Source organism: Pangasianodon hypophthalmus, chromosome 24, assembly GCF_027358585.1.
Source record: "Pangasianodon hypophthalmus isolate fPanHyp1 chromosome 24, fPanHyp1.pri, whole genome shotgun sequence".
Taxonomy (NCBI): Eukaryota; Metazoa; Chordata; class Actinopteri; order Siluriformes; family Pangasiidae; genus Pangasianodon; species Pangasianodon hypophthalmus.
Window position 1 is genome coordinate 6,337,652 of NC_069733.1, and position 72,089 is coordinate 6,409,740.

Below are 72,089 nucleotides of genomic sequence, written 5' to 3' on the forward strand. Positions count from 1 at the left end.
TGTATATTCAGTCTAGCTTTTATACATAGGAGGATTTCCAATTTGAATCGTGTAAAAACTTCTCTCCATCCAGTCTCCTCTTCTGAAGACCACATTGTGTACATCTGGAATCATAACTATAATACATAAATATATTATTTGTATCACTGACAACACACCATTCATATTCTACAAGCATCGTAATGGAAGATGAAGGGAGGGAAAACTTGTCACTCACGCTGTGTAAACTGCTGTGTGTGCTTTGTTTATGATTTGTGTATGATTTGTTTCTAGATGTGGTGATTGTGACTGCTTGTCATCCTGCAGAGACCATCATCACATTGGCAGCACTGGAGAATGACAAGAGTATTAAACTCTGGAAGAGTGACTGCTAAGGCACAGGACCAATTAATTAATTAATTTCTGTGAGAGACGTATTACCTGAGGAATGTGTATAATGTATTGTTTATGGCGTGTGTGCAGGGTTAACTGATTAGTCTGCTCTGATTATTCCCTGTTCATATAGTATTTGTCTGTGTTCTTTCCTATCTTTATTTTATTGCATCTATTATTAGAAGATAAACACGAGTACCACAATTCAAAGCACTAATATCATCAAACATCATCTGACCGCTCAAATTTTTTTAATGATTCGAGCCTTTCCATTTTTCATGTTTTTCCCCCCCAACATTGCTAGGTTTGTTGGAATACACTCAGACTATGCAATTGGGTCAGTTACAGATGGTTGACAAATTAAAGGAAAATTATACTCTGAAGGCATTTTTGCCGTGATGTTTTAGGTTCACTTGTCCCCTAAGAAGGAACTGTCACTGCCATTACAAAGTTGTTCTGACTGATCACTACCAGCATAACAATGTTCCATCTATAGGGCGCGCGGGCTCATTGCATGTTTTGATGAGACTGAAAATAATGTAAGTGATATGCTATGGCCTTTACAGTGACCAGATTTCAACCTAACTGAACACCTGTGGGAGATTTTGGAGCAACCACCATCATCAAAACACAAAATGAGAGAATATCCGCTGAAAAATATCTGTTGAGAATATCTGTTGAAAAAAATGGCAGTCATTCCTCCGGTAAATTTCTAGAGTCCTGTAGTATCTAGGCCAAGGCACACTGAAGCTGTTCTGGTGGCTTGTGGTGGCCTATCACCTTACTAAAACACTTTATGTTGGTTTTTCTTTGAATTTCTCACGTCTGTGAAACTGTTTAATTAACTCTTCTGTTAATAATTTATTTTGGGTGAAATGTGTTGTATGCCTTCTCTGACTTGCTTGTGCTTTTAAGCCTTATGTGGTAATCAAATAGGACTTGATAAGGGAACTAACATCATCTTTTATTTATTTTATTTTCATTCAGAAACTTGGGTAACTGCAGGAATTCATTTATGTTTTCACACAATTGCCAGTGTCTGTATTGTACACTGCTGCCCCATCTATGATGTCTGTAAATAATACTGCAAATTTATGTCTAATTTAATGGGGCAAATATACAAACATTTTTATTTTTGTTGTTTTCAAAAAGTGTGTAACTGGTTAATGGTTCTATCATGCACTAAACAAAGTAACTTTCAAAACTGAGCATTTAATTGTCCTTCGAACAATAAACACTGTATGATAGCACAACACAATTAACCCATTCTCATTGTACTGATATATAAAAATGACATTTTTCATTTTCCAGGTGAAGCCCAATGGTGCTAAAACAGCAACAACAACAACAATAAAATAACTGGGGAAAATGTTTCAACAGCAACCTGTTCAGAGGGCAAGACCCCTTCCATTTTACAAATCAGCATGTATACAATTAATGTATGCAACATTCAATAGAATTATGTAAATACCTGGAACACAAGGATAAAATTACAATTGTACAAAAATAGATATTTCTATTTAAACCAAACTTTTTTCATGGTTTGCCAAAACCTTACTTATCATGGGGAAAGTATATCAGCTGTCTCTGTTGGTCTACTAAACCCTGTTTGTCTTCTATGAGGCCCAACACCCTGGATTATTCTAGATTCCGGCCTTTTAGAATTTTGGCCTTGATTTCTGCTCCAATAAATGTAAGATGATGTTTTTTTTGTACTTCCTATGACTTTATGCTGGTGTTTAAAGCCCAGACACTGTTTTAAACCTGGTTTCAGGCTACAGGTGAGAAGGGCTTTAGGCAAGACAAAAGGAATAAAACGTGATATTGTGAAACATATGATATTGAAAAAACACCACTGTTAGGGTTTTGTGATTTTTTTATGTGATGAAACTGCATGTAAACCATGTATGTGCCTGAGTGGTAGCTTCTGCTTTCATTGAGTTATATATGTGACTATTGAAACTGCAATCAGTGACCGTGCTGAGATTCTGCACAGTCTGGTTATGAAAATCTGTAATAATAACAATAATAATAATAATATCAAATGTATATTTACTGTATAAGAACACTGCGTTAGTTTAGCCTGGCTCAGTTTGCAAGAGGTTCCTTTTAGCAAACATCACAACAATCTGTCTGTTCCTTATAAGACAGAAAGTAATTGCACAATATGTGTCTGATTAATACTATAATATAAAAAGTGTTTTGCAAAGCCTGAGGTCTGGTTATTTCGCAATGCTTGCCAAGTCTGAACACTGTCAAACAATGAAGGATTCTTCAGATTTCTGTTTCAGCATAATGTTGAACTGTAGTATCACCTGTGAGACACCAGGTGGCAGAGTAAGCTCTTCTCAAACCTTCTACATCCCTGAGGCCAGACCATCATCTGGATTCTCTTAACAGAGGCTATGTTCACATTACAAGTCTTATTCAATTCTGTTTTTTTTTTTTAAATAATATATTGTGAAAGCTGTAGTATCACCTGTGAACACCAGGTGGCAGACTAACCTCTCTCTTTCTGTCTTAACAGGTCACATTCGTGTTTATGTGACCTCAGACCTCTGCCCTGAAATGACTTACATGAACCTATTTTGAAATCAATAACACCACCTGCATGATGAAGTGTCATGAACAACAAGAAACATTTGAGAGACTGTAGTAATGAAATTGTAGCACAATCTGTCATTACAGAGATTTGCTCTCGAGGCAGACAGCTCAGTAGCAGTTATATGACTAAATGAAAATAAAAAAGTCCAGATGGTTTTTGATGGTTTTTCAGCTGTTACTGTCATTTCTCCATTACCTTCTCCTAGGTAGCACTGCTAACAGGCTACCAGCACTAGGTGAATATGACCCCCTCATACGTTTTCATATAATTACATGGCTATGTATCTAGTACCACATATTAGTGTCCCAAATCAGAATTGAGAAGACTGTGTCTCATTTAGGCAAGAAAAAAAAAAAGCCTTTTAATGTGAACGTAGCCTAACTGCATATTTTCATAGCACAAATGCTGCTTTGCTGGGAATCATCACATGACATTTAAATGAAAAACTTTGGAAATACTTGATACATTAATGAGATGAATTATAAAGGCAAAACAATTGATAATCAAACATCTAAAACTTTACACAAACATTAGAGAATCATATTGCTTTTTTCTATCATTAAACTTGAGTCAGGCAAAGAGCACATGTGACATTCATTTTAGACCATTCTGTCATTCATACGCCTCTGCTACAGGCAAACAACACTGCTCCATGCAAAGACCGACTGCTGGCAGCCTCGCTACTTTCAACACTGTTTGAAAAAAACAAATTAAATTAAAATCAGTTAAGTGCTGCAAATACAACCATTTCTTTCTTATACATCCTTCTCTCATCAGTGAATTTTAAAATATTAAAAAAAAAAAAATAGCAAAATTGATGTTGAATATTATAGTACATAAAGTACAGTCCATAACAAAGGCAGTGATGAGGTGTCAGAAAAAGGAGTCCTGTGGTACCGAGGGGTGTTAATGAGGTATTGCAGAATTTTGCATCCGTTCATGAAACCTATACACTCACACTGACCTGAATGTGTACAGATATGAAACTGAGCAGAGACATTGTGAACAGAGTGGACTGCAGAGGTAGGTCACTGTGAGGCAGAATATTTAAGAAATCATTTTGACCACGAGATCTGCTAAAATCTGTGCCAGCTTTCTTCCCAAGCATACGGTTATGACTCTTTTAATCCATCCTCCTTATGAATTACTCCATAGTGAATGGTCTTTGTGTAATTGTATGGATTTGCAAATTCCAAAGATAAAGCACCAAAGCTAATCTGTTTGTCTCCTGGATTGCAAGAGAAGACGTTTAGCAGATAAATGCATCTCATCATGGCCTCCTGAAGGTGATGTGTGCATGAAACTGCAGTGTTCTTTACAGGAATTCTGAGTGACATTGTCATGACATTGTGTTAAGGCACTGCTCCATTATGTCATTTGGTGTGGTGCCTCTAGCATTTCCATTAGAAAAGTGTCAATGGGTGTGTCTCCAATGAGTTTGAAGAAAAAGAGGTGCTCCAGACACTTCAGACCGATGGAGCGCAGAGCAGGCAGTCGGAGTAGCAGTTTAGCAAATCTGCTCAATGCAAGTAAAGAAACAGATGTTATGATACACCTAGTTTAGAAGGTCTACTTGTTGTTCTACTTCTTTAGGGTGCTTTCACATTATTCAGTTTGAATCAAACCCTTGTGCATTTTCTGCCTCGGTGGGGTTCATTTTGGCAGGCGAGAACACAGCAATTGCACTCGGTCTGAGCAAGGTGGTCTCGGTCTTGTTCCAAATGAACTCAAGTGAACTGCAGGACGTGAACCAAACCATTTTGTGACACAAAACATTTTAAACTAGTTATTGATATAATTATCTAATCAATTATTTCGTGGCAGCTCTTACTCTTTGTGTGGTAATTTTGTGATTTCTCTTGTGATTTCAATGCGTACCTTTTTCCCCCCCATTCCTTTATTTCTGAGCAATGACTGAAGGAACTTTACAAGTATGGTTTCAGCCCTACATGTACCCCAAGCAAATTTTTTTGTTTTTTTGTTTTGTTTTTTGTTTTTATGCACTGTGAAACTAAATCAAACAAAACAGCAAACAAACCATATCAATTTCGCTCTGAAACGACAGACTAATAGGTGTGAAAGCACCCTTAAGTAAGTGTAATCTGGCACAAAAAAAAAAACAACCACTCATTGACTTTTTCACTGTCAGAATTACATTAAAGGGATTTTAGATGTGGGCTTCCTCAAGGATTAATACTTACACCAACATCAAAACCATCCACATTTCTAATTTCTACTGATTAACATTCGTTAACTAGACAAAAAATAACTTTGAAATAGTTTCAGACTGTATACCAGAAAAACAGGTGTGTGTATATTTACCTCCCAGGCTGATCGGGGTATTTCTGTTTACAGTAGGCCTCCAGTGAAGCGTATACTCTCTCTCTAAGTGCCTCCACCTCTGTTGGATTAGATAGACCTTTAGAGTCTACAAGTGGAGGAGGGGAAGATATTAGTACATGTTATTTTATGACATATTTCAGAAATCCGTTTGGCTAACATCAGTGCATAAGATACATTATGTATGTTAGGCCTTATACTGCATGATGTCATGTTAAAAGCATTTTTATTTTGTATGAGGTAAGAGATTTCACTGTGCATTGACGATGACATAACTGTTTTTTGTGTTAGAAAAGCCCCCCAGATCATTTAGAAAAGCACAATACAGTGTTAAATAAGATCATGGATGCTGTTTTCATTTGTGGCAGATTATGAAGCACATTCACTACACTATATGCAATTTACTATACTTTTCTCAGATTAGGTTTCTAGGCACTGGATACAGAAAAAATGTAAATGCATTAAATACCATGTTTTTCCTTTTAGACAGGTAATATCTAGTGACAGTGTGTATGAACATGTGTGAGTATATGTGTTTCTGTACCTGGATTGAAAAGTACAATAGCTCGTAGGCATCCAAGCTCAGACTTGTCCATCTGCATGTCTCGCATCTTAGACACCAGCTCTGTCAGCACTCTGTTCCAGTAAAGAAACTCAGTGTAACTTCGCAGTAGTAACCTTTCTGGTTTTACTGATGTGTTTGCTTTCACAAATACTGAGAAAAATGCCTCACGCTGAATGACATCAAAATGACTCATCACTCCTTATCTGTATGAAAACCATTAAGGTACATACAATGGCTTTTTTTCTTTGCACTAAACCAACTGAACATTTAATTAAAAAGGGCACTGACAGATTTCATATGGAAAGTGAAACATGATCTCATAGCTACATAACACTTCCATGTGGCCTAATGTAAAAGTGCTATCAATCTAGCGATACACAGAGTAACGTCCTTAGGAGAGTCATTTTCAAAAACTCACAGATAATGATCTATGGCAGTCGTAAATCTATCGGTCATAAAGGTCCGGTCTGATATCTCAGAACAGGGCTTTCCAACCTGTTAAACAAAACAGCCCGTGTGTGCAGCAGAAGACAGGCAGTGTAAAAGTGAAAAAAAAACAAAAAACTATGACTTGTTGGTCTTTGAGATCTTGTAGGCTAATTTTGGATTCACATTTTTAGATTTTTAGATTAATACTTGAGTTTTAAGGGAGACAGAGCTCATGTTTAACATTGCTGTGCATAAAATCACTGAACATTTTACACAGTTTTACTTGGAAACCTGACAGAATAGGATGATTTGGCTCTGATGTGACATCTAGTGAACACTGCTTTTAAATCTTTATGTAGCCTACATAAGCTATTCTGTGGGTGTGTGAATAATGCCACATTCTCCACGTGTACACAAAATCATGCGATAGACTGGTTAGTCAGGGCAAGGACTGGTTTTTAGTCACATTACCTTACATTAATATAAATCTGACATAAAATTTTTTTAAGTTGGTCAAGGCTTGGGGTCCCAGAAAATTCATAATATCCATTTAAAGTTTGGGAATTGCCACCTTTAGGTAAGACACTGCAGGTAGAGATGACAGTTTTGGTCATGTCAATCATTTTCCAGATTTTTGGGTAAACTGCGTCTACAACATGTCTTCTCTTAAACTTAGCAACTTTGTAAGCTCCACCAACTTGGCACAAGAACGTCATGTCATATATCCCTGAAAAACTTGTTCCACATTATGATATACGATATGTCAATGTAGGTGTCATTATGATATATATACCATATAATATAAACCTTTATAAACCTTATAAACAACACTTACTAGAGTGGAAACACATGAAACCACTGCATTTTAAAATCTGCTTTTTTCTATATTCAGAACCAAAATCTCAGTTTCAGAAGACCTGTATTCATGAAATTTCACATGCTCATTCCTATTCCTAATTAAGATATTACAGAGGAAATTCCCAAAATATTGATTATTGTCTGAATTATGTGAGATTTTAGACTGCAAAAACGATTTCTATAACAGTGCATGGTATGTTCTTGATTAAACCATAAAGTAATAATATAAAACAAAAAAACACCAAAAAGTCTTTCTTTTGAGAACATCTTCACAGTTACTTTAATTCTAACATCAAAACACTTAATTTTTCATTGTATTATGTATGCTGATTTATGCTAATTTAATTAGACCAAGCCTCATTTGAATAAAAAATTTACATTTTGGAAACATGTCCAGTACAAAAAAATACTTTTAGGAGTCAACTGGAGTGACTGTGATATCTTTTGCTTTAAAAAAGACCCTATTCACCTATAGTACCTAGCCTTACATGACACTGTTTACAGCATTAGGTAACCTATGGTAAATTAGGTAAACTATGAACCTCAGCTTCAAATCATAAAGTATCAAATCATAAGTAATGTTGACAAAGTAATAAAGTAAGACATGCACTAATTGACATTTGTTTAAATGTAACTGAAATACGCAAGTATTGATAAATGTTTATTTAACTTACAGCATGTTCCTTAATGTTAATAGTTTAACTCAGGTCTCCATGCTGAAACCTGCTTTTCAGCCTCAGGTCTGAATTTTGCCAGTTTATAAACACGAACATGCCAATTACGGTGATCATATTGATCATTGTGGACTTAATTTTACTCATTTATGGTATGAATGTTGATTAATGAAGGTGTTGATTATTTTGCTTATTTGGTTTATTAATCTAGAAACACATGCTTTGTTCATTGTTTGGTTCATAACTATTGTGTAAGTAATATTAGGTAAAGGAGCCTTAGTGTACAGTGTTACTAAAGCATTTTATACTCTGAAATGGTTTCATGTTGTGTGCAAGAAAAAACACAGGAATGATAATAATGAGGAAATGAGCATGGCAGTGCTTTAGAAGAGCCTTCGGTCTCTGCGACCATGCACCAACTCCTTATCTACCTTATTATCAAACACGTCTGTGTTAACTTTGATAACATGGTTGTTTATGATTTGATGGTAAAGACCTGCCGATCAGACAACATTACGCTGGGTTACATTACACTGCATTTTGTGTTTGTGTGTATGTGTGTGTAAATGCGCCAATGCGTATGGGAGATAATGAGATGCACTGAAGTGTATGTTTGTGCTGATTATCTAGAAAGCTTGTTTCCCAATACAGTTTTACTTTAGCGATTTCCAACAGCCTGGGAACCTCTACGCTAAAAGCCCATAAGCTTTCCATGAACTGAACTGACACACACTTCTTAGTTTCCACTGCAAAGATGTGTGAAGGCAGCAGACACTCACCTATCAAAAATGGCACCTACTCCAGCGCTATGTGCACTGTTTCTATGGACATGGAGGCCTGTTGCTAACAATATGCCATCTTTCACACTTATCGAGCGGTGTGAGAAAGAAGCGATGAGGAGCTCGTTCCACCCTGTGAGAGATAAAGAGAGACAGGCAGCCTTCAGCCTCTGAACAGAAACATGAGAAAAGTCAGAAAGAAGATGATACATACTGGTGGCCATTTGAGGTAACCGCATGTTTTTGTCAAGAAAGTCAACAAAAACTGGGAACAGCTTTGTTTGTTTTAAAAGTGTCAAACATAGATTAAGTCTAAATACGCTCCAACAAGGTCAGAGTTTAGCATGCACACATAGCATGCAACAATGTCGAGTGTCCTCAGGGAACCTCAGGCCTGTGGAACACATGCGGCATGAGAACAAAAAGACGCATTTGCTCTGTCAACAGTCATTGTTACCTACGTTTTTATCATGCATTACAACGTAATCACAATAATGTTTTTTCTATGCTTAATACATTTACATGCACATTTTCATCAAACAACTTATTAGTATTATATCTCTAAAATTATTCAGACTGACAGCTCAGCTCTTCATGTTACAGAGAATACTCATGTGTTCAGCTGAATTATGGGATTGCCTTCTTACATATTATGCCTATTAAAATGTCCAAAATAAAGGACCTCATGAAATAGTACTGCACAAATGGTGACTAAAAATGTTTCATACCTAGGCTGTTTCCTCCCATATGGAACGCACAGATAGAGTGTATATTTTTCTCGATGTTAATATTGCATGTGCTGAATATCCAACTGATTATGGGAAAAATGCCTATTATGCAGTAGTAAACACGAAATGTGCTTATTTAAGTGGCCAGTACTGTTTCCAAATACCTGAGTGCTCAAGACTAGGACATGTATGTCATATACAGTTATATACTGTATGATTATGTCTATGTAGCCAATGTACAATATTGAGGCACAAACAAGTAAAAATTACATTTCTTCATCAAATGTAATCAAAAGCAGCTTATTTTTGTGTGATTATATTGGTACCTGCTCGTAAAAGAATGACCTGGTCATCCAAAGGCAGGTCGGAAAAGTGTGGTATCCTCTTTGCCCATTCCACTAATGTGAAGAGCTGCTTATCAGCAGCTTGGCAAATATTTGTAACGGGGTCGTTGGGCTGCGGAGAAAGAGATAGAGAGAGAAAAGACAGCTTCATGTTAATAAATATGCTGCTACAGCACTGAGTTAAATATATAACAAAATCATAATTTCTTTCTAACTATATTGGGTTTCGTGGGAAATTCTATCCAAAACGACTGTTGAATGTTTGTACAGTTTCAGGGTAACTCAGCGAAAAGAGGACAATATGACAGAAAGTGTCTGAAAGAAAAAAAACCTGTCCATGAAGCACAGAGTCAGAGGAATACTAAACAAGCTGAAGAGGATTTCATTTAATCCCCACCTACAATACACCTGGGAGGAATCTCCAAGGGCCTGCACTTGTGTTGAGTTTACTTTTGAAGGTTAAAACTGAGACTAGATTTACTTCTTTCTTATTTTCTGACTACCTTTAAATGAACATTGTCTATCACAGTTTCTTAAGGTTTCCCCTAATGTAGTCAGTCAGCCCCAAAATGTTCAGATTTAGGTTTGATTTTTTTAAACTAAGAGGCTAATGTATATAAAAATGTACAGGAAACTAGTTACAGATACTACTACTGATTTGAGCTATGCAATGTGTTTTTGTTAATAACAGTTTTTTTTAAAATTAATGATAGTCTTAGAAACCAGACAAACAAGTATATCTGAGATATTTATGAGGTATTTGGAGTTTGAGGTAAGTATGTGATGATCTGCACAATGTGAAACTTTGACATATAAGCTTCTTGTCAGCTACATTAACCTCACAGCTCCTCTGCAACTAACGCAACAAATTCTGGACACCAAAAGTGTCTTGGCATGTCTTGGCTCTCTTGGGGTAGGTTAAGGGATTTGTACATTTTATTTTTGGCCAAATATTATTTCTTTTCTTTTTTTATTATTATTATTATTCTGAAACCAAACCTTTGTGTCTATGTGCATGTGTGCCTCTGTCTGTCTGTAACTATGTGCATGGGAGTCTGGGGGGAAAAATACAGAGATGTCATAGTGACAGGAGAGGGAGAAAAACAAACATTCACTCAATCAGACGAAGGCGAGTCTGACAGAGAATGTAAAAGTTCACTTCTGTTGACGCATATTAGAAAAGCATTTCAACTATCACTCTGGGTCATTTTCACAGAACATTTCATAATATCAGCCATGTCTTAAACATATTTCAAGCAGGCATCTCAAAAAGTTCAGTAAAGCCAGGGGGAAGTAGGATTCGTCAGAATCAGGTTTCATTCAAAAGGCGCTTTTCCAGACACAAGGACAAAGCACACCAAGTAGTGTTGAGCAAGATGTAAATGCTAGATTTTCAAATACTGTTGTTATGGTTGACAAAATCTACGAAGACAACTGATGTATGTGCCGTAAAACATTACTTACTGCAAAACATTTGCACATAGGACCTTGCAGGTTGTGGAGAATAGGAGTTGTGATTGCTTTAACTTGTTTCAGGAAGGACAGAAAAAAATGCATTCTGTATTCTTCAAATCACAATGCACTTAGAATTTTAGGAACATAAATTTTCCTAAATTTTGCATTTTTAAAATATTTGTTCTATGGTTGGTAAAACACTACAGTATCTGTTTGATCATTGCTGAGTTAGACAGGAAAATATAATCCAAAACATGATGTTACTGAGCTGCTCTGTAATAGTAATTCACAGTAATTTACAGTCAAAGCTGTCGGTTCAAGTTGGCGGGAAATTTCAAGCTCATGCATGATAACCTAAGAAGAACAGCCAAAAGTCTTGCCTCCAAATTTCTGACATGGCTTAACAGAGAGCTGTAGTAATCATTAGAGAGAAGCCTTTGCCTTTCAACAAGACAATTTTCTTTGAGCTAGCACGCTACTATCAGCCTCTGGGACACACTAAGAGCTGGGAACAGCATGTAACGTCACTCTGCAGGTTTGAACAAGCAGTGCACTGACAGATCGTAGGGAAGAGAATGTTTTAGATGAAAACGTTTTAGATGTTAAACTTTGAAATCAATTTGGTAATTCATAAACACAGCAGTGTGGAACCACATTTAAGCACAAAACAGCTGCTGGTAGAAGCTAAAAAAGCTAAATATTATGTCAGTTCACCAGTGGGATCTATAGTAAGTGTAGAATGTGGTTTTCAACATAACTGTAGAATGTGGTTTGTGGCTCACATAACATAACTCGCAACAGCATTTTTCTACTGGACAGAGCAAAATTCTTAAATCTTACATTCAGTAGCTTTCAAGGTGCAAGAGTCGATTTTTTTTATTTCATCCTAGTTCAAATAATGTGGAAAAGTATGTAGAAATGATACAAAAATAACAGATGGTTTAAACCATGGCCTCAGCACAAGTGTATTACATGGCTGAGAAAACCCATTCAAAAAACTGCCTTCTGGTCTGGAAGCCTTGTTTGTGTTTGGATGGGCTTCTTGTCAGTCATTTTACAGACACTCCCCAATGCTCCTTCATTCTGCCCCATCTCAGCCTGAAATCAGTGCAGCCAGATAATTCTCCTGTGAGCAAAAACCACTCTCTGCTTTGAAAAAATATAAGCACATGAAATGCAGTAAAACCAGAATAAACACTGGCAGTGCTTTTCCAAGATGGAGTAATTATATTACTGGTGAAGGAGATGAAGCTGGATGCAGAATTAGCAATGTTGCTCCTGGACAGATAAGTAAATGTAATCTGTATAAGTGCTGAATTGTTTGACCGGCTAGCTTTACATAACGAATTAAGCAGATATATTTTTTTCATTGCAAAGAGAAAAAGAGAAAAGGACAGTGAATACATTCGTGAACATCCTCATAAATCACAATGAATCAAATTTTGTGTGTTTATAGAGTTGTAACATATAGAGTCACCAGCCTCTCTTTTTTTCTCTTGACTGAAGTTAATAAGACAAAACATATCTCCTCTGTACTGTATAACAGTATAAATACAGTATAAATACTGTTACAATACAAAGTCTTAAAAATGTATTGATATAAAATTTAGGTTATTTAGCAAACTTCTATTCCCAGTGGAGGTTGTAAATACTGGAAGATCACTGCTGTCCTGTATCTTGTTATAGGAAGGTATAATGGTTCACTGCCACAATGCATTACTCTGTACAGGTGGACACCCCGTCCAGAGAGAGCCCCTTCCTGTCAGAGTCCATTAAACACACTTCCATCATTTCTAAAATAGTAAATCTACAAACTGCAATTTTAGATATCTGGGAGAAAATCTCTCCTGTGCCTGTGAGTTTCAGTGTGGTCTAATCGAGATGGAACAGCTGCATGAAGTAGTTGAGTTGATGTATCAGAGCGACAGTGTGATCTGAGAGTGTGTGTTTGAAAGAGACGGAGAAAGAGAGAGCTGTCTTACAGAGTTGGCAGCCGCACCAACGCTGCCTTCCACATAGGTTTCGGTTTTGGGCTCCACTGCCAGCTCAGCTTCCAGAATCTTCTCCACTGGCATCTCTTCACTGGTACAGCCCGCCAGCTCCAATTCAGCTTCACTCTTTTCTCTCGCCCGCTGCCGCTCCTCCTGGACAGCTGGAGGGACACACACACGCGCACGCAAACACAAACACAAAAGGAATTATTTATATGCAGTATATGTGGATCAGGAGAATACATATCATACATACAAATTTACTCAAAAACGAAGTACGGTGCCCTCAAGAATTATTGGCACCCTTCATGAAAATGAAAACATTTATACATAAAACAAATAACACGGTGATATTTTGAGCTCAAACTTACAGGAAGATTGTATAATTTAATATAAGCATGTTTTTTCCAACAATTAATATGTTGTGATGGCCGCCCTAGACAGAATAACTGTAATGTCTAACAAGGTTAGAAATACTTGTGAAGGGATTTTAGCCCATTCCTCCATGCAGAACAGTGCATGGGAAACAGGACATGGTTCAAGGCAGCAACAGAATTCTTGGGGACTGAGAGTAAATGACAAAAGTTTTTCAAGACTGACAATTGTTTGCATTTATTTAAAATATTCCTTAGGGGTGTCAACAACTTATCTGTCACATACTGTTTAGAATAAACATTTTAATTCAAAAAGTGGTTCTAGAGAGAATTGTTTTTTGTTAAGACAAATTAGAATTATTGCATGTAATGTTTATTTTGCTGAATTTTATAATGGGCGCTGAAAATTTTTGAAGGCACTGTATGTAATGTATTTATGATAACATTAGCACTCACACAGAAACACACAGACAAACATACAGACAAACACCCCCACATACACATACAGCTGCTTTTACTTTGCTCCCTGGCTACAGTTCTCCACAGCAATGGCACAGTCTGCTTTTAATAGAATGGAGGACATTATTCACAGACATCAGAGAGCTAAATCCAATGCAGCCATAATTACACAAATCCAGGAAGTTAAACCTTCTCTGCCTGGTCTCTGAGACTATATATATATATATGACTATATGTTATTTGGCTGCAGTCCAATAACAATATGATTCAGTAAATTGAACAGACCTCCATTTTACCAATAGCTGCTGTGTAATGGCCAATAAAACTGCCCTTTCTACTTTCTATATGTTGATGAATTTGACAGTTATGCCTTGTAAGGAAAAAGGCCAACAAACGGAGTGTGTTTGCATGTCCACTGGTTTTGAACAAGGTGAAAAACAAGTCTGTCTTGTATTTGGGAACATTTTACTCTTTCCCACTACTGTCTATAAAAGTATTTTTATAACTTTCCACTGTTCCCCCATCTACGTTGAGAAACACCAAACCTCAACGGTCCTGAACTTTTTTTTTTTAATCAAACCAAACAAGTCAATCTTACATGCCATTGTGCCTGCATGCTTCTTACATTCCCAGATAGCTGGCTTGAATTACAGAGGCCACATAAACACCCAGTCTTGGCTAAAATGATTCTAAGGAAAAGTGACACCAGATGCAGGGATCTATCAACAAAAAATCTGACTCTGAAGCACTACCACAAGATTCGCTCACAAACACAGACACTCAGAGGAAGGCAGGTGAACCTCGACTTAGACACGAGAGCTTTGTTCAGGCAGGCAGCCCAAATCAGATTTTTTGGCATACTGTAACAGACCAGGAAGGATTTCCTGCAGGCAAAAAGACATAAAATACGACTTTTGCAATCATGACATGTATGTGTTGATATGCAAGTCAGTTTGACCAGTCAAATCATGTTTCATAGATCGCAATGACATCAACAGATTGCAACAAGAAAATTTTTTGGAGATATTTCCACATTTTTCCCCATTTTCTCCCCAAATTGGTCGGAGGGTGAAGGCTAACACATACTTCCTCAGGGACACGTGAAGCTGGCCAACCACATCTCTTCAGATTTTGCTGCTCAAGCTTCGTTACTGGGCAACATAACACACTCAGAGGAAAGTGCCGTCTGCGCTCTTCCTAACATATGAGCTCACAGATACCCACGATTGGCTAGTCTATAGCTAGCATGAAGCCAGGTCAGATAAGCATGGCCAAGATCCTTCTCTTTTCACAGAAAGAGGCAATTTAACTGACATGGCAGACAACTAACTGCAGACCTGCTCGGACCTTGCCTCTTGACTTGACAAACACAAAAGTTTCTCTCATTACATTACACACACACATACACTTTTGTGTTTGTCAAGTATATATATATATATATATATATATATATATATATATATATATATATACACACACACACATACACCAGAACGCTCACTCACTTCCTAATGCACTGCTTCACTCACATACTTATGCTCTTACACACCTCCTTAATCCCTCCATCACTCTCTCACAGCAATGGTACTTTAATAACCAATGTGGATGTCCCAACAATTTCATTTGGTCAGTTGTTATTTGCCATCCAGATGCTTAACTGGGATTTAGGAAATAAAATCAAAATTGTCATGCTGTGTGAACAAAGTGATACACACAAAACGTGGAGGAAATAAGTAAAGAGCACCTTCTCTCTTCATGCCCATGGCCAGACACTTCTGGTAGCGGCAGTACTGGCAGCGGTTGCGCTGGCGCTTGTCGATCGGACAGTCCTTGGTGTCTCGGCAGGTGTAAGTCAGGTCTTTCCTCACCGTGCGCTTGAAGAAGCCTTTGCAGCCTTCGCAGCTGTACACGCCGTAGTGTTTACCTGAAAGAGCGGCTCATCCATTAATACTGTTGCCTGCAGAAAAGGAATGTTAATGTTTATGTAAATGTCTCACCTGAAGATCGATCGCCGCAGATGGCACAGATGTGTTTGGTGAGAGACAACGAGGTGCCGGTCGGCTGAGCTGGAACCTTCATGACTCCGTTCAGGCCCAGAGGAGGTTTGATGTCTTCCGGGCTGCTGACTGACGTCATGGGGGAGCTGAGCTGAAACACAAACACACACACACACACACAGACACACACGATGAGGCTGAGAACCAGGCAGGAGCCCACTGTCTCAAATTCACAAACAGAGAGCAAACTGCTACAGTGAAAATTACACAGATGATCATTACAATCAAACTAAATTTCTATATGTTTTTGCTAATTTCAAATCTTCTTATAAATAAGTAAACATAAATTTACTTTCTATATAGAACAAGAATATTTCAAGTTTGAAAAAAAATCTTATATTAGGTTTATTGTAATCATATAAAAGAAATTACTAGATAAATGTAACCATATTCAAGATTTCCACTTGCTAAGATGTAATTTTTTTGCAGTATGAGTCCATGAACACACAGGCTGTATTCATCCATCTATCTAAGGTGTTCCATCTTTTGTGAATTAACTTTACCCTGAAATGAGAGAATGGAAATCTGAGTGATCTTGACCCTGCTGGAAACTGAAACTCCATCTTAAACTTCTCTCTCTTCTCTCCATTCTCCTCATTCACAGACACACATAAGGGATAAAAAGAAGCAGCAGGATTCTCAGGGGCAGTGTTTCATTTCCATAAAGTAAACTATTCTCTCATATAAAGCAAGTTTTTGAAACAGGCTGCAGTCTCCACATTTCATTCCTCTCTAACAGTCCATAGGAGAGCCACAGTGTGTACACCTGCATGATTGTCATCACACACACCTACAAGAAACACTCAAGCAAATATGACATTTCCCTTTTCTTGTCTTTCATTGTTTTTATTCCGTTTGCTTTAGTCTGAACACTAAAACAAATAATCCATGTCTAATTTTCATTTCTTGCTTATTTGTTCTTTTTTAGAAGATAATAATTTAAATAATTGCAAACAAAAAAATTAGATTTCAACATTAAGGGAGTGAAATCAGCATTCAAATAATATTTTGAAGCAGAACTATGACAGACATGAATGTGATTGATTGATTTATAATTTATTTATTTATTTATGCTTTTGTGCAGTAAGGACATTTATACCACTGTGCAGCTGAATTCTTGAATCTGAGTGGTCAGAATGTGTGCATTACTTTTGTATAACCGCATGGCTCGGACAGTAGTTTTGGACTCATTCACTCACATACACATTCGCTCATTTACACACTCGGTCACAATCTAATCTACAATCTTGCTATGCGTTCACTATATGCTCCGGACTCAGTGGTCAAGCAAATACCACTGAAGGTCTCATATTATTTTAAGACAACCATAAATTCTTTCCCCTCAGATACCAGAAGATATAAACACATAAACATTGCCACAGTTTCTCTGATGTGAGTTTAATAAGGAACAGAGGATCTCATACAGAGAAAAACAATAAAATTTTCCTGGACTATCTGAGCAAAAATACAGCTAGACATACAGTGCTGCAGTCCAGGAGGTATGACATATACATATATAAAAATATATTTACATTGTAAAGGCATCTCCTGTGCACAGCCCACTTCAGGTCACCCCACAGATTTTTAGTTGGATTCAGGTCTGGGCTCTGGTTAGGTCATTCAAAAACATTGATCTTCTTTTGATTAAGCCATTACTTTGTTGATTTGGATGTATGCTTTGGGTCATTGTCGTGCTGAAAGGTGAAATTCCTTTTCATCTTCAGTTTACTAATAGACACCTGAAGGTTTTGCACTAAAAACGACTGGTATTTGTAGCTATTCATGATTTTCTCTACCCTCCAGTTCTGGCTGAAGGAAAGCAACCATAAAGCATGATGCTGCCACCACCATGCTGCACCATGGATATGGTGTTCTTTTGATGATGTGCTTTTTTTTCACAAAACATACCTTTTGGAATTGGTCTCAGCAGACAACAGCACATTTTGCCACATGGTTTGGGGTGATTTAATTGGGCTTGGATGTTTTTTGAAAAAGGGCTTCTAAGAATATGAGAGATTGTTGTCACAGGCAGAGAGTAATTAGTACTTGCCAGATATTCCTTCAGCTTCTTTAATGATGGCGTAGGTCTATTGGCAGCCTTTTGTAAATTTTGGAGGGATGTCCTGTTCTTGGTAATGTCACTGTGGTGCTCCATTTTCTCCACTTGTTGATGATGGCCTTCATGGTGTTCCACGGTACATCTAATGTTTTGGAAATTCTTTTATACCCCTCTCATGAGTGATACCACTCAACAAGTGATATGCTGTACATGCAGAGTCCACAAATTAGTTTTGGCATTGTTGCTGGATTTTAACGAGAGTTCAAAATAGTGTTTGAAACATCAGTTTATAGGTCTCTCCCTATTCAAGCAAACAGGACCATGGTTTGTACGGAAGGAAATACATGTCCAGAGACATCATCAAGATGGCCACAGAGTGAACAGATTTTCCTATAATTATTTGGATGGAGCTTACTTCAACCTGACAGGTAAGGTAAAGTTGGAAGTTGGAATTGGTGATGACGACCCAGCTGACTTCTATGTGGACTAGCAATGGCACTCATTTATTTACATTCATTTCACAGAGTCCAGCCCAAGGTTTCCATTTTCTTCCTTAGGTGAGAGTCAATGAGCTGACCCATTAGCAGCCAGTAATTTCAAATTAATTGCACTCCAACCACCTAATAATATACTACATAAGATATATAACTACTGGAGTGAAAATGTAGATTTTTTGTCTTTAGAAAGTTCAAGGTAAACAATGCAGCATTTATCAACAGTACTTCTCTATTCACTCTCTAAAATAGTTTAACTACTTACAAACTGCTTCTTAAAAAAAAAATAGCAATGTCTCCACCTCACTATTGGAAAATGAAGTTAAACTAATAGGTTTGCTACTCCTGCTAATTTCAGCTAAGATCTCTAATATCACAGCTCCGTATGCTCCTTGAGAAAGACAAACTGCGATCACATTAAAAAAAATACAGCAGCTTGTTCAACCCTGGAATGTATATGTCGTTTTCTTGCAGCCTTTTCAAAACATCACATATCTGATATCTGGAGAGACTGTCATCTCACAGCAGCAGGTCTTTCAGGAAAACGCAATGTGAAAAAGCAAGGAGGTTACTGAGTTTATAAAGTCAAGCCATGTGAAAATACCAGGTTGTCTGTGACAGCCAAATCAAAACATGTCAGATATCCAGCTACTGGACTGAAACTGTGAGGAGTAGAATGGAAAGCTTTGAAGTTTTTACACTTATGTCTGATATGATGGCCTTTAAAGAATCCGATGGACCTATATTGGAACTGTAACATGGATGCTTTTTACTGGGTCCACAGACACTGATTGTCTGTAATATTGACTTGAGGTACAGCTGCACTTTTTTAAAAAAGCTTAAATCTCTATTGCATGTATACATTGACTTGATGCCTGCTGATTCATGAAACTCTTTTTGGATTTGGTGACAACTTCTGCTTAGGGTGGATCATCTTAATTAATTAATTAATCCATCCAACTCTGGGTGTGAGGTAGAAACGAACCCTGGATGGGACATGAGTCCTTTACAGAGGACCATGCAAACACACATTCACACCTAGGGGCAATTTAGCATAGCCAATCCACCTACCAGCATGTCTTTTTGGGTGGTGGGACGAAACCGGAGAACCCAGAGGAAACCCACATGGACAAGGGAGAACATGTGATACGCTACACAGACAGTAACCCAAGTTCAGGAGTGGACCCTGGAGCTGTGAGGAAGTAATGCTACCTGCTGTGCCACCATTTCAACCTATGAGGATAGGAATGGGATCCAAATATTTCTGTAAAAAATAGTATAAACATTTATCTTTTGTTCTGAGATGAGTATTGAACAGAGATTTATAGCAGAGGCGTTTCGTCGTATGTCAGCATTGATGGGATTCTCACAGCCCACATCCTCAAATAAAGCAGAGTGAAAAACAAATCAAACCAAGTATTTCAAAACAATGTGTAAATTACTTTGTGGCAAAATGGCTCTATTAAATTTATTCCCTGTAGGAGCCTAATATGTCTGCGCTATTGACAGGATGTACACACAGTGTGTATGTGTGATACGTGGGTCTGGCTGGGTGTTAAAAATGTTTCATTCTGACATACACCACATGGCTGAGCAGCAGGTTTTAATGGGCGGTTCATTTCCCGTCTGCCCAGGCTCTGGTCAGGCCTCTTCTGGGCCTCTGCTAAGCACTTTCAGCCGGCCAATAAAGATCACAGTGCCCATGTGGCTCAATAAGAACACAGATAAGATAGCCTGGTCCCACATCAAGCGCCCTAATGGCGCTAATGAGTATTAAAGGAGGGCACTGGAGGCTCGGCTAAGAATCCCCGTTTTCACTAACTATTAAATCCCAAATGGCAATATCTAAAATTTTAATAAGCATACCCCTCTGGATTTAGTGGTTAATTTAGAGTTTTCTGAAAGGAAACTTGTTTGGTGAGATGGGGTGGAGGGAAAAAAACCACCTCATTGTTTTCATGCCTGCCCAAACATGTTGGAGCTCCATGCAGGGGCAGCACACAGCACTAATGGCTTCCTCTCGTCCCTGCGAGGCCTCCTCTTAATGAGCAAGCGTTTCTGACAAAGTCCTTTATGATAACTGTGTAACAAGACGTGTATTATATGGCTAACCTTGTTATTGTGAAATATAACACAGCAGCGATACACCTCCTTAGTTCACGTGTGAGTTCACGAAAAATATCTCACTTCATCTGAACAGCACTCTGTAAAGCTGTAACACGATAGGAGATACATTACAAAACAAAGAAAACATGAGAAACATTTGGCTGGTTGTTTATGAAGGTCCTTAACATTTCACAAAATCTATCCAGGCTGTGTGTTGTTTATTCTCCAACTGGCACAACACAAACAATGATTTAATTATAGTGCCACACAATTATTATTCATAGTAATGATCCATATATTTGCCTACAGCCTATGCAAAGTTAATGCTTCTTGGAAAGCAAACAAAGCTCACAATAATATGACTAAAAAGTGGAATTACATCATTTGGAAATTTCAGTATTTTTTTTTACAGTGTGTCATAAAATCTTTTTCATATTCAGTGCCTTCACCACTTGACAAAAATCTAATAACACCACAATCTTTTATGAGGACTAGTATTTTTCCATAACGTCCATAATAAAGCATTGCTCCAGACTGACTAAAAATACAAACATAAGAAGGACATACTAAACTGTTTATGCATATGTGTGTGTGTTTGTGTGTATATGTGTGTGATTCCCAGGTTCTCAAAAATTACAATAGTTACAATAGTTACAGTCTCTGTGAACTTTAGCAGAAACACAATAAATATTTGTGCTGATGAGAAAAAAAATAAAAACACCCTCCTTTAATTGATCATTTGCATATTTAATGTCACTTTCCCCATAATATATTATAAATATTTAAGCAAGCTTAATGTATTTAATTTAAAGCAGATACACTATGTAACATTTAGGACTCCAGAGCTTTTACCACAACCATAGTGAAAGTTCAATTAATATAGTAAATGCTTAACTGAAATTCACACAGAAATCACAAACTGAAAGCATAAAACACTAGGAGCTTTTTTATTTTAACTGCAAAAGGCACAGCAATATCCCAATGATTTCTATAGCTGCAGCATTCAACTGGAACAGGAAATCAAGTTTTTTTTCCGTCAGCCTACAGAGGACATTATAAGGCACTTACTTGTGGACTGAGATTAGGGCCGAAGGCCATACTGGTGCTGGAAGGCCCCGTGATGGAGGGATGGCCCATATGTGAGTTGATGACAGGGAAGGGAGATGCTAGGCCATTGATGGGTGAGTGAAGCTGACCCGGTGTTGAGCCCATGGAAGACGGGGTGAGCAGGGACGGGTGGAGTGGATGAGGGCCAACAGCACGGTGACCAGTCGGGGAGCTCAGAGGAGACGAGGACAGCTGGCCTGATGAGTCTGGGGGAAAGAGACGGACAGAGAGAAAATGATGAAAATAAAGAAAAAGAAGTAACTGTGATATAGCACACTGTCATACATTAAATATTGTAAGACAGTTGACAGCTTTTTGTGAAAGATTTACATGGTGTTTTAAAAATTTTAGAGCATGATCATAGTAAGATCTTACTGTATATGTGTTTCCATATACATTTAAATGTAAAAGCAGGGTTCTATTGATTGCTAAAACATGTGGACACAACATGGACAAAAAAAAAGCATATTGCAATTATGCTGCTCCACAATGAAACTGTGATTTGATCATGTATCATGGTTAAAGATCCTCCTGCATTAATCTGATCAAATTTATTTTTTTTGATCAAACCACAGCCATGATCAAAACACACAGAGACACAACCTGTGTAAACCAATTCACACATCTTTCGTTTATCAAGCATTTCAGTCTACACCAGCTGCATCAAGGGTGCATCAGGGGCGCCTAAAACTTGAACCAACATCACACTGCCCTTGTTTTACGCTTTGTTTCACATGCATGTAAGTGAAACATAAACTTCAAAATCCACTGAAATCCACTGAAATCCCACAATAAGATGTCATGCTTGTGTAGCCATAGAAAAGTGTTACAATACTGATGCTCATGGATAACCAGACGAATAGGCTGTTTATGCACAACCCCACTGTCTCATGCTATGTTTTTATTGAGCTGTGTTGTAATTACATCTAGCCTGACTTCAACTGTCCCCATCCCCCATATTTCACTGACACAGTGGTACATTGGGTTGAACAGTCTGGTGTGAATTCAGGCGAGACTGATCAAAACCCTCGTAAAACAGAGTAGAAAAAAAAAAGATTTTAAAAACACAAAACACTATTTTGTAATTTGTACTTTATGGACATAGAATAAATTGGTATGCTATCTGAATTAAATGCTTTTGTCTAGTGTATAATACAATATTTTGTTTGATGACATCAAGTAAACTGACACTCAAGAGAATCTGGTGAAGTACGCGCTTCACGCTACACCAAAGACAACATCTTCTCTTTTCAGTTCATGAACAGTGCAGCAGATTCCAAATGGCTGACTGACTTCTCAGGGACAAAATAAAGACGTAGCAATGTGAATCTTTTCTATCCATTTTGTTCTTACGGTATTGCTAATAAGTGTTTTAAAGATTTCACATGACTAGTAATGGTGGCCAGTGAGTTAGATGGTATGAGCTTGTTTATGGTAAACTGCACCACGTTAATATTTAGAAACCAAAGAGATATCTTTATTTAGTGCAAATCGCTAACAGGGTTTCTGAAGGACACAATGTTAATGTCATCAAACATTTATCATCTGATGTAGCACTACTGATCTCATGTCCCCCTTACAAATAGTATAAAAAATATTTAAAAAATACAAAACACAGTATTTTATTTGGTTACATTCTTGACTGCACTATTTTGTAGCACATTTTAATACATTTACATTATTAGCTCATTGTAATACATTTATATTTGGTGTAATTGCAAAGACTGATATATTGTACATGTTGCTTCTTGATGAAAAAGCAGTAAAGTAAAATAAGCTGCTCATTTACTGACACTGACATTTCTACTGCTACTCATTATTTACAGGGAAAAATATACACCAAAGCAAGGTATAGTGCAAACACTCCTTTGAAAAATAAGTGTCGGTGTACAAATACTACATCTTTACAATAGCTTGTTCTCACCTTATATTTTTGTTTAACAGAGAGCTGGGAAAAGTATTAACATGTATTTCTGCACCATTCAGCTAAATAGTATAATCTGGTTGTGAAGGCTAAATAAAACCAGAAGACAAATATCTGCATTTCTGTCTAGCATTCTGTTTAAGTCTAGTTTCTAAAAGAACAAATCATGGCCTGTAATCATCAGACCTCCCTGTATAGTAACTGGATATTCCTCACAAAACGTTGTATGTAATAAGACTTCTGAAGTGAGAAGCACAGTAAGAGCCAGCACACACTGTTATATTATACACTAGTAATGTCAGTTTGGACTTCTACCAGGAACTGTGGCTGCCAACTGAAAACCCCACAGACTGTCTTGCAGCCTTTCTGTGTGTGTGTGTGTGTGTATGTGTCTGTCTGTCTTTCTGTCTGTCTGTTTGCACACCATACTGTGCACATGCATCGCTGAAATGTTTCAACAGATTGACTAAAAGACCATATTTGCACATCGCACATTGCATATAGTCTTTTTTTTTCCACAGCATCCTGTGCAGCATGCAGTGCTTTTCCGATAGCATGGAAACTCATTAAATCCCAAACTAGCATGGATGTCCTTTGGGCCCTCTTGGCATCGGCTCTCCCCTGGCCCCCGGCCAACTCCTCACCTCTTCAGGCATACGTTACACGTCTCACGGGTGCAGGTAGCCCCACACAAATGTGTGCATTCACACAGTCGGTGAATGTAAACAGTCACGGCTGCAAAGCTCTGGAACTCCTCTATATCATAAACAACACATGGACAACTCATTAGTCTCCACACACTAACTATAAAGAGAAACCCCGTCATATAAGCACAACTTTCGGTCTACTAACATGCTCGCAGAATCAATGACGGATCAGTGGACTTGCCATGAAAGTAGTGAATTCTCTTCTAAATTACCATATAGTGCACACCCTCCAAGGAGCAGCTAACCTTTAATTTTTATACAGAAACTCTATTTTCTGAGAAGCACTTCCTTTATCCACAGTGCTCAGTGTGCAGCTCTGGCTACAGTCAAGCAGGACAGCGTGAGCGTCAAGAAAGAAAATGATCTTCCTCTATTGTACAAACAGTGTGATCTAAACTGAAGTGCTGAATAAATATGGTCATGTGAAGTGTTTACCTGATCACTCATAAACACCTACTGAAAGATAAACAGCGGGTAAACAGAACTGCACATGGGTATGGATCTGCATTCCATATATAGAGCCTATTACTGCTTAATTACTGTCAGTGTGTGTTAATAAGCCAGTGACAGTGATGCTGTTCAGTGCGATTTAGTGGTACCTGGCTGTATGTGGAGACAGAGATAAAATCAAGCACACATGTTCTTTCAATACTGGCCTTTACTGGAATAGCGGAAAATACATCATCGCTACAGTTTCTGTTCCGTACAAGGTGACACTAGTGACTGAATCAACATTTCATAGCAGAGACTTTGAGCAAATGATTACAGCTAATCGATTTTTCATGTATACACTTTTCTTTCACAAACAGAGGAAAAAATTTATTTAGAAATATCCACATATCCACATCTCCATAGACACGTACATGGAACCTTGTGATCTTTTGCTTTCAGCTCCTGAAGACTATTTGAGAGCATGATGGGAAAGGTCATTTGTTTCAGCACTGGTCACAGCATTCCAGCTAATGGGCCTTAATCAGAGTTCAAGTTCAGAGAGTGTAGTTAGGAGTTACTACAACTAAATTACGCTTCAGAACTCTTCAGAACTCAGAATGATCTACGAACTTAAACTGAATAAAAACATGAACAAAAACGAATAAAATGGGACTGTCAACTTAATAAAAGTGAATTAATAAAACCGTTAATCCAGCTGTGTGTCAGCTTCATGACTGTCAGGTGCAGTAATCTACTGCAGTTGTATTCGCATGCAGCTCACAGCACTGATTAAGTGCAGCAGTGTGAAGCAGTCTTGGGAGACGAGCTGTTTGTGGTTGTCTCCACATGGCAAGTCAGAAAAACAGTTCAGTTTCAACCCTCCTAATCACCAAGGTAAGAATAAATTCCACTAAAGTCAGAAAGGACAATAAATACTCCTGTCATATAGCCATCTTTTCTTTTCTTCTTCTCTCCTAGTACACATTGGACTACATGTACACCTTATAAAGGTCACAGTTTGTGACTACAGCTGTCCTTCAAAACTGGAGATAAACCCATATCATCTCCTATCGTCTCTTCTGCCATGTGAGTGCATTTTTCTTAAATTCTGAACCTTTTCTGGAGAACACTAAAGAACTCTACTGCACCTGCTAACTTCCCTTTTCCCCTCGATACACAACATACTACTGAGTCTGCTGACACACAGCACTGGGACAGCCCACTTTTCACCCCTCATTATCCCCACTAGTATGCGTCCTCTTTTGGCATTTTTTTCTACCACATATTAGCAAGTATGTGGCTAAGCACAGCTAGCATGGTCAATTTGAATCATCTCTCTATACCTACAGCACACTGTTCGCTACTGAGCTTGCTAAATTAGCTGCATTGCTAACACAATGACACAACAGGGGGAGTCGTTTCCCCTGCCCACTGGTCAGTTCTTCCTCTGCATTAATTTCCACATCCCCGTGGCAGTACTGTGACTACATACTGCTAGTGTGTTTGCGTGACTTTTCCCCTACCATAACATACTGTTTTTGGTTAATTGAGTTGCTCATGCAGCCAGTGTTTGAACACTCTGAAAGTTGAGATATTCCCTCCACCAACACAGACAGACCTGGCTGATGGATGTAAACCCTGAATCAGTAAACCCTGAGTTGAATCTAGGCTAATCACTTTCTAGGCATGTGGACCACCTGATCGCAGACTTGCCTCTGATGAATTTCTTGATTCTTTAACAGAGACTATGATGTACAGAAGCTCATGTCATTCTATAGATCCCTCATTATAGCCGAATGACTGGTTTTACTTCTTTGTCTGAAGATTGAGATGATGCTAATGTCTACAAAAGGTGCCAACTCGAGTGGGATTGGATAGTGACATGCAACTTGAATCGGTGCAAGTCAAGTTTGAACATGGATAACTTTTCTTAAATATTTACTGATGTATCTCAATATACTCACAAACTGATTAGGACACACACACACACACACACACACACACACACTGACATTTTGACTTCATTTAACAATCCAGATGTAAGCATTTTCACAATATTAAATAAAGGCTTATAATAGTTTGTTTCAGGTGATGGAGTGAATTATACAGAAGTTCAAACCCAAAAATAAACATCAACTTGTCATCTTTTCCAACTGGCTCTTACCAAATGCAGCTTCTTAAATGCAAGAACCATATAAAATCAGACTTCAAACGGGTCATCACTTGAACAGTTGCTATCTTTCTAAACGTATCATTGCATCAGTGAGGATTATACGATGAAGACTGCGATGACATTCAATGCAGATAAACAGTGTAACCCCATATGAGGATGGGTTCTCTGTTGAGTCTGGTTCCTCTCAAGGTTTCTTCCTATCACCATCTCAGGGAGTTTTTCCTTGCCACCGTCGCCCTGCTTGCTCATCAGAGACGGCACACACACACACTTCACTTTACTTTTGTTTGTGTAAAGCTGCTTTGAGACAATGACCTTTGTAAAAAGCGCTATACAAATAAAAATGAATTGAATTGAATAAACCAGATGAACAATTTTGTCCAGAGAATTTTTTTTTTCCGCGCTGATATTTTGAACTCACTGGTGTTCTCGTTTTTATCTTCGGTTCACTCAGAAAGTGAGTCAAGTATATGAAAAATTAATGATTCTCTTCCCTCCTGTGACTTGTGAACATCTGGGGGATCTGACATCTGACAGAAGGTCTATACTGTATGGTTGAACGGTCAATGAATAGCTGTTTGGAATAAAAATCACTGTGATTTGACACCCGATTTTTTCATCAGAGGACCATCTGAAGGAGCCTGCTCGAGCAAGCCTGACACATGGCTCTGATTCTACAGTGTAAGGAGCAGTGCTCTGGCAAAGACTTAGTTTACCACTATAAGTTTTAAAATATAATTAAGCACCTGTTACGCTGGTACAGCTATTTCTGTAATCAGTCAAAGCATCTACACGCCTCATATTCAGGAGCTATTTCTGTCATAGGGAACATGCATTCCCTGTATGTTAACCTGCTGTAAAGGTGTCTATCACGAAAGAGCTTCCTAAAACAGTGTAGGGAGTAGTGTCTGTAGCGTACCAATCACTGTGGACAATCTGGATCTAGAGCAGTACTGTCTATAAAAGAACTGAACAAATTGAATAAATAAAGTGTTGCTGGGTTAATCAGAGTAAAGTAGCAGTTAAGTTTGGCTATACAACAGACAAACAGTACTTTCACCTTATAAAACACCTGCATACTGTGACCTGTGCTATATGACACTGCATAATTGGACATACTTGTCGAGGGATGGACAGATAGCAACAGATTCTTAAGATAAACAGAGACACCTGCTCAGACTTTCACCCAGAGTGATCGCTGTGCACTATACTCCAATCATCTTTACAGAAATATGAAAATGCCACAAAGACACTGAATCTTTCACTACAGTTCTATATGTTCAATGCAATCTCTCTTGAGTGAAAAATAGTTGCACTGAAAGACATAAAAACATGTCTGCATTGATGTGTCACTGTGATGCCTGTGTGAAGGACCACAAAGAGTGTTACAGCTGTTTTATACAGTGACATTAACATTAAAGGACAAAGACAAATAACGACAGGTGAGGTCTGGAGACATAAACAAGACAAACAAGACAATACAATACAGACATTTAAGAATGCTACATTTCTCCTCTCGGTGTTGTGACAAATCTCTTTTACTGATCATTTGTCTGTATTTTTCACAGTCTGGCTTCTCAACTGTCCAATCAGTAGACTGTTAATGAATAAGAACTCCTAGCCAGTCCTAGTACAGGAGGCAGGAATAACTGAATGATCAGTGAAAATGCCTCTTCTTAGACAAAATTACGATCAGGTCAGTAATATGGTTTAAAGTTTGGAAGTTGCCTGTCATCTGAGCTTTTTTATCGTCTCATGGCACTTTCACGCCTATTAATCTGGGTGGCCGTGGGGCATGTAGGGCTAAAACTCTTTTATTCATTGGTCAGCAATACAGTAATGGAAAAAGGGAAACAAACATTTGCCAAGTGTGTGCAGAAATCACAAAAATCAGCTAAGCATGGAGAACATGGAGCCAGCACTATATAGATAATTACACAATTATACAAATAACTACTATAAAATGTTTTTTATATTGCATCCTGTGTTTTCTCTTTTTGTTCGTCAAACCAAGTAATCAGAGTCGAATCACTTTCTCTTGAAATCAGACCGAGACCACCTCACTGGTTGTTTCAGTCCATACACGAGTGCGACCGCTTTTTAATATGTGTAATGCTCTTGTGAATATTTAAACAATGCAACTCTGGACATTGTTTCCAGCAGAATAAACAACATATTTTGTTATATCTAACATCCAAAATAATTATCAGATGGCTGGTACAGGGGTTTATAAATCACAACCCTGCCTGCAGATTCAGATGCTTTTTGATATAACATTCACCAGGCTTTTATTTATTTCACTCGTCCAACAACCAGAGAAAGAAAAAACTCTACTCCCTACTGACTTACACGTAACACCCCGTATTTGGTTCATATATTGCTCTGTGGCATCTTGATGTAATGTGTACTACTATTTACAAATCCTACTGCATTACGCATGTGCACTGAGGCTACAGTCTGACTGTTGTTAGTAACTATTTTTGCTAGGCATAATCAGCTTGTAAGGATGCTTGACAATATTTCCAGAATCAGGAAGTAGAAACAGTGACAAAACAGCATAATATAACACAGTGCAGCACAAAAACTGTTATATAACTGTTACATAAACGCTAGCACAACACAATGTTTAAACACTTCAGAAGTGAAAATGAAGATGCTATCCAGTCTCAAATAAACACCATTAAGTGTGATGAGAGAGCACCACAGTTCATAGCTGGAATTTTAGCCAAAGAATTTCTGCCTTTCTGGTTAAGGCACAAATCGGATATACTTCATCAACGTAGACATTATTAGGACAGGATAAGGACTATAACTACATAAAGTTACCCTTCCTGAGGATTCAACTACTCCCTTATTTTCCACAGTCTGTATTAATGCATTTAAATCATCATACTTTTGAGTTAAATTATATTTAGTTGCTGCTTTTTAGCCTAGGGAAATGGATTTCCAGGCAAGCATAACATGGGACTGGGCAGTACACTGGAGCTTTCACTTACTTATAATTTGTCCACCCTTGTGGTATCAGGTACTACATTAATTATAAACTTATAAGATCTTACAATTATTACAAAGTTATTGGGACACAATCCTCTTATAGTGACTGAATGCCGCATCAACATTTTGCCTGTAAATCTATTAAATTTCTTGAGGGGGAGTTTTGAGAACAGGCAGGAAATGGCACAACTGCAAAGAAAACTTAGAAATGAGAGAACATTTCACTGTGACTGTTCCACAGAGTGAGACAAAATGCTCAGAGAGGTTTTGAGACCTGAATACTGCTGATAAAACCCTACATTTGATAGCTTTCCTTAAGCTTCTCTTCTCAGACACCTGACAACTGAAAAGCTAAAATACTGAAATAATATTATTATAAATATAATTAATATTTTATGGTCACTGTGATTATAACAGTTTAAATTAGAGAGCATCACTGCTTCCACAAGCCACAAAAGACACTGATTTTGCATTGAAAGCGCAAAAGGAAATGCCAACGAATTATGCTGCGATTCGCCTCTCAGGCATCTGTCACTTGAATTCTACCAACATGTACCATACGTGATCTCTGCTGTGCTCAGTTCAGCCTTCCACACAACTTCAGACTGTTTTATAGAGATGGCGACTGCAATCATCAGGAAAAAATTAGCTCAACGCTAAGCACACAATCCTATTGGCTCCTTGGCCTGTTCGCTCTTTTTGAGGTCAGTCCAGACATTCCATTGGATAATCTTTTCCATTTGCCAACTCTCTCTGTCTTTCTGTCCCTGTCTCTCTTCTTCTCAGAGCAACTACAGGACTGTAGCACCCATTTTGTAGGCACATTTTGAACAAAATTTTTGCTAGCTTTTCTTTGCATTCATGCAGTGTGCTTCATGCTAACTGCTTAATCAGCTTCATGACAGGATGGACAAGTACACGATGAGTTTCACAGAGCTGTTGAACCTCTTGATCCCCAATGACCTGAATGCTGGACTTTTGTCAGTGCTTTCCAGTAAATCTATTTTCTACAACAGGCCAATAATAAAGCATGGCTGAATTAGTGGCCACGCCACATCAGAGTCGGGATGAGAGTTCAGACAAGCCAAGCTGTGTTTGCCCTCTGGAGCTTCAGTTACATTTCCCAGCATGCCTTGCTTTATTCGCAACAAAAGGCTGTAATTGTGGTGGGTTTTAACCACAAAGAAACAGATAATATACCATTTTCTCACACTTCGATGTGGCCGCTTACTAGGGTTTGAGGGAATTAGACCGGATCTAGAAATGACAAACACTGAGAAAAAGACACATCTCTTCTCCCTTAAACCACAAGATTTATAGTTCACTTAAATGATTACAGTGTGCAAAAGGCAGCAAATAAACAAAGCAACTCAGGCTGAGACAGGAAAGACAGGGAACATCTCAGGTTTGCACACACTTGATAGAATGTATGTGAACTACTTGTAACATGTTTGAAAAGTATCCCAGGAAGCTGGCTGAATGCCAAGAGTGTGCAAAGCTGTCATCAATGCTCCTTTGAAGAATATGCAATATACGTTTTGATTTGTTTGACACTTTTTGTCTCTTCCTGACTCCGTATATGTTACTTCATTGTTACAATGAAATAATCTTTCTTCGCTATTAGCAAAAATAGTGGAAAAGTCAAAATTTTGGACAGTCAGGGGAGGCTACAGGGATTTAAAAAAAAACACACTTCTCCTAAGCACACTAATTTTCACAAGCTAATAGCATACCAGCCGGCGCTAATAACACACACACACACACTTTATCTCTCTCTCTGCTGCTTTAAGACAGCATTTCTCAGCTGATCTGGGTTGAAGAAAAAAGTGCAGTGATGGGGAAGTTTAGATTCGGAAAGTGGAGAATGCAGGATTTAAAAAAACACATTTGAGCTTTTACAGCACAACCAGCTAACAGCTGACTGTGAACTAAAGAGCCTTGTGCTTCAGACACACCCTGTTGAATCACACCATCTGGGTTGCCAAGGTTGTGGTTTTTACACCAAATTGGGCTAGTTTTGGAACAACAAAGCAGAAATGCATGTGCACCATTGCTAACTTGTTTCCAAAGCAAAGACCTAGAAAAGGAAGAAAAATAAGACTCCCCTTTCTCATATTTTCTGGGGTAGTTTCTGGTCTTTTTGTGCAGTTTATGGGATGTATCTGGGTTGGAATTTTTGTTGAGACCTGGCAACCTTCTCTTGCCTTGAGAGCTAATTACTTAATTCCGCATGTTTAATTTTGTTACATTCTAAAGTGCAGCTATATGCTAGTAAGAGTTTGAATGGATCACATAAACACTGTACAAATACGTAAACCTAAATAATCATAACATTTCAATTACTGTACTTTTAAGCAACTGAAAATGGAAACCTAAGGCACATATTCAGGCAATGCCTATTTTTGCTATATCAAAAACAGGCACCCTGCTATAATGTATCAAATTAAAATTTTGTGTATCATTAAACACTTATATATTTGATATAAAAATTAGTTGAATGCCTATCTAAAGTCACACTTGAATTTTGAATTAAGTTCATTTTGAGAGGCAAGAATGGCAAATGTAACGTAAGCATCTTTAGATATAAAAGTATTAATTGTTATTCATTCTTTCATTCACTCTTGAGAAACAGTTTTATCCTGGTCAGGGTCGTGGTGGATCTGGAGCCTATCCCAGCAACACTGGGCATGAGGTGGGAATACACACATTTCACACAATCATTCAGACATATCGGCAATTAGTGAAGCCAGGCCACCATTCGCATGTTTTTGGAAGGTGAGAGAAAACATGTGGAGACCATGTGAAACTTCACACAGATGGTAACCTGAACTCAGTATCGAAGCAGGGACACTGGAGCTGTGAGGCAGCCATGAGTAATGCCAGTGATGCACCACCAGACCACACTCAAAGTATTATTAAAAAATCTTTTGTGAATATTTTGGAATATGTTAATAAGCACACTTTAATAAGAAAATGTGATAATAAATAATAATAACTAATAACTAATAACTAAACTAATAATAAATGTGGCAAAGCAGTGTTGTTTTAAAATGTCACAATGTTGCTCTAAATTTCCACAAATGCCAGTGAGGTATAATTTACATGGAAAAAACATTTTGTCCTATGACATCAGAAAGAAGACAGATTAAGTCCTCATGGCTGTGGGCCAAGTTCAGTGTCTTAGAAGTTGATTTTTATGACATACCAAGGTTAGATAAAATGTAGCATATTTGTAAAAACTATTTACTTTCACAAATTTGTCTGAATACTTAAGTTCAAGGCATAATTCTAATACATGTGCACAGTCGAACTTAATTTGAAACTGAAATGTGGAGTAACCAGTACTACCATCTGATGTTCACACTAACACCTCTTAAATAAGGCATAGGCTACATTTTAAACTATTATAATTTGATGATGCCTGCTAACAATCACATTTGGCACCCCCAGGTCATAATAGTCTTCTTATGTGTGTTATATATATATGTACATACATATATATATATATATATATATATATATATATATATATAGTCAAAAATGGCTCCGACTGTTGAAGGCACAGGCAGGCTGTTACTAAACTTGGTATGTATAGCGATTATACTTTTGTAAACCTGCTGGACTTGTTTGGGCTTGTTTAGGCAACAGTTGGCATGATAATTAGTATATAGATTTATTACTATAACCCTTAGGTTAATAGTGTCACTGTTCTATTTCTTTACACGTTTTTACACACTTTCTATATAATGTCCATGACTTTTACATAGTTATACTACAATAAATTAATTAAATAATTAAAAAAACATAATTAAAATAAATACAAAATTTATTAAAATGCATTTTATATTAATATACTAATATATTAAAATACAAAAATAAATTGTGTTTTTGCCATATGCTGGTTTAAATTTAATTCATCATATACACTTACAACACTCTCCAGTGAAGATTGTGGTTTCACAAAAAGTAACAGTGGTTGCTCTTACAGTATGAACAGAATGTTTTTGATCATGAGGATGTTGTTCTTAAGGTCATATTTAACACGCCAAGTGTTTGCTTATGAAGTTATTAATATTGTTATTTTTAACAGATGAGTTGACCCTGATGAAATGCACTAAGAACAATCTAGAATCTTGTAATGCCAGTGCAACCACAATAATTAAACTTAAAAATGAATTCTCTCAAAAGAAATTAACATGAAATAAAATGTTAACTTCTAAGGCAATGTACTTGCCTAAACAAAATCTGTCTTTATTACTAGTCACTAAATTTGACAAAGTGCATAAAATGTACTGTGCAGATAAAAATTTATTAAGTGACTTTTTAAAAACGGTTTTAGACAAAAATAATGATTAAAGTGTGTTCAGTTACATTATTTAAAACATATATAACTGTTATTACTGTTATAACTGTTACAGAAACATACATTTTCCTCCTTATTGATAGTTGCACCAGACTTATTAAATCAAATATTTTGTATTAAAAGATTTCATCAGGAATACAGTGAAAACAAGGGCATTAATAAGTACTTAACATGTGTATTTTCATGATTTGTAAAGATTTTTTCACTTTAAAAACCTTACATCATGGGCCAATAAGGATTCTTTACTCATTCATTACTAGCAAAAACATTACATTATATAGACTGTGAGACAGGATGACCAAAAACCTACGGCTAATTTTGTCCTCAGTGCAGATAAAATCAATAAACGACTTCCATTAAAGAAGAGGAAAGTAAGAGGGAGATCCTGGGCTTTGCTACAACATGTTTACAATGGAAGGTTTTCAATTGTTTTTCTGCTCTCATACCTACAAAGCAGGTGTAACACCATTTTACACCAAGAAAACAGACTACCAAGAATTTACCCTGCAGCTGGAGGTTATCTGTCTCATTTTTTTATGACAGTGAATAACTGTAATAGCACGCAATGAGTTGTCTCAAGGGAAGTATAAATCATAACTGTTTACAGCAGCTCTAATTACTAAGGAGGCTTCCATTTAAAAAATACAGACTCATTCCAAATAAAAATGAAAGACAGCAGTCAGGACTGTAGGTGTAACACAGGTGTACAGTAGAGCCGGTCTGGTTAGTGTGTATTTATGACAAAATACACCAACCTTATCTTTTAGATGTACTTCTGCACACAGGCAAGGATATGTGTTTGTGTGTCTGTGTGTGTTGTGTGTGTTCTGTACCTGTGGATATCCTGCGCTGGTGCAGTGGGCATGTGCCCGTGAAGCAGGAGCAGCCCGAGGGCGAGCTGCCAGCATCGCCCGGCCGGCCCTGCACACAGGGCGGCGCTACTGAGCACGGGCTTTTCAGGAACCCTGGGTGTGTGACACAAGAGGATGTGGGTGAGAGTCACACACTTCCAAACACAGTCATGCTCAATTTGTATGCACTGTTCCACTAGCTGAGCACACAAAACTATAAGGAAAAATGGATCAGTAAGGATTCTGAAGAAGGTGTGTGTCTGTATGTGTGTGTGTGTGTGTGTGTGTGTGGCCTTGATTTACATGGAATACGTTTAATTTGGACATTATTTACAAGCTAATACAAAAAATGTCCCTATCTGCATTCAGCCACCTTGTGACCTCTTATAATATATACGCACACAAACACACACACACACACACACACACACACAGACACACACACAAACCCACATTGAACAAGCGTTGGAAGCTCCCTTTATGAGTCTCTGGGATGTTATCCTCTTTTAAAGCTCGTATTTACAAGACTCACTTGAGGTCACACTTAGAACAGAATCCTTTATTTCCAATGTCGCATCTTGTTTCCAGGGCAATCAAACTCAAGGTCAAAGATCAGGACTGCAATTCAATACATCATAAAAACCTGTTCTTCTAGCCCTCTTGATTAAGCCTTCAGAATGAAGCCGGGGGGACGGACCTACCGCAATGGCATCAATTATTCCCTGGGCTTGTGATTACACAACACTGTCTAATAGGCTTTTGTTAGCCTCGAAGGCTGTATTAGCAATGAAGGAAGTGAAGGCTCAAGTGGCATTACTCATCGTAATTAATTAGATCAGCATGTGGAGCCTTTCAGATGACTTCTGGGTTCTGTAGCTATAATATAATTTGAAAAAGACATACTGATAATTATGTGAATATATGTAATACAAAAAGTCAATTATTTTCTATTCAAACTTAAAGAAGATGTAATAAAAACATTGCCAACTGTAATAAAAACACTGACAAGCCTACACTACCTCATACTGATACAGGTCCCCACCTCCTGTGTTGATACTACATTAGCCTCACTGGATGCTCTTTTGTGTAGCTTTTGTGTATCTGCTTCAACAAAGTTCATTTCTGGGCCAGAAAAATGTAAACAAATGCTTAGGAAAAACAAACATTAGAAAGAATAGCAATAATGCAAATCACAAAGATACTATAATTAATTACAAGTGGTAGCTTTAATGATTTAACTAAGTCAAACATAATTTTAGAGCCAAACAGACTTTGTAGCAATCCAAATAAAGTCATTCAGGCATGAATCAGTGTGTACTCCTCACAAGCACAACACAAATATACCACTTTTCATCAAATTTATCTAGATAATCTTAATAGGATTTGTGGATTTCCTTGGAATTTTAACTATGTAGTCTGGAATTATACATTGCATAACTTTTTTGTATAAATACTGTAAAAGCAAGAAATAAAAATGGACAGAGAGAAAGAGGGAGAAAGAGTAAGGGATGTGGCTGCTAAAACATAGACAGCTTCCACAAATTCTTAAAATAGTTGCACAACTCAGCCCCCTAACTGTACCCCTACACACTAAAAAACAGACATGCAGTGTATAGTCAAATAGCGTGGAGTAGGAAAGAGACTCGGGCAGAAAGAGAAAGAAAACTGTGAGAAAGCAAGAGAGGAAGAGAAAAATAAAGAGAGATGAGGAAGGGAAAGAAAGGGGAGAGTTTACCCTAGACTGAGAGGAACTCCTAACCCTGAGTTCAACTTCACAGTCACAGGTCATTCCTCTCACTTTCCCAGTCAACGTCACTCCAGACACTCCTCTCTCTCTCTCTCTCTCTCTCTCTCTCGCTCACACACACACACACACACACACACGCACAATGACTCAATAGCTGTCCAGCTATCCAATTAACCAGAATGTTTCCAAGTCATACTTCATGACCATATTACTTTTCTTCAACGCTTGTGACAATTCCTTACAAAAATAGCCAAAGTTTTCCAAGTGAACCAAAATAATTCTCTGCTGTCTTGTCACTGATATGGATTTTTGTGGGTGTGCAAAACAGTTCCTGAAATTTATTCCCAATGCAGCCAACATACTTTCCAAATTAAATCAGCCTGGAGTCACTGCTCTGCTATAAGCCTGAGGAAGATGAAGTGCATATTTTTCATATTCCTGCCAGCCCAGATCCAGAACGCAGATAAAGAAACAGTATGCAAATCACACAAACTGCAGCAAACATTAACGTCTGGAGGAAATAAGAGGATACTGACTGAATCCTGTATGAGAGAGAGACAGAGAAAGAGAGAGAGAGAGAGAGAGAGAGAGATTCACACATTCTCACCTATACTGAAAAAAACATGATTAAGGCTCTTGATGTGTATTGATGCTGTCAGTATAACAGCATTTCCTTTTCCTGTTTCCCCTCAGGCTCAGAGTGAGAGAGATGAATCTTTTTGAGAGATTAACGAATGCTAGATGGAAAACAAACTATGGTGGCAATAAACACTTGGTGCTGTTTTCTTCTGCAGGAAAAAATAAGAGGAAAAAATGATAATGTGATGCTATTTTGCAGATTTCTTTTTGGATGTGACAGGATGTTTTCTGTCATCCCTTTAGAAACGAAAAACATATCTTTTAACATCTATCACACTTTCTATCTTTGTTCATAACTGAATTTTTCTTCACTAAAAGTTTCTACTTTTGCAGATAACCAGGCAAACAAAAAAAGTAGCAAATACAATTATGTTCTGTAGGTGAACCATAAGAAGCTGAAAGCTAATGAGCAGACTCTCTCTCTCTCTCTCTCGCTCTCTCTCCCTGTGCTATGAGGTCGAGATGTTATTATTAGCCTCATGGATGAGGATCAGCATTCCTTACACACAGTTTGCATGAATTAAAACTTCTCAGCAGATGCACCTCATTCTTCAAGCATCTTAAGTGAGTTTGAGAAAGCTGCGTCATTGAAATCAGCACTGACCTTCTCCTGGACAAAACAAGTGCTATGATGACCTTTTTTCTGCATGTCGCATTGATCTACCTCAGTTTTATAAGGTCACAAAAGGTTTGTGAATTCTTGTAGGATACATGTGACTTAAAACATTCACTGAGGAGAGCGTCAGCAGAACTAGTTCTCAAAGATCTCTCTATTTTCACTGGCCCATTAAGCACAACCAAGTTCTAATGAAAACAACCGTTTCATTATGTGGGACGTCAAACCCAAGATTAAAACTATAGATACCATTGTAAATTAAACAAGTTAATCAGATAACAGAGATGGAACTACTTAGGATTTTCACATCATGAAATACATATTAGAGAAATAATTTCAACAAATAATCCAGACATCCAGATATTTATTGTAGTCAGGTCATACAATAATGGACTTCCAGCCCACTGCATTAATTACTGTGTTTTTACTCATGCCTAACCACACAGGAGCTGAATATTAAAGCTTGATGGCTGTGTGACACACTCACACACACACACACACACTCACACACACACACACAAAGCTCTAGCATCCTGTTCCTCGTCTCCTCATTGTTCTCCTATGACTTCCTGCTGTGCACAAAACATCATTCTTACTACGCACTCCATGGTATAAACAGCCATCAAAAACTCACCATATAGAGTTCTGATTTGAGGATCTGGGGATATGTCAGTTGCTCAACCAAAGAATAATTCCAGTGGGACATCAACAAAAACATGATTTCAAGTACAATCATTTAAAAAAAAAATCTATGCAAAAACAAAACAAAACAAAAAAGGCCAAAACAGAACAACACCATACCTCAGAAAATCAATCCAACAGTAGAAGAAGAATGTCAATGGGATTAGTTACGGCCTTACATTGTTTAAACGCCAGCACTACCGCAGAGACACCTCCATCAATCCATAAAGGAAGCACAGCCACATAAAGGAACTGTGAGGAATGTGTAGCACAATTCAGTGGGTGTGTTACTTTCTAACCTCTCAAAAAAGAAACAGCACACAACCACAAACAGAAGAAAAGAAATAATCACAAGAAAAAAAAATATGGTGAAGCATAAAAACTAGGTCTCTATCTCATCTACTGTAGCTCTACTGCAGATTACTTTAAATGATATTTCACCCTAAAACAAAATTATACTCAGTAACCAGAGGTCCAGACAAAATATAGCTGAGGTTTTTCCCCAACCAGGCTCATTCTGATTTAATAAACCTTCACTACAAATGGACAAATAAAAAGATTTTCAAAAGACCTGATGACAAATCATTATCAGCAGTTTAAATAGGGTTTCAACACCAATCAATCCACATTTAGCAAGAATCAGCAATTAGACTATTAAATTAGACTATTAAAATTTGATTTGATAATTTGATTATAGGTGTATAACAGCACTTTTCTATCAACAAATACTCCATCAGCTATACCCCATGGAGCAGTATTCTCTATAACCATACACTGAAAAGTCTGCAATACTGACAAGGCAAGGCAGTTATCAGTAACATAGCTGTTTTTTGTTTGGAGTAAACACGTGACATGTGGCACAGGGATTCCTCAGGGTTCAAGTCTAAGTACAAGGTCATTTATTTAAAACAAGGCTAAAATGATTATTCCAAATGATTATTCAGACTTTGTAGATACCGCTAAAGATTTTTAATGTCAACAAATAGTTATGTTTGTACATTTTCATTTACATTTTCAGCAGGGACACGAATCTCCAACAAGTTAATGACAGAATCTAAAGAAACCAATATAACAGGCAGGGAAAAAATGGCACCACCATTTTACAATTGGAACCAAATTACAAGACTTTAGAATCAGTTTCCGATTAATTATAATTATTTAACAACAGTAAACCACAGTTTCGTTTCCAGTCCAAAAACAAATAACTCATCATACACACTTTGAAATAGAAATGGCATTAAATTGCACTACAGGTAAGAGATCTAATATATACATGTTTACTACTTACCAGGCTCATAATTATAGACAGCCTTAATTATTTTGATTATCAGATGAAACAAATCACCTCTGTGCATGTGCTGTTTGCTTTTTAGAAAATCCTGAGTAGTACAGAAAAACATTTTGCTACCTATATACTTTAAGCTAGTGTCCACCAGCAGTTAACTATTTATTTTATTTTTTTGTTAAAAGGTTTTTATCACTGAAACGGTTGTAAAAGTCAAGGTTGAGAGAAGTTAAAAAAAATTATAAAATTACATTTTGTGGCTACTGAACAATGTTAAATATTTCCTAACGTTGTATTTACAGCCATAATTCACAGCTACTCTACTTATTTAATTAATCGTCATGTTATTCACCTGAATAATTAATTATTATTATTTTGAAGGTGTTGATTAATTTTCTATAACAGCACCTCTGACAATAGTACAGGCTGCATTTCAAATCACATGCTTACATGTACATAAATGTGCTTGTTCTAATGTTATTGTTTCAACAGTAACAGCTTATTTGCAGGAACATGTATGAAAGATGTGGCATTAAACAGATTAAGAAAACGAGCGTAACTGTTGAAACGGTCAAGTGTGTATCATCAGTGGTAAAGCTGTTCCTATATGTTTTCTGACATGGGAACTTTTTCAGGACAGAGTACTTTGTGGTTTCTCATAACATGACAAGCTGCATTTTTTTTGTCTTATTAACTTTAAGAGAGCAAAAAAGAGATGCTGGTGAGGGAATGACTGCATATAGCTGTAAGTGATGACAAGAACTAACTTGTTTCACAACTTGTTCTACAACATTAAATGTAATGTGATAAAACATATATGAATATGAATATAAAATACATACATATATATGTGTTTTTTAATAAATTGTTAGTATTGCCAGATTGCAATGGTACAAGCAGAATAAAACTTCAACAGCACACTGGGATGTGCTGTCATTGGACAATAATCATTGTTGAGTATTTTACTAGTACAGCATCACCTGCCGTGTTTTTTTTTTTTTTTCTTACATATTAGCTGTTGAAGCTGTAATTTAGAATTGGACACGTATCTGTATTCAGGCTATGCCATTACTTAAGCACTGGAGCTGTGTGTTAGTCTCAGGGAAAACACAGAGACACACAAACACCCACACACACAGCATGCAAGCAACACATGTCAAGTCAATACCGTGCCATTCGTCAAAGGAATGAACCACAAATAGTTTTTTATGAAGAAACTGCACAGTCTCTTTTCTGCCTGTCACATCTATCAAGCGAAACTGTCCAAACAGATTAGATTAGGGGAAAATATTTCTGGGCAATTCCAGCATTATAAATGTGACATATGAACTCAAATTGACTTGCAAAGCGTTTCAGTGTCTACACACTCTGAGGCATATCGGGTCATGTGACCATTCAGGAAGAACACAGACCATCATTAAACCAGTAAGATATTCATGCACATTTAGTAGATGCATAGCAGTTTATAAGTGCTATGGATGTGACATCACAGAACTTTTAATAAATGCATGACAAAATACTTAAATAAACATAAAAACTACAGTTGTCTTGTCAATGTGTCTCATTTTGATTTACAGAGCACTGAGGACTCTAGTGTCCTCACAATAAAGATGTGGCATTTTTTGAAATAGTTCTTTACAGACCATATAAAGCACTTGCATGTTGTTCATTTTTGCATAAAACAACAGAAATATACATTACAACTGATGAATAAAGACTTACATAAAAAGTGATTAAATATAAAAGTGATTGTTTTTCCATGGTAAGGACATTTTCTTGAAATCGTGCTTCTCTTTTTCATCTTAAGTAGCACTTTAAATAAATACAAGCTACGCTGTGATGAATACATCTATAAACAGTAACATATAAACAATAATCTACTCTTTTATTGCTTTTTAATGGATGAAAAAGGAGTTTCATTAGCTTTAATGCTTTTTTTCAACACCCAGTAGAACAACCACACATGCATCATGCACCAGTAATTAGATTATTAGGCACAGACAGGAGCAGTTCATTTATTTATTTATTTATTTATTATTATTATTATTTTTTTTTAAATAATATAATTATACAAGACTGCATACCAGAGAAAGACTAGAAGTAAATTCAGCAGTAAATACAGAATAGTGGCTCATTCTTCACTGAACATTTTATATACAGACTGTTAAAAAAACAGACTTCAGCTCTTTCCTGTAGAGCTAATCAGCAGCATTAGTGTATATTATTCATTAAATATCTTGGCCTAATTTATGAAAAATATATATGAGGGTCAGTTAACTGAAAACCTTACTTTACAATGTTTATTGCAAACAGCTGTCACAAATGTGTATCTTTTTCCTACATAATCCTAATAAACCTTGTAAATAATAATAATCAATAAACCTTGTACTGCTTCGGATTCCTTTTAAAAATCTGATTAAATTCTAATTTATGTCACACTTCTAAAGTTTAAATTGACTTACACTTGTATATAAATAAAATATGAAAAAAAGATTTAAGAAAAATGAAAAAAAAAAAAAAACAAAGCAGGTTGCTGTAGGGTGTGTGATAAAAGTAATATATGAGGTTGTTTTTATTAATTGTGATTGTTCATATATTTATAAAAGTACTAGAGTTTGTTGCTAGAAGTGTCTGAGTGCTGAAAAATATACTGAACTAGTAGTGGGTGGAATGACAGTTAAACCGGTTTACAAGTTGTGCTTCTTCTTAATGTATGCTTCTTTAATGGTTATAAATATAAATAGCAGGTTTTCTTGTTAGAAATACAAAGAAATATCACATTTTACATTGTTCGTGTGGTTAGTGAAGACACTTTTATTCATCCAGAAATAGCAAGATTGTGTTGTGATTGTGATTAGCACTTTAGTCCGTCGCTATTATAAAACTGGAACAGATTTCACTCCTATGACAAACAATGCAAAACGTGATCATTACTTTTATTTATAAAAAATAAAGCCCACTATTTATATTGCTAACCAATAATGATAAATCTTAACATATAGTACACTATTTATATAATCTTTTCTCAAGGATGTACTCCTACCAGTCAACCAGATAAACAAGAAATTGAATTTAAAAGGGAATATAATTGTGATGCTCAGTTAGGTTTTTATTATTTGTCCTTCAGGGAACAAAAGGATACCAAAAATACTTGTTATGGTACATACATAATAGTGGGCATTTTAGCCATACTGCCGACTATTATGCTGAGAAGATTAAAATGCTTTTTGTTTTTCTGGTTTAATTTCTATTAACCAAGATATAATATATATATATATATATATCTCCCTAAAACAGGCTCTCATGAAAGCAGAGGCTTTCATGAGAGCCTGTTTTAGGGATATATATATTATATAGGTCCAAAATTTCAAGATTTTAAGACGTTTTCAAGCACCATTTCAACAAATCAACCAGCACCACACAACAGCATATTTTTCATACACTGACATTTATTTGTATTACTCAATCATCCTCACAAATGTCTATCTTGACAGAGCCATCTTGTCAGAGCCATCTTGTCTCTGCAGCTTCTACAGAGGAAGAAGCTTTTTTGGCTCGATGCCCATGTCTATAGGGCTGTACATGTGTCACCATTTAACGGTCACAGCAATCCAAAAAGGTTTTCTGTATATCAGTGTATTTTGCCAAGAACAAGTGTGTATTTATATATTCAACAAAGAGCTGTAATTGGATTTGGACATGTGAAGGCTTAACACAGAGACATGCAATAGGACATGCAAAAAACTTCTAGATTGTAACAATAAACTTGACTGTAACTGAAGCACATCACACCTACAAGCAGTAGTCTGAGGGGTCCATTATCATATTTGGGAATTTGTGGATGTGTATAATTTAATGCACTCAGCCTTGAAGACATGCATGGCTTTAAGGATATCGTGATCTCTGACAGATCTTATCTTGACTACTAACTGCCACACTTTCAGAGGCAGAATGTTCACAGGAAACAACCAGAAAACTTACTTAAAATCTAAAGCAACAGAAAAGAGCTGTATTAAGAGAAAACCTTTAGAGGACATCAAAAATGTTCTTGGCTTTTTTTTTTTTTTTTAAACTATACATAACCTATGGATGGATTTACACTTACATATAGTGAAAATGTAAGTGTAAATCCATTTTTTGGAAATTAAAGGTATACTCAAGTGTTTTTCAACCTAATATCTGCAAGATCTGTAACATATGTATAATTAGCATTAACATAAAAATTCTCTTTATTGAGAAAAGAACAGAGAACTGAAAAACTCAGAACTCACTTATAACAGAAATATAAGAGCATTTGTTGGGGCAGTCTATAAACATTTAGGCCAAACATATATTTTGTAGAACAATTTAATTAATTATTCAATTGAAGGTATTCGTAAATTAAGCACGAAATATGTATACTTTACTCGTTCAGACATGAGAACAATCTGTGATTATGCATTACAAATGTACTCGCATGGCTCTGATCGTGCATGAATACCACAAAACTTTAGTTAGGTGTAAACAGCTAGAAATAAACATTTTCAGGTACACAGTGGTGCAGCGGGTAATGTTGCTGCCCCACAGCGCCACTGTCTCTGTTTCAATCCTGAGCTCAAGCTACTGTCTGTGTGGCGTTTGTGTAAATGTTCTCTGAGTGTTTTGCGTAGGTTTCCTCCAGACTCTCTGGTTTTCTCCCACTGTCCATAAACAGGCTGGATTGGCTATGCTAAAATGCACCTACAGTCAGGTCCATACGTATTTGGACAGTGACACAATTTTCATAATTTTGACTCTGTACACCACCACAATGGATTTGAATTGAGACAATCGTGATGTGATTGAAGTGTAGACATTCGGCTTTAATTCAAGGGGTTTAATAAAAATATTGCATTAACTGTTTAGGAATTACAACCATTTTTTACATAGTCCCTCCATTTTCATGGGCTCAAAGGTAGTTGGACAATTGGCTGATAAGCAGTTTCAAACTAACATAATTATTAATATTGAGATTATTTTAAAAACTTGGATGCAAATCCTTTGCAGTCAAAGGATTTCTCTATTTCAAAATCCATTTGCTTCATTTCAAATCCATTGTGGTTGTGGTGTACAGAGGCACAATTACCAAAACTGTGTCACTGTCCAAATTCTCATGGACCTGATGTATGTATGAATGAGTGTGAATGTGAGTGTGCATGGTGTCGTGAGATGGACTGGTGTCTCATCCAGACTGTATTACATTTCTTCTGTGCTGGAAATTGAATAAAGTTACATAAATACAGCATCAGAGTCTTTCTTATATCTTAAGGCCTTTACTGTCAGAGTGCAACAATTGTAGTTTTCAATTTGCGTTATATATTAACACGCATTTTACATGTTTATTGATGGACTTTAACAACAGCACAAGGAGGTGTGTCAAAATACTTGTCTGTGGTAGCAGTGGAGAGAAATTAGATTACAATATGATGGAGTATTCCTTTAATATGAGCATGAAAAACAAGTCTATAATACAATTATTGGGTAAGAATCTGGAAATATACACTCCATAAACATTCTGTTAAGTCTCTCAGAATAAACCTGGCATAAAAACTTCCAAAATAAACGAAATTCTGTGACTTGTACATTTGCTTGTCCAAAGGTCAAGGTTATATCTTAAAACAATAACAGCGAATTTAACCTCCTAACTTTGCACCTGATAATTACCCAGCTGCCCTTCTCATTACCATGTCACCAAAGTAGCCACAGACATATTAGGCCATTACAGTGGCCATGACCCAGCGTGCTCCAGACACAGCATTAGTGCAGCCTGGACGGTAAAGACAAAATCCTGTTCAGAGTGGCCACACACACACACAGACACACGACTGGGTGTTTACGCTCATAAAATCATAAGGAGCAGATGAGAGCGGTGTGGCACATTCTGTCGCTCTGTCTCAAAGCCAGACTGTAAATGCCAAATCCATCAGCTCAAAGTAAATTAGACAGCAGAGATCAGATATGACTAATCCACTGAACAGGACAAGTGGAAAGGGGAAGAGTGAAAGAGGCCAGCTCAAAGACAACCTTTTAATATCGTCTTGTGACAGTCATAACGTGCAAAACTGCCTCAGAGTTTAGGGTCACAGTGTTCTGGGTCACACAGGGATCTGTGTTTAGCGCTACATAAAAAGAGCAGGGAAATAACACAGTCCATAGTACAAGGGGCAACCAGGCTGTTATCAATGAATCAGTGCATACAGCGCACAGAGCAAATCATTAACAACTAGGGCTTTTGGGCATATCATAGATAACACCTTCAATCCTTCATGTGGTTTGTGTTGTATTCAAAAAGCTTCAGGTACCTGAACAACAGTTTGTGCGAGAGTGAAACAAGACAGAGAACGCTTAAACTTTCTTACCCCCTCCCAAATGTGTGTGTGTGTGTGTGTGTGTGTGTGAACTGTCACTTTAAACTTTCTTAAGTGCAATTTGGCCCTTCTGCACGTCTAGAAAGGAGCCCACACAGCCTTTGATTCGGAGCCAGACAGTGGCTGGAGGGTGTCTGTGAGATGCTGTCACTTTAAGCAATTAACTTTCCCTTTAAAGGCTCCCTAATAAAACTGACAGCTGCAGACATTCACAAAGGCACCAATCACCTCCTCAGAGCTACTAAACCATAGTGCTGTAAACCCAACTGGTCCTGTTTTATTGGGGTGGTCCTGAACACCTCGGGCCGTCCTACAAAGAGAGTCAATGCTTCCCTCCGACACCCGTGGACTTGGGAGTCGCTGCTCAAAGCACAGGGTCACCCCTAAGGCCAAGCGGATGGGAACTTCCTAAGACGTACTTAAGGGTACAGCGATTAGTCTTCATTACATAGATCACAGAGTTTGTCGACAGAAGGTGACTAAACCCATGTACCACATTATTATCATTCATTCAGTAATCTTGGCATCCTGGTCAGGGTGCGAGGAAGGAACACAACCTGGCTGCTATGCCTGTCCATCTCAGTTTACTAATTAGTTTTAAATCTGCAGTGACCAAATAAGCCACAAAACAAAGGAGAATTTGCCAAACGAACTGTTAAAATCATTTTACCGTCTTCTTGGATATCACACCATTATGTAACACGTGTATTATTAAGCTAAATTCCACTCTGAGGTGTGATAAGGTGTATTCATTGTTCATCTACAGCACTGGGGGGCTTCAGAGGTTCAGAGTTAATATAAGAACAAGGTCTGCTGATTATAGACTTTAAAGATTTCTGGCTACGTTCCAAACCACATATGCTCCCTATGGCCTATTGTTGAGCACGGAAGTATGCGAGTTGGACACAGCTTCAAAGATTAATAGCTTAACCTTTTAAACGGCCAGAACCCGTAGGCGGCTCCGGACTCAGATTGCTCGCTCTTTTCTATTAGCTTCACTGTACTTGGTGAATAATTACTAAATATATATGCTGAAAGATGAATAACCGAATAATCTCCTGAATGTTTATGGGGTTAAAAGCTCACACGGGCCAGGAATCAGGTAATCATGTAAACTCTCTACCTTGAACACAGCATGGTCACACTGTAGACATTCTGAACACACCTCAAATCTCACACCTTTCACCTCTCACCTTTCCATGGTACGTAAAGACCAAATCAGCTATTAGTTGCATTATTTTCACAATTTCTCACAAACCATACTTAGGGCAGGAGTTTAGAAATTTAATTGTTCCTCAGTGAATTTGTTACCAGTGAGGAGTCTTTAGGATCCTCATCATGAACACAGTCTGGCAGTCTGGACATTAGATGAGTGGCAGATTTTGGAAAGAAGACGACAGTGACAGATTGGACTGAGATTTGGTTTTCTAACAACAAACACTTAAGTGCTCCATCTAAAAAACGGTACAGTACTGTACTAAGTGTACTACTCAGACATTGTGAAGAGCAAGCAGTTTGGGACGAAGCCCAGCTGTGAAACAAACACAGCAAAGTTACTACAGCAAGTTAACGCATGGAATAAATGTTTCTACTACTACTACTAAGCACTACTACTAATAATAATAACAACAATAAACAATAACAAACAACAGACAACAACAACAACAACAATAACAATAATAATAATAATAATAATAATAATGATGATGTGATCCGAGATAAACATCAACGTGTGACGCTAAACTGAAACCACTAAAAGATTTTCAAAGCTAAAGCCATTTCCAGGATTTGAGACAGGTGAACTGGAAATCTACTGAAATCCGTGTTAGTTTGTATCCAGGTGCACTTGTGTATGGAGCTCGTGAGGGCTGTGTGTGGAGTGTGAAGCACCCGTACAGGCGCAGAGTCCAGGCCGATGGAAATCCTCAGCATGATGACTGCTGGCTGTTACTGCGGAGTGAAATGGAAACCACATCACACACACAAACGCCAAACTTACCTAGCGACAAGAAAGGTTTGGTTTCCATGTTAGCTCATGCCAGCTGCAGTGGACAAACGACACTCTGCTACTCCGGAGCTTTCGTCGAGTTGGCAATAAAGATCCAGCAGGAATCACGGCAAGTGTGTGCGTGTGCGTGCGTGTGTGCGTGCGTGTGAACTCCGCTGTCAGCGCGCGCTTTAACCGGACTGAAGTGAGCGCTACAGAGCGCGCGGCTCGCAGCTCGGCTCTACTGCTCACACTGGGGCCCCTCTCAGGGGGGACTCCGAGGGCAATCAGGGCAGATACAGTGACGCAGAGCAAATCCTACAGTTGGGCTGAATCCACTGACAGTAAGTCAATTCAGTTAAGCAACAAAGTAAACACATTAGGTCATTAAAGCCACGAAAAGATCACTGATAGTTTCTCACTGTTTTGTTTACGAGGGTGTATATGCATGGGGTAGACAGACAATAGCAAAAATAAACAAAATGTGTGATACTGATTTAAACATTTTCAAGGAAAATGTGTTTGTGCATTATAAAAACAGGAAAGGAAGTTCAAAGCAGTCTACTGATGTTCACATGACTCTAAGTATATATATATATTAAATAAAAATTTTAATTTATTATTTATACAAGAGTTAGTTCTGATCCACTAATTTGATAGTTCGTTACACTGAAACCTTTACTACACTTACTATAGGCTATCAGTCAGTCTGCTGTGTGTTGGCAACGTTCTATCAAGCTGCAGCTTTATTGAGAATTATTTCCTTTGATGGAGCAAAAATAAATAAAACTAAAGCTGCAAGCAGCATTTTTTGGGGGCCAAGCACCCAGACTCATTGAAGCGCACATTCACAGATGTGTTACAGTTGTTGCATAAGCAATCACAGGAAAGCAGATTTAATGCAGATTTTAAAGCAGTTTAATGTATTTGCCAGTCCATTATGGGAGAACAGTTTTGATTATCAGAGATCTTTTGACAATTTTTGTTTAGACAGGTCTCAAGATGATGTGAGCCAAATTTGGTGAAGATTGGACAAAATTTGGAGGAGGAGGAGCAAAAATGGCAGTTAGATGTAAGCATTTTTAGCATGTTATTATAACTTTTGATCAGTAGGTGGCGCTGTCATGAAATTTGTTGCGTAGCCTCAGGTCATGGTCCTGAAGATGCCTACCAAGACTTCTGTCAGTGCACAAAGTCATTGCTGAGACACAGCCTCAGTTCCTGTCTGGCTGCTTCGCTGTCAGATTTGTTGGCCCATTACGGGCAAATCATTTGGGATATTCAAAGTTGTTTTGACAATTTTTGTGAGGCTTACTCTGAAGATAACGTGTACCATATTTGGTGATTATTGGATAAAATTTATAGGAGGTGTAGTGTAAAAACAGTTTTTGACAAAATCCAATATGGAGGAAAAAATTTTTAGGCAGCAATTAACATCATAGGGTGCGTTGAACTTACCTCGACCCAGGAAATCCAGGGATGCCTGGCTTTTAAATTTCGACTACATGATTCAAAAGTTATGACCATAAATGTATTTCCAATTAGACCCAAATTTGACCTGATGGTGGTGCTAAACCTGGCCCAATTTTGGTCAGAATGTTCCTTAGATCCTCCCCAATCAGTGTGCCAAATTTCACAGCTTTTTACCAGACAGTTCTATAGACTGCCATAGACATCCTAGCCAGAGGAAGAACAGCACTACTGCTCTTGAGATATTGCTTAATTGTTTTCCACTGATTATTTTCCTGTAACTGCATGCCCCATTTCACCTTATACCACAACAAAATACTACCAATTACACATTTTGCTTTGTTAAGGAACAACACATCATAATTTTTAACTGTAGTTACATTTAATGTTGTGGTCTTCCAAGTTAATCCCTGCTATCACTTACATTATGGCAGATATAAACATTCAATCCCTTAGCAACATTCATCTCTCACTTTTTATCTCTCTGTGTGCCAGAAGATGTAATGGAAACCATTGTATTTTGACATTTGAGTCTCTTTTGCTAAATGTTTCCTTATGACACACAATTTATGGAACCCATGACAACTGTTATACAGTTATTAAGTAAGTAAGTGAGGGGCCAATTGACAATTCAATTCCTATTTTATAATAACAGAATGAAGAAATCCATAAAGTAGCCTTTAATTTTGTAACCAGTGTAATGCATTTGTGCCTTTGTGATAAACATTATTATTCTGCTTTTATGATAACACATGATAAAGTCATCTGTTTATCTTTGTTTACTGTACATGGCATACATGAATGTACAGATAGACTGAGTACAGCCTGAGAGAGATAGAAAAAAAGAGATTGGTGAGGAGAGAGAGTGACAGATAGAGACGAGAAGAGGTTGATGGGGAAAGAAACCCACTTGACTATCTTACAGAATACCAATGAGCCTCGAGCTATGTCTCAATTCAAGACATACTATTTTATGCTATGCCACATGCTCTCCTCACACCGCTACATGAGATCCTTAATAATGTGTGCACTATAAAACTCAGAGGAGCAATTAATTTCATTCAAGCTGCCGTTATCTCATTAATAACCCTGTAATATCTTTGTGTAATTAGGGCAGGATCCTCTTGCCCTCTCCTTGTACATTCCCCTTGTAGATTAGACATTGTGAGAATGTATAACCTATTACTGCTTGTGAGACTTTTTGTGAGGATTTAACTCAAACTGATCTAAATGAGGCTGATTTGAATTAAAGGTTACAGTTGTGTAAATACTCACTTTCTAAAACTGTATGTTATTGTATATTAGATATCACTCTCTGTATAAAGTTTCTGTCATCTTATTAAGCATGTAATGTCGATCAATAAAATGAAACTTTAAAATACTTTTTAAAAAAAGGTTTGTACAGTTTGCTTACCAAGATTCATTTCTATCAAACTGATTTCTCATAGTTAAAATTCATTAAATAAAGATTTTCTGCAAAAACTGGTTTGATGTCTTGAAAATACTTCAATCATGAATTTCATGTTGATGAAGGTGAGAAAACAGAATGGATGGTTATTAGCCCCTATTTATATTTTATATAAAGTTATATAAAATCATCATTGTCAACAACATCCAAAGAAAAATGGTGCACATGTGAGCCACCGATCATATGAAACTACATTATGAAAAAACGGCCTTTTTAATGTGCTATAGTTTCCCAGTACATGTAGGTGTCATGATATTTTCTAGAACAAAGAAAGATTCTTGTCTCCTCCTCAGTCCAGCTGTATGGTCCAGCTGCTTGTGTGTTTTGTTGTAAGAGAGGCAGTTGATAAAAATGCTGTCTATGTGCAAAAATGTTTCCAGTAGAGTTTTTTGCAAGATGTGAGCCAAACAGGAAAAAAGGTCTGTAATATATTACTGGTAATCATTGTTTCCATCCCCTACAATGATAAACATTTTATATAAGACAAAGAACATAGACAGGTTTTTGCATAAAATCTATGGAGTTGTTTAAATTTTTTGAATTTAAAAACAATTTTGTGAATTTTAAAAATAGGCTCAAAGGTAGTTCAGAGGTGGGGTGATGTGATTTGGCAATGACATGATGAAGAGTTTATATTATTTTTATTTATTATAATTTACCATTGATTACTTACCTATAACTGCATGGCCGAGGTGCTTATTTCCCCTTATATCACTACTGTAGCACTGTAGATCTCTGCAACATTGAGCAGCACACTGACTCAGGCACAGGCAGGAAAAAGAATGAGGGGAGAGTCAGAGGTTATAACAACAGCCTGTAAGGCTTGTAGCCCAGCCTCACTTTTCAAACGACAACCTCTGAGGAGAACGATCACCCCTAATGACAGCAAGCCCTGTTCATATTAAGTCCCCTCACCTACAGGCAAGAGTCTTCTGCTGATTCCTGCTACTTTCCTAATGTATTCTCAGATCTTAATGCAATCTTGGTTCACAGTTGAGCAGTCAATGTCAAATCTAGATGAAAGTGTACTAGAATTGTACTGTGATCAATTAATTTTATGCTGTTATTTAATGTCTGATCCTGAAATGTAAATGATTTTACATTTAACTTTCATAAGAACATTGGAGCCAGGCATTATACTGTGGTCCTCCACATATGCTATGAAAGCTGAGTTTAGTCAGTTGAGGTCTTAGGTTCACATTCCTCACTGTGGCTCAGGAACCACAAGTGGCCCAGAGGTCAGCATCTTCTGTTAACTCCTACACAGTGGGGGGTGTGTGTGTGTGGTGAGAGAAAGAGAGATAAATGGAGTGCACAGAGAAACAGTATTGTATTGACTTTGACCTTTGATAATCCTCTGATAGCCAGTAGATAGGTGAGGATTACTCTGAGTGTTATGATAAAAAATAACTGTAAAGGATTTGCAAAACAACATGGCTTGCATTAAGCTTAACTACATTATTTAACTACTTAACTACTACTTAAATACTACTAACATTTCATCAGCTGGTATTTGTATCAAACACAAACAAACATTATGGAAAAATGTCAAAACATTTTATTCCCGATAATAAAGTCCTCATATTTTGGTATTTGTTTGTCAGTTACCTGGCACAAACATGGCTAGAAATTGCAGAAAATGGTGCATAGCTTCTTGTATAGAGACAATCAAACCAAAATGACCTCACACTTACAAATGACATATCAGGATATACAGTCAGGTCTGGAAGTATTTGGACAATGATGGCCATCTTGATGATGTCTCTGGACATGTATTTCCTTAAGTACAAACCATGGTCCTGTTTACTGTTTACTGTCCTGAGACCTATAAACTGATGCTTCAATCACTATTTTGAACTCTCGTTAAAATCCAGCAACAATGCCAAAACTAATTTGTGGACTCTAATTTGTGGAAAAGAATTTCCAAAACATTAGATGTACCGTGGAACACCATGAAGGCCTTCATCAACAAGTGGAGAAAATGGAGCGCCACAGTGACATTACCAAGAACAGGACATCCCTCCAAAATTTACAAAAGGCTGCCAATAGACCTACGCCACCATTAAAGAAGCTGAAGGAATATCTGGCAAGTACTAATTACTCTCTGCCTGTGACAACAATCTCTCATATTCTTAGAAGCCCTTTTTCAAAAAACATCCAAGCCCAATTAAATCACCCCAAACCATGTGGCAAAATGTGTTATGGTCTGATGAGACCAATTCCAAAAGGTATGTTTTGTGAAAAAAAAGCACATCACCAAAAGAACACCATACCAATGCTGCAGCATGGTGGTGGCAGCATCATGCTTTATGATTGCTTTTCTTCATCCAGAACTGGAGGGTGGAGAGAATCATGAATAGCTACAAATACCAGTCGTTTTTAGTGCAAAACCTTCAGGTGTCTATTAGTAAACTGAAGATGAAAAGGAATTTCACCTTTCAGCACGACAATGACCCAAAGCATACATCCAAATCAACAAAGGAATGGCTTAATCAAAAGAAGATCAATGTTTTTGAATGACCTAACCAGAGCCCAGACCTGAATCCAACTAAAAATCTGTGGGGTGACCTGAAGTGAGCTGTGCACTTAAACACACACACACACACACATACAGTTAGGTCCAGAAGTATTTGGACAATGGCAGAGTTTTTGGGATTTTTGCCTTGATACACCACCACAATGGACTTGAAATAAAACAATCAAGATGTGATCGAAGTGTAGACTTTCAGCTTTATTTTAAGAGTTTCCACAAAAAATATGGCATTTACTATTTAGGAATTATAGCCATTTTCAACAAAGTACCTCCATTTTCAGGGGCTCAAAGGTATTTGGACAAAGTGACATAATTGTAAATATAACCATAATTTTAATACTTGGATGAAAATCCTTTGCAGTCAATGACTGCCTGAAGTCTGGAGCCCATGTTCTCAAAACTCAAATTCTGAGTTTCCTCCCTGGAGATGCTTTGCCAGGCCTTCACTGCAGCCACCTTCAGTTGCTGCTTGTTTGTGGGTCTTTCTGCCTTCAGTCTTGTCTTCAGTAAGTGAAAAGCATGCTCTATTGGGTTGAGATCAGGTGACTGACTTGGCCGTTGAAGAATATTCCATTTCTTTGCCTTCGAAAAGTCTTGAGTTGCTTTCGCAGTATGTTTCGTGTTATTATCCACCTGCACTGTGAAGCGGCGTCCGATCAGTTTTGTAGCATTTGGCTGAAGGTGAGCAGAGAGTATAGCCCTATACACCTCAGAATTCATCTTGTTACTTCTGTCAGCAGTCGCATCATCAATAAACACCAGTGAGCCCATTCCATTGGCAGCCATACATGCCCATGCCATAACACTGCCTCCACCATGTTTGACACATGATGTGGTATACTTTGTATCATGAGCTGTTCCTTTCTTTCGCCATACTTTTCTCTTCCCATCATTCTGGTACAAGTTAATCTTGGTTTCATCAGTGCAAAGACTCTTATTCCAGAACATGGGAGGCTTTTTTTTGATGTTTTCTGGCAAATTCTAATCTGGCTTTCCTGTTCTTGAATGTTACCAGGGGTTTGCACCTTGTTAAAACCTCTGTATTTACATTCATGAAGGCATCTCTTGATTGTAGATTTTGAAATGATACAATGATACACCTACTTCTGTTGATATTGTGAAGGGATTTTTCTTCACCAAGGAAAGGATTCTGCGATCATCCACTTTAGGTGTCTTCCGTGGTCTTCCAGGCCTTTCGATGTTGTTGAGCTCACCAGTGATATCTTTCTTTTTAAGAATGTATCCAACTATTGATTTGGCCAAAACTAAGGTTGTTGCTATCTCTTTTATAGATTTATGTTGTTTTTCAGCCTAATGATGGCCTCCTTCACTTGCATTGAGATTTCCTTGGACTTCATATTGGTAGCTCCAGTCGAACAGCTGCCAAATGCCAACTCAATACCTGATTGGTACCTCAACTTCAGACCTTTTATCTGCTTCATTTGTCTTGAAGTAACGAGGGAATGGACCGCACCTGGTCAATTAACTTCTTGTCAGTCAATTGTCCAAATACCTTTGAGCCCCTGAAAATGGAAGTACTTTGCTTGAAATGGCTGTAATTCCTAAATGGTAAATGCCATATTTTTTGTGGAACCTCTTAAAATAAAGCTGATAGTCTACACGTCGATCACATCTTGATTGTTTTATTTCACTTCCATTGTGGTAGTGTATAAAGGCAAAATCACAAAAACTCTGTCATTGTCCAAATATTTCCGGGCCTGACTTTATATACAGTCTATGTTGAAAATTCATAACTATCTACATCACTCAATTGGTATAAAGGTATGGCGGTTAAAAATATGGATAATGCTTGTAGTGTTTATTCATTAAATAAAAAAATCAAGCAAAATGCAGCCACATCACCAGTGTTTGTTTGAAGAATTTTTTTAACAGGTTCTGTTAACCATGTATTAAGTTACACATTACAGAATGCTATTAACCATTGATTATATAATCACTATTTTGTCATAGTAACATATCTAACAGATATAACAAATATTATATAGATTGGCTCCTCCTCAAAAAAAGTTTAACTGAAAAAATAGCTGAAGTATGGAGGAAAAGAGGTCACATATCACTGGCTTCCTGAAGTTTGTATTTATGGACTAATCATGTAATTGCTTTTCTTGTCAGAAAATTGCTTTTCTTGTTCTGATTCCAAGCTTTTTAATACATGCTGAGGTCAAACTCTCACACAGACTCACCTAACTTTAATCTCTGTGACACTGATCAAACAGAGTGAGTCGGACTTCCATCAAAGCCAAGGGTCCGGCAGATGATAAAGAGGAGCACAGCCTTGGCTGCAGGGCAGAGTGTCATACAGACAAATTGAGATATGACTTTCTGATTGATCTCTCAGGGATCAACACCAAGTGCAACAGCTCACCGACTGTGATTTAGTGCGTCTCACTCTCTCTCTCCCTTTCTGCTGGTCAGCCACCATGGAAAGAGACGGGCAATCAGCCACGTCATAAATCTCCACACTTCCTTCTACTTCAAGGAAACAAGGGAATGCCCCCCAGTGTACAGCTCATTAAACCTGTTTTCCACTGGACACACACACACACACCACAGAGAGAGAGAGAGAGAGAGGAAGGACACTATTTTAACATAGTCTTTTGTTTTTTTCAAGCTTCAGTGAGACTCAAAAAGTGATCACATAAAATCAAACTTTGCAAAATAAAGGTTCTGAGAGCAGAGATAATAGACTGCAGATGAATTTACCATCACTTACTGAACCCCAAGTCCATATTCAACATGCTGTCTTAAAGACATCCTGTACTAAATCTCACAATATTGTCCAACAAAATTCCTCTTTATGCTGCTAATAAATCAACACTCTACATTCTGTTTCTCAGCAGAGGATACAATACCCATACACAAAAATACATTCAAATATCCAGCAAAATTCCACATAATATACAGTCAGCTGCCAGGTTATTATATACACCCAGGTTTTATCTTCTTTCATATGCCCTATTTTCCTTATTATTACCAATTATACCTAGATATAGGTCACTGTGTATGTATACAGTTACTGACTGGAGCCCATCTGCTGCTCTGCCCCAATTCCCCATTTCATCATTGGAAAGGGACTATCTAATAGTAGATATGATTTGGACCATGTTCAGCACAGCAGTGACACTGATATTGTGACACAGTGTACTATATAAAAATGCAATAGAAATTAAAATCTTGCATAACCATATACATTGCTGTATACAATACTTTAGCTTAGCATTCCATTCTTTATCCTAGCTCCCATTCATTCTTAACCCAGATAGAACCTTATGATACTAAAGTCACAAATGGCTTACATATAAACATGTTTTGCATGATATAAATTATTTTGTCAGTATTTTTGTCAGTATTTTAATTTTGCTCCAGAGTAGTAGAGAAGATTAAGTGTGTTTAATGTCAGACTGAAGTGTGGCTGAGTTCTTCACAGCCTCAGATAGCTGGCACACACACTCTCAGTTTGTATCTCCACCAGGTCTTCCAGATGGTCAACTCGCTGTGAACTCCCTGGGCTCGATGCACCCTGCACTGCTCTATCAGACACTGAGAGACGCACAGCAACCAGCGGTTAGGAGATGAGAGGGATGCAAATGCTAAAACACACGTGTGCAGTCACACACACACACACACAAACACACACACAAAAAACCAGAGGGTCTGGCTCTGAGCACAAACTCTTGCTGGCACATCTGCTTTTCATTATTGTTGTTGCCTCTCTATTCTCTTTCTCTCTCTCTCTCTCTCTCTCTCTCTCTCTCACACACACACACACACACACACACACACACACACACACACTCACAGATTCTGCATTCAGAACAACAGTCTGCTTCTGCTCAAAGAGCTGTCAGCAGTCAGCCTTTTCTCTGAATGTCAACGCAATCATCAGAGGAAGAGAGACCAGAGGAAAGAGTATGAGTGAGAGTCAGAGTGTGTGAGAGAAAGGGAGTAGCGAGTGAAGCAAACCAAAGGGCACCATATGGAACGAGTGTGTAGAAAACCACCTGGCTCTACAATACTGTGGCCAAGTCTGTGGTGTGAATGTGGCGTTTTTAAGTAGACAAAGTACAAATAAAACAACCGACTGGTCTGACTAAGTTATCTCGCTATAAAATGCTGGAACATTCTAGTAGCACTTTCTAATGCAGTTCACTGTAAAAATTATACTTTATTTTTGTCTTTGTTTTGTCCAGGATTTAATTAGAGCTTGATAAACATATAATCTGTGTGTAATCACATGCTTCTTATATGCTTTGTGTAGCCCTTATAAGTATGTGATGGTGTCTGCATCACAATCTCAGGAAAAACATTCAATACTGCACTTTTCCTTATTAGTGGGGTGGCACACTCAAGGTTTTATCTTCTGTACCTTCAATATGTATCTGTTACAGGGTAATGTGGATATAGCATATCTTTAAAATTATTAAAGGTACATAATTGGACTTAAGCTTTTTAAATAATAATTAAATAATACTTTAAAGGTACACTACATGGACATTTTGAGGTAAAAGAACACACTAAAGGCACTCTAGTGACAAGGAAAGCGACAGTTCAGTACACTTTTTATGAGACTGTATAAAAGACAGTACACCACGTATCTGGTTGAAATGAGGATACTTGTATTCACTGTTAAACCTAGTTATCAAAGATAGGCAAAACAGCCATGGACCTCTGAGTCAGAAAGTGCCAGCCTATGTGTGTTGTACCTCACAGTCTCCCTTAGCGGACCCCTTTGCTGAGATTCTGCCATTTTGTTATAGTTTGGAGCCAGAGCACAGTGAGGCGAACTTCACCGGAGCGTGGGTCAGAGTGGGGTCATCTCTCAGGAACCCTGTGGTCATAAAGCCGAGAGCTTCGTGTAGCCCCACACCTTCTCCTGCTCCCTTCACTATGTCATCACTCTCATTCAAGTGAACAGAAATCATTTCTTCAACTTAAGACTGCAGTCAGGGAGGGCTTGTACCAGTTTATCTTCAGGAGTTTCAAGGACCCCTTTAACTGTAAAATAAATTCCACACTGTAAATGTGTACAACAGTGTTTTGGCTCCTGAACTTTCCACCAACAAGTATTTATAGACCAACTTGTTTTTCAGTTACTGCGACTTGATTTAAACCCAAGTGACCAGTCAAATAAGCTCACTATAAGAACTCAAAGGTAAATAAAATAAATTTACTAATGGTGGTTTGTGATTTCCACCACTGTAACAAAATAAAACAAGTCACATACCCTCTCTGATAACCACTATCACTAGATTGAGACATACTGATGATCTCTGAGTTACCTCATTTAACAAATTTAGTGATAAATAGGATAAAAGATTTTATGCTAATAAGAATAAAAGGACATGGTCATGAAAAATGAACATCTTTACAGACTGTAAAATCGTTTTTGAAACACTGAAGTGTTTCTATACTCAGATCCAAAATCATAGGAAATGCTAGAGTGATAAAGTGATAAATTCTGTTACTACAGCTTTGCATGCTTAGGAAATAAAGATTTGTCTCATGTAAACACAGATGAAGAAGCCATCTGCTCAAACATTATGCAGAAATATGACCAAGGATTTTCAAAACAGGTCATCGTACAGATAACTGAGATGAAATTCTAAGCAGAAGAATGTTAACTATCTAAATGCCTTTTCTCCATTCCTCACTAGTGGGATTTATGAAGGACAAACAACATCAGATCTCCCTATTGAATTTCAAGTGCTTCTGTCATATATATTTCACTTCAGCTGTCTCAGCATTTAAAACCATTTTCTAAAGCCACAAAGATATCAGTTGTGGTCTTTTAAAAAAAATGAGGAAAGAAAAGAAAAGATTTTTTTTTAGGAAATGCACTAAGGACAGTGAATTGAATTCTATGTCTCTCTCCCTCATTTTTTTGTTGTGGCCATATGACTTTTTTCCCTGTGACAAATGAACAGACATATACAGACCTTGTGGTTTTGACATAGATCCCAAGGGATGAAGAACAAAGTCACCTCTAAACACAGAAAAATACTGCAGCTGCAATGTCAGCTACATTTTTTTCAGACTTGGACTGCTTTTATCTCTGTCTGTCAGTCTACTATCATGAAAGTTTTATAAAATACAAATGAAAAAAAAAGTTAAATGTGTGAATGATGGAGGATATTATAAGGCTGAAAAATGTTGTCCCTTATTTTATTCCAAAATTCACAAACAGCTCAATCACTTCTGTCTACATATATTACAAATATTGGTAATAACTATTTATGAATAGTTTATAGTATCAAAGCGTTGTATCATTTGCCTGTTTGATTATTATTCCCTCAGGTATAATCAGCTCCTCAGTTGTTTTGCCTGCCATATGGCAAGCTGTCTTTTTATGGCATGCACAAGAAAACTGGAGGATCCAGACTGCATGCTGGGATTATTTTACCTACACATGGGAATGCCTAGCTTGATTAAATATATCAACTGAGTTCTGTTTCTCATTTCTTTAGTTAATCCCATTTTATTCCTGATGGAATCTTGTTCCTGATATTGAGATATTTTCCTGTGTAGATGTTATGGGTGTGATATTCCATTCATAACCACAAATGGCCATATGGTATACTGTAAATAATTACCTTGTATATTACAACCTTATTGGCAGCAGAGTTGGCAGGCATTATTAACTATAATTCATATTTACAGCATTCTTACTGTAATATTTGTTTGCAGTAATGACACATTGTACTGAATTTTTAAATAGAGTGCAAAACGATATATTTTGCAGAATCTTAAAAACATTAAACTAGGTAAGACTATACACAGATTAGACTATATACTCAACACGCAGAGTACAGTTTTATAAAGTTTTACAATTTTTGATACAACCTGTATAATTATAACTTACTGTATACCTTATACCATCATGTTTCTGCCCCAGTATCAAGGTTATGTAATCAAGGTTAAAAAATGTTAGAAAGAGCCCATTTTCTGTATTTGGCTGTAAATGATTATAACATTAAATAATATATCACAATAGCACTGTAATTTACTGTAAATTTGTAGTATGGGATATTACTGTAAAAAAAAAAAAATCAGTAAAAATTGTAGTAACTGTTTCCTTTCTCCCAAATTTGAGTAATTTGGGAGGAACCAGCACATATTGTGAAACAAAATGGAAAGCAGAAGATGTGGATTCTGAAACTCATATTATTTTCCAGTCCCATTATATTTTCAACTCGCTGCCATGCTGAATCAAATATCTATAAATAAAGATGAAACATCATTAATACAGAGGTGGATGAAGTAACATGTCACGGGAGCAGCTGTGACCTTTTCCCTGCTGGCCTGCACATGAAAATGTTGCTGATTGCAGCACTTTCACTTCCCAATCATACACCAAATTTACCCAGACCATCCACTCACAAGCTATGGTGCTTTGGTAAGAGCTTCCACTGTGAGGTTATTATGATCTCTCTGTGATGTGTGTAAAGCATGATGTGATTCCCTCGTGATATAATCCAATCAAAGAAGTGGTTTCAAAAATCTGTGTTAAAGGTTTTCCTAAATTGGCACATGAAAAATGTCCACAGCTATAATAAAAGAACCCTTACGCTATAATTAACTTGGACCTGGATTGTGTTGCACTCAATATATTAAATTATATTATAATATATTAAACATATTAAAATGTTAGTAACACTGAAACATCATCAACAGGCTGAAGAAGGTCAGAACACATAAGTGCCATTAGCACTTCAATGCGATACTTAATGGATTAATAAATTGATGTCTCATTTGATTTGATTGAATTGCTATACTGTGCTCATTCATCCTTCTCTCTCTCTCTCTCTCTCTCTCTCTCTCTCTATCTCTCACGCACACACGCTACCACCACTGTAGAGCTGTTTAGAGCTTGGATTTCCTGTACAAATCCCTCATTATATGGCATATTTATTTTGGTAATGCATGGTGCCTGGTACTTCACACATTACTATTTGTTCTTGAAGCATGTAGGGAAATAATCCATGGCATTTCAGAGTCATAAGACTCATATTTCTGTTTTTTTTTCTGTTTCCAGCATTAAAAATCTGATCTCATTTCCCTTTCACATGACTGGATCAAAGGCAAAGGCACTCTAAAGTCATTTGCCTGTTTTCATCAAGAAAATAGCAGAGCTTCACACAGAAAAGGAAAAGAAATAAAAGACAGTAACAAAGCATGCTTCCATAATGACAGTACTGTAAATTCATCAGCAAAATAGTAACATTTTAAGGCAAGACAGTACAGGTGAATAGGGTAAGTATTAGGGGCCAAGCACCGAAGGTGCATAGTCACCCTATTATTATAATCCTGAGAAAATCTACTCATCAGATAATTAAACTTGAACAATACAAACTAACAAGCAAGATGTGATTGGAAAAAAGCAGCAACTGTTAACCATGATTACTAATTCAATTCAGTTCAATTAAAATCTTAAATTGAGGACACAAATTCAGGATATAAATTTTAAATTTATAAATTTATGCCTAATGAGCAAGCCAGAGGCAACTAATTTTAACCCTAACCTTCTAAACTTAACTTATTCATGCTAATTGTTAGGCAATGGGACCATGTTGGATAATTCAGTGAATCTATTTTGTTGAATGCTTCACAGTTATGTGCCCATAGGATTATAATAATAATTTTAGTATTAAGATAATTTGTTGCAGGGTATTTCCATGAGGAAATGGACACTATGTACATTCTTCATGTGACAGGATGTTGTCAAGTCTCGTTGTTGGCTTGTGTCAAGGCTTGTGAATGGCGCTACTGAATACCATTCCTCATACGTCACTTTCAGAATCACTCAGCAGCACAGAAATGTGTATAATACAGAAACCAGACATTATCCATGATCCCTTATAACTTCCTCCTCCTAATGACTTCCTGCATCAACAGCCCCAGGCTTAATTCAAACTTAATACAAAACAGAAGACAAAACCAGCCTCAGTCAGGGTAGGATGTCTAGACTTTTTAATCTTAGGACCTACGTCAGCATCATGTCCAATGTGCTGCATTCTGAAATGTTCTAGTTTGTGGTGCAACATGAGCTTAAATCATTTGTTCTCATAAAAGAATTATGCAACAGTGGATCAAGGGGTTTATCATTCAGTCTTGCCAAGCCAGTCTTTCAGCTTAAACATGTCTGTGAGGTTTTCTGGGAAGAATGAAGAGATGTTTAACAGGTTCACTGAAAGCTTCAGTGATGTGCACATGCAGAGACAGCAGAAGTAAATAGAAGTAAAGGTGCAAACCCTCATCTATAAAAAATGTACAGGTTGAAATATGGTTTTAAATTATTTAAGTTAAAATACAACATTTCAAACTCTTACATTTACTGAAACTATCATTTGGATTTTGGCATGTCTTTCGTCAAGGAACCAAGAACCGTGAGCATTAATTATAGATAATAGCTCTGATTATACCAATTAGGTTGCATTCTAATAGCTAGAGTTGGCTAGGTAACAACAAAATGTACTGTAGGTAATGACTGATCAGATGGCATGTTGTTTTTCATATTTAAGGATGAATTCTTAAACAACAAGAGCTAATGATTAATATACATATATATATATATATATATATATATATATATATATATATATATATATATATATATATGCATGCAGTACCCAAGGTTTCTCAATAGAACATTGCCCCGAGCATCCACATGATGAAACGTGGCTCATTAGACCAGGCCATTGCTCCATGGTCCAGTTCTGATGCTCACGTGCCCTTTCTAGACCGTTTCAGTGGTGGACGGGAATCAGCATGGGCACTCTGACCTGTCTGCGGCTACGCAGCCCCACATGCAGCAAGCTGTGATGCACTGTGCACCTTTCTATCATAGCCAGCATTAACCACGTGCATCAGTGAGCATTGAGAGCCCATGACCCTATCGCCCTTGTCACAGTTGCTCAGATCCATATGCTTGTTCATTTTTCCTGCTTCCAACACATCAATTTCAAGAACTGACTGTTCACTTGCTGCCTAATATACCCCACCCCTTGACAGGTGCCACTTTAACAAGAATCAATGTTATTCACTTCACCTGTCAGTGGTTTTAATGTTATGGCTAATATATATATAGGCTATACAAGTTAATTTTTCATTTTAGCTTTTTATTTTTTATTTTAATCGGTATTAGCAGTACATTGGGCACTAATGTCAATCTTTAATCTAACCTTCTTGCAACTAGCTACCCAGTAGTTGAAGATACACATCCAGGTTGTTCAAGATTGTTCATCAATTTCAGCGCCAAAATAAATCTGAAATGATGAAAACCAAGCAAAGAAGAAATAAGATAGGCTTTTTGTAGTATTACTGTTGATGATCTTATGGTTTTCTGTAACCACAATCAGTGGCTTATAATATCAATGATGCATTACACATTACTCACAGTGGCATGCAAATAGCAAAGGTAAGTGATGACATTAATGATACTGAGTGACTGACATTTATGAGTTTTTTTTTAATTGATCACATTACACACTTGCTCAGTTTTTGATGATGTATGTGCTGAATGCTCAATAAACACCATCACTGTGGCTGGTGCAGTCATGTATAATAATGGGTTTATGGAATGCAGGCCTCATTTAAAGGAGCCTGCTGTACTGAATGGAGAAACACAATACGCAGATCAGAATTACAATACCAGAATAGCTGCATGATTTCTGCTTAATCTGTTCTTTTAACAATTTTTCTGAAATGCAACATTACTTGTAAAGTAGTGTGTATTCAGACAATAAATCATATGACTAAACGGTGCGGTATGTGCCGATGGAAACCCAAGACGAGGCTCAGAAGGGAAGAAAATACCATCTGAAAGTATGTTTGGGGAGAGTCTACATAAAAGATTAATGAAGTGGTTAAGAAAGACATCAAAACCATACTCAATCTCAATATAACATGAAACATGTACAGTGACTTCATATATATTAATCTCTTCCATGACCTCATCTATAATGGCATACGTATATGGGCCTCTGGTGACAGAAATGTTATTTGAAAGTAAACATTATCTTTAACAGTATATATGTTAAAGATTCAACACTGTGTAAATTCACAATATGTCTTAATTTTAACAGTTGATGAATCACCCACACTAAATCAAACATAAACTAGTTGAAGTGAGTGGACAATACATAAAATTGTTATTATCAAACTGTTGTCATGTTGAACCAAGAAACTTTATAAATATGCCTTTGAAAGTACCAGAGTCAACAAGAAGTCAGAAAAGAGGTACAAACTGTACAAAACCATCTAGTAAGCAAAAGCTGAAATCAGCTCTAAAAATTTAATGAACATTCCTTCTTTCATATTCAAAGACTGATGCTTCTGACAGCTTCTCTCTTGCGTGTATGTTTATGTGTATGTGTGTGCCCTGGGGAGCTGATTAGCTCCCACCATCTTAGACAGCATTAAACCAGCTGGCTTGCAGTGTGACTCCATCACTCTTGTGTGTGAGTGAAAGGAACAGTCTCACCTCAGCATGTCCCAGTGTGCCATTTCACTGCGCACACACACACACACACACACACACACACACACACACACACGCACACACAGAAATGTGCATGCACCTGAACACAATTCCTACTTCTATAAGCGTTCTACTTTAATACAGTTCTGTTAGAAATATGCAGGGATCCACTTTCAGTGATTATGAAGTCATAATTTTGTTTTATCCAAAAATATCAACATTTTCATCATCCGTAACTTTTTTTTTTTTTTACATTTATTTTTAAAGAATTTAAGTTCTGTCCTAGTATGCTATGTGTTTTTGTAGTCTGATTAATGTTTGGCTAATCTTAAGAAACGTCAGATAAGCACCCTAGAAACTGGAAATGGAACTGGGCCATTTCAGTGGAGTGGAATGACCACTAGTCAGTAAAACTCAGAAAGTACTGAAGTTAAGAATATTAAAAATATAATTTCAGTTCAACACTCTGCAGTGAGCAACAGTTAGTGTTTTATGGTCTGATGTCATGCATTACAACTGTACAGGTGTAGCATTCACTTTATAAACAGTTGCAGGACTACTAGTGCAGTAACTAATATTTAAGCATTTAAGCATAATTAGACTATGAAAAATCTCTTTTTTTCTATTTTTTGCAGGCTGCAAGAAATAAACTTGATACTAAGAATATCAGTACCACAGTGTCCAGTAAAAGTAAGTTTAGGCAATGGTGACAGTTAAGAGGTCAGTTACAGTTTGTTTAACTTTATGGCATCTCAAGCAGAAGCAGCCTACCAAGTTTCCTGTATCTGCATTGTCTTTACATTCATCTATATTCCCCCACTAGAAAATCCTTTATGAATTATTTCTTTTTATTTTAATTTTATTATAGGGTTCTTTTGTTCCTTTCAATAAGAAATGTAGTCCTACATAATTAATGAATGATCCTCCTGATGGCTAGGGCTCCATAAAACTCAAATCCACATAAGCAGTACCATGTGCATGTGCTTTGAAGGTTTGCCAAAAAAGTAAGTTTCCTTTCTTATTTCATACGCCCTCTTGCAACCTTGTCAGAGTGCTCTCTCAGCACGTTTTTCTCACCTCATTTCTATGTGAATCATGAGAAGAAATCAAAAGATACAACAAGCGACCTGTCATAAAATGGATGAGGGATGGATTTAGAGGGGCCTCTCCATGTCTCCAGCTTTCTATGAAAGAAAAGCCTCTCTCCATCTCCCCTTTCCTCATGGACTGGCCTAAACAAATCAAAACAAAACAGTGCCTTTCTCTCAAGAATTCTCTTCCTTTCAAAATAATTGTTAATCCTTGGCCTCCTTAATTTAAAGGAATGCCAGGGTACATGTATAATTAAACATAGATCTGAATGATTGCTAGTTAAACAGTTAGGCTAATCAAAGACAAATTGGTTAAACATGTTAGTCAGACACAGTGAAACCATGAATGACTAACATGGCTGGTATCTGCAAGCCAGAAGAAATGCTGACACCTTCTGGCTACATCTAGTAGAGCAGGCTCCAGTCCTGGAGGGACAGAGTACCGCTCTGGGTCTGTATTTCAAAATTCATCAGACAGAAAATACCATAATACATCTCAGGCAAATATGGAAAGACTATAGGCTGGAATGATATTAAATGATAATTGTAGAATCCAATATCAGCTTTAAGTATGTCCCATTGTTCACATTTTTACAGATGTTGTTAAACGGCATTAAACTGCAGATACAGGGATGCATAGACACAATACTGAATGCAGGTATTAAACCAAGCTAACACTTTTCAATAAGTGTAGGTTAGAACTGGCAAAAACTAAGTTAAGTTATAACTCATTAGAGTGTAATGACTCAATAAATACAGTAGTGTGGTTATAAACATAAATAGGCCACATTATTTTTCAGCATTAACATGTGCATGCGGCAATAGACTGAAAACAAGATGAGATTTTTATGCAGGCCACAATTCATCATTAGCTGAAAGAAAATAATGGCAAACAGGCATTCTAGCCTCTTAAATGACTTTTTCTTTCATTAAAGTGAAAAAAAAAAACAGTATTGGGTATCAACTGAAAAAAAAAACAATTGTTGCATTTTTGTATTTATTAGGAATAGTTAATAGTAATAGTAACAGTAGTTATTAGTAAAGCTACTTGTTAAAAAATCTCTCTTAGCATTTAGTACTTTAGCAAAACAATCTAACACATTTTATTATAACCATGAAATAAATGCAGTTTCTCAGATTTTTCAACTTTTTGTTTACTTCTAAGAGTGTCAGTGATTTGCACAATGACAACAAACTAAATGTTATAATCTTCAAGACTGATATGGAATAACAGGACCAACTATGGGAAGGTGATATTTGAAATGATGATGGATGAGAATTTACTCTGCTGTAAATAAGGCCCACATAACTGGATACACAAGCACTGCTTATGAAGTGTTGCAAAAAGCTGTGATTTCTTTGGGCTAATGCTGTTATGTTGTCAGGTTCTGTTTGGTTCAAGATGACATTGTGTTGTACACCTCTAAGACACTGTAATCTGATTGTGATTGGACAGTGTGCACGTAAGGATAAGCCCACATGTAACTGTGTCCATCCAGTTTTAAAACACTTTACTAAAATAAACATTAAAAAATGCATAAATGGGAAAATGAGAGCATAACTATATCTATCAAAATTAAATTGCATTAAAAGATACACTCAAAAGAAACAAGATGCAAAGTAAAGACAAGATTACAAGTGCAAAGTAAAGACAACAGATGAAAGGACAGAAAGACCTAAAGATATTTTGCAGGCCTTCCACAGCACCTGTATTTGGGTAGATTGTTCTGTCTACCAGGGGCAACAGTAGTAGTTTTTGGGCCCATACCAGGTTAAAATGCATCTCAAATCTTAGCACAAGCTTTCATTCTCTGACACTTATGCCCTCTGTCCCTGCATTTCTTTTTTAGGCATTTTTGCTTTTCAGAGCTGTAGCCACAGTGTGGTAAAGGAAGCCATCATTAAGTAAAGTATTTGTGATGATAATGACGACTTGTGATGCCAGGAAGCACAGTTACACAGATCTGAGTCGCAGCAGTGTATTTTCACTCCCGGAAGTTCCTCTGTGTGGCAGTGACGGGATGTAGCACATCCACTGGTGAGCACCATCCCTAAAGCAACTGTGGACATACAGGCACAGGGAACCAGGAATCTCATGCAATGGCTTTGTTTTCCTTTATAGAAATGTTGTAGAATAACAGACCTTAATTTTGGTGAAACTTAAAGTTTCAAACATTCACTTTACAATTCATGAATATTATTTTATAACAATGATATAAACTTGCCTGTAATATTAGCTGAAATGTATGTATTCAAATGCATGTAGAGTATGTTTCACAAAATGTCTCAATCTAGTGTTCATCACACAGGCTTTATGTCTGCTGAGGACTACAGCCGCTGAACTGGCTGAAGCTGTGACAGAGCGGCATTAGTGAAAAGTGGATGAGACGCCAAGTGTAGTAGGATTAGTGCTCACTGTTGATCCCAGAAAGAGCTACAGAACAATTAGGTTCCTAGACACTGCATAGTGGTCCAATCATCAGAATATTTTATATATATAAAAATTATCACAAGAGAATAAACAATATAACCTCCTAAACTGTCAATGTGGTTTGCTCAGATGGTTTATACATGGTATACCACATTGACAGTTTAGGAGGTTATATTGTTTAAACTGTCTAGAAGTTACAATTTCTTTTTACACAAAGTGTTAGGTAAGTGGTTATGGTTAATGATACATAAGGAATAAAACATGAAGAGGCATGCTGTTACAGGAAAATAATCACTGACAGGGTGGTGTAATGCATCCAAAGTGTTTTATTCCTTTTATGCCACACCAATTCGTCAATGATTACAATTTTTAATTTATTAATGAATGACATTATACTTCTTAACCATTTATAGTTACAGTTAATGTTGTGGAATATACACAAGAAAAGTTAGCTGGTATAAACAGTCATTTCTTCATCACCCTCTCTTTTTTCTCTCTAGTGAAGTTAATAAGACAAAAATGTTAAAATAAACATCTCCTTATAGAAAGCTTCACCATATCAATGATTAGACATTTTTCTTTATTAAATAATTGCAATTTAAAAAAAATCAGTTTACTATTACTATTAACTATTAATTATTATTCCACAGACTAATAAACTAATAATAATAATAATAAAACTAATAATTATATGTTTTTAGACTATATGCAGAATGTGTCATGGAGTTATATGTAGACTATATGTAGAACGTGACAAGCAAGTGTCTGGGAATGAATTATAGAAACGATAAAGTATAAGAATAAGAATATTAGAATATAATCCTAAAATTTGAATTACAGTCGGCACTAATGTCAGACCTGCTGTTATAAAAAATAAATCAACACCTTCTGACCAATCAGAATCAAGAATTCAACAGCACGGTGGTATAAATAAGGTTTAATACTTAATATGGAGATGTTAATTGAGATTTGCCAAGTGACCCTTAAAACTGATGTCTAAATTATTATGTGGTCTGTTTGTTGCTATTCACAAAGCATAAGTGGTTTAGAGTGTGGATATTGAGGTTAACGCAGGTTAAATAGGGTGGAGAAGAACATGGTGATCAACACAGAGCAGTCGGAGGAGTGATTATCCCTCACTAAAGCTTCTTATACTGCCACTTACACATAGGCAGCATTGGACTAAGAACCAAGGAGTCAGGATTCTGTGCTCAGTGGACTGCCAAAGTAGGAACTGATCCAGGGCAAAAATCATCTTCACTTCTGCATTTCATCCAGGATGTTAATGCATTTCACAATTTTGTGCCACTGTTATGTCTCAGCTTGTGATTCAGTTATTCACCATAAAGCATATTATTTAATAAGAATTAATCAGTAACTACATTGAAACTAATAGAAAAGATGTGCACTGATGGGCGTGAAGAATGTAAATGAGTACCTGCCTATGGCTCCTGAGAGATTTGGAGCTTATGAGATTAGAATTAACTCGCACAGTACAACAAATTGCCTGCTGTTTGGGGATAAACCTTAAAGTCACCCGAAATATATTTTGAAATCTATAAATATTTTAGAAATTTTATTTTAAATTTGATATAGGTGGTGGATCAACAAAACTGCTATTAGTTTAATATACTTCATATACTCTCCTGTAATTTGCAAAGCCTTTATTTGCATAATAGGCTGTTATATTTGATAATGCAGTAAGACTTCCCTATGTTTAATGGTAACTATGAGATTTACAGCTTCTCTCTTTCTTAAAAAATAAATAACAGTGTTAATTTCCCTATAGAGATATATAATAATAATAATAAAAAAAATATTCAGTGAGCTATTAGTGCATCTTTATTATATACACAGTGAAGCCATGTGGTGTGTTAATGCTGATAGAACTTACTGCTTTCTGTTCTAATGCAGAAACGCTGCTTAAAGCCTTTGTGGAAATGGGAGCAGGTGATGACCTCAGGACTGGAACATCCTACATCCACATATCTTTGGCCCTGGATGTTACAGGCATAACACTGCAGTGCATCAGCTACAAAACACACAGACACAAAATACCCTGTTGTTTTTAGTTTAGTCTAGCTTAGTTCTCTAGAAACTCTCATTTAAATCCAAGTTCTAATCATTTCAGATGCCAAGCGATTACAGAACATCAATTGATGGCAATCTGGAAACATGATAATTAAACAGAATGGGGAAATGTCCTTGTTCTTATGTCACAGATTTCCATGCTCATGCCACTGTTGCTGATAGATCTGGCACTATGCACTATGCACCAAGCAAATCTTAACCTGGGGCAGTTTAACTAATGTTGTAGTGCCTTGTGTAATGTAGTGTGGAATGGGAATTGCATCAAACATTATACATGTTTGAAAACTTAATATCATAGCCAAGATTTTTTTTATTGACATGCATTATTGATTGAATTGAACCCAAGGCACTAACCCTATAAATAATTTCATGCAAAATTAATTCACAGTGGCACAGTGGCATAGCATGTCAAGTTTCTGCTTCCAAGGTCCTTGGTTCAAGCCCTGCTTACTGTCCCTGTTTTGCATGTTCTCCCTGTGTCTGTGTGGGTTTTCCTTCTTCCAACTTGCCAAAAAATGGTGGTAGGATTGGCTACTCTAAAATTGTCCTTAGGTGTCAGTGAGTGTGTGAATGTATGCGTGCATGGCACTCTGTGATGAACTGATATCCCATCCAGGCTGTATTTCCAACTTAGTGTTCAGTGTTCTTGGGATAGGCTTCAGGATAAAGCAGTTACTATAGATGAATGAATGAATGAATAATTCAAACATCCATTCCAAAGAAAGCATAACAGAAATTTCATACAATGGGCACTCTTCAGTTCCTTTCTTGGTTTTGTATAAATAGCAGTGATTTTGACAGTTTTAATCAGATGTCTCCATGTGAAAGTTGTGGCAATGGAACACACTTTTCTTTCCCTTTATTTCTGTCTATCTTGTTTTTTGTACATATACAGAAGACAAGAAGAGAATAATTCTAAGACAACAA

General features: G+C 37.1%; 1 protein-coding gene and 1 long non-coding RNA gene across 5 annotated transcripts in view; both read right to left on the reverse strand.

Annotated features, from left to right (window-relative positions):
- Positions 1 to 1,564: 1,564 nt before the first annotated feature.
- rxrab (retinoid x receptor, alpha b) lies at positions 1,565 to 48,810 on the reverse strand. 4 transcript variants are annotated; one of them, XM_026939820.3, is made up of 11 exons: positions 48,594 to 48,807; positions 35,223 to 35,354; positions 21,758 to 22,002; positions 15,971 to 16,121; positions 15,718 to 15,897; positions 13,132 to 13,301; positions 9,677 to 9,806; positions 8,623 to 8,755; positions 5,862 to 5,953; positions 5,300 to 5,405; positions 1,565 to 4,493 (listed from the first exon to the last, which is right to left on the reverse strand). In XM_026939820.3, exons 1-11 carry the CDS (start codon positions 48,619 to 48,621, stop codon positions 4,346 to 4,348), a joined length of 1,515 nt encoding a protein of 504 aa, XP_026795621.1. In that variant the 5' UTR covers positions 48,622 to 48,807; the 3' UTR covers positions 1,565 to 4,345. The 4 variants fall into 4 exon arrangements, 3 of the variants coding, with proteins under 3 accessions (XP_026795621.1, XP_026795622.1, XP_026795623.1); XR_008300832.1 differs by lacking the exon at positions 1,565 to 4,493 and adding an exon at positions 6,301 to 6,377 and having other exon boundaries at positions 5,379 to 5,405; positions 48,594 to 48,810; XM_026939821.3 differs by lacking the exon at positions 35,223 to 35,354 and having other exon boundaries at positions 48,594 to 48,806.
- An 18,839-nt stretch (positions 48,811 to 67,649) lies between these two features.
- LOC113542569 (uncharacterized) overlaps positions 67,650 to 72,089 on the reverse strand; it is a 5,665-nt gene continuing 1,225 nt past the window's right edge. The window contains exons 4-5 of the long non-coding RNA XR_003404315.3: positions 70,966 to 71,103; positions 67,650 to 68,700 (exon numbers count right to left, since the gene is read on the reverse strand). This is a non-coding gene — a long non-coding RNA (uncharacterized LOC113542569). The remainder of the gene's footprint in view (positions 68,701 to 70,965; positions 71,104 to 72,089) is intronic.

Bases quoted from the DNA above. Each gene is read 5' to 3' on its own strand.
- rxrab (XM_026939820.3), bottom strand. From the start codon at position 48,621: ATGGAAACCAAACCTTTCTTGTCGCTAG. The intron at 35,355-48,593 runs GTAAGTTTGGCG...TCACACACCCAG, and splicing joins CAAACCTTTCTTGTCGCTAG to GGTTCCTGAAAAGCCCGTGC. The intron at 4,494-5,299 runs GTAAATATACAC...TGCATTGAGCAG, and splicing joins TACCCCGATCAGCCTGGGAG to ATTTGCTAAACTGCTACTCC.